We start from the raw sequence: 60,469 nt of genomic DNA, 5'->3' as shown, positions 1-60,469 counted from the left end.
TAAAGGCTTCAATCTATCAATCAATATACAAATACTCAGCACTCACACAACATAGAGACAAACAGAAATGAACACTGTACACACACTCACACTCCCCAAACATCCTCTATACCCCCCAGGTCCAGGTAGGGTCACCGACAAGATAGCCCCTGGGATCCCTGGGACACACAGTCCCCTCCACTACAATAATTTAGCGATTCATGGACACTGTCAAAAAAGCTACTCTGGATAGTGTTGGAATTGATATTTTTTATATTGTCATTTGTGCTTAGAAACATGGAATCATTTATGCTTAGAGATATATAATCATTCATATGCTGATAAAGTATTTTATCCTTATTTGGTCTGATAAGGATTCTGTGCACACTCTGTGCACCCTGAGATGAGAGGAAGCAGCCTCGACCTTATAATTTCCATTATAGCTTTAGGAACCAGACTGCTCTGTTTCTTAAAGTGCAAGACTTCACACCTTTAAATGTTCGTTGGAGACATGACCTATTGCAAGTTCCTGTTTTTATAGTTTAGCGAGACGCTTACTTCTGCTTTTCTGCATACCTCATACACACAGTTAAAGTTCATTGAAAGGTCGTATGTCTATGTATAGTATGTGTAGCACGTGGGTTGAAGTACAGTACCAATGGATAATTACCAAGGTAATGAGTAATTTGGGCTAGTATCAGAAGATTAAGAACGACTCTTAGAGCTCTGGTACATGAATGGTAGAGAAACCAGACAAACACAGTTGTGTGGCTTAAAAGTACTTTAGTGATGTTAAGCCTTTTAAAAGAATTTTGTAACCAACACTGAATTACAACAGATTTAACAGAACTTACAGTATAAAAATTTCCCCCAAAGTAGCAAAACAATAGAATAAAATAAAATTGTGCACAAGTAAAAGAATTAGTCTTTTAAGTCCAAATGGTACCGGTGGGGCCCATGACAAACGGGCGTATTGCATTAGAGTCCGTCCAATGAGGAGTGTGTGTGTGATTGTCTATCCTACCGTACTACTTGTACAGTAGAGGATTGTAGTCCATCAATGTGCAAATGAGTGTGCGTGTATATGTATATCGTCTCCTAGGATCTTGGGTTGGCTCGCCATCCAGTGAACACTGGAACACTCTGGGTTCTGGAATCGCTGACCTGATCTTTGGATTCATCCCATATAAAAAACCTGACCTATAAACAATGGTCAAATATATGTCACGAACAATTTAGGAATAACTCTCACAAATTAAACTAAAGTAGTGTCACACTGCAGTAACTACTATTCAGATCAGCTATCATCAATTCAATCACCATCAGTTCAGTCATGTTGTACAACATTAAAATATCAAGGTTCAAAGTTCAAAGTATCAATATCCAAAATTTCACAGTATCAAGGTTCAATACTTGTTTGTAACCTGCAGTAACATTAAAGATTATCTACAAGGCTTCAAACATTCAGGAATTATAGTCACCATATAATTCACTTTCATTGTAAACATTAATTACATCCAACAAAATAACCTCACTGTACATATATATCTAATCACAAATAAATAAGTATTTTACCCCTTTTAAGAAATGGAATAATATGCAAATGCTTATCAGAAATGAACAAAGTGCAAATAATCAATTTCAATAACACGTACACACAAGGACTTAGTCCACAAATAGGAGCATTAAAATAGACGTGCTTAATCCCGCTTGTACCATAGGCCTACTAGCACAAGTGGAAATACACTAAAAATTACCTACAAGTATTCAATACTGAGTATTGTAAAACAACTGATTGACATTAAAAAACTAAACAGGAAGCAGGATAAAGTCTGCTTACAATTATCTCTCATAAAGTTATTTTTAGCTGCTTTAAACATTTACAGCTTTTCACATGTTAATGACTTGGTTAACGATCTAACTAGCATAACAACAGTGCGTTTCAGAGACACCCAACAACTGTACCCACACTCCGCACATCACGTGTCTGATTAGCCACATTTAGCTTACCGCCGTCGAGTGGATGCTCAGCGTTTACGTGAAGCCACAGCTCAGTAAACCTTCCGGTTTCGCTCTGCCCTCTACGACAACAAGTGCAAAACCATACTTTGTGAACAATATCAGTTTAGATGGTATTTTAACTCGTTAGAGGTTAATTTCTCCAGCTTACCGATAACAAAGTTTTAGTCCGCCTGCTCTGTTCGGCTGTAGAAGCAAGAGACTGAAAACTTGGGAGCTGGCACTAAGGAGGGACAAGAGCTGCCTAGAGCTTCACCAATTGGTTGACATGCGAGGAGTAGAGTAAAACAATAGGCTCTCATCAGAGCTCATCAACCCTCGGAGAAACTTAACCTTTGTTTGACCAGAGCATATCATATATAATCTGCGTCCCTTCCATGTTTAAATAAATATTTTGATCTCGTTTCACTTTCATTAAACAAGGACAGTAAGAACAGGAACAATGAACATAAAATGTTTTACCTTTTCTTCTCTTTTGTTTGAGATGATTTTAGGAACTGGGTTACATATGGCTGGAAACACACACACACACACACACACAGAATACAGACACTGATGTTGTTCAGAGATGCCTGCTTAAGAATGTCAGATGTATTTGTAATTTCATATTCATGAATGATTGCTTGCTGACAATAAAAAGGGCTGTAGCGAAGGAATCAGTGGAAGTGGGCTGAGTTCAGGTGAAGGAATCTTTTCCTCAACTTTGGCTGACTTCCCTCGTGAGCCACAAAGACAAAGAGCTCTGTCTTGTTTTGTTTTGTCGTGCAGTTATTGGTTTCGTGTTCCAGCGGGGTTTGTGCCTAGATAAACCCAACAGACAGCATCCTTTAATAGAAAAATACATTTAAAATTTTGTCTCATCTTTGTAACAGTAGTTTGTGACTGTAGTTTCCAGGAACAGGAGAGATGACCTAAATTTAGGACACACAGGAAAATCCCACCTTCATCCAGTGGTTTGCTTTGAGCTTCACGGTGCTGATTCAGCTATAGAAGATTATTCTGTAGTGTCCCGGGGCTCCTGCTCTCCTCATCACTGATGCTGCCACTGCCAACACTGTCAGTCATCTTTGTGACAGCCTCAAGTCTGTGTGGAAGCCCTTGTTGGTCAGACCCATTGTGAGATCATTAGTAAAACATATGTTATTTTATGCCCGTAGTCAAGGTAGTTGAATTATGATAACAGCTGTAGGACATATATTAGTTTAAATGGTGTGCTGTGTATGTAGTTTAGTCCTCATTATACTTTTGGGTTAAAAGAATTTAATCATTTTTGTAGTTCATTAGAAAAGTGTGCATCACTCTGTATCCTTGATCTGCTGTGAATGTCTTACACTGTTTTCTTGACATGCTTTATTGCTGAATCATAAAAAGTAAGGTTGTATGCAGGAGACTCTGTGTCTAGGACAGGGGAGATAGACCACATTCCATACCCCCACCTTGTTTGGAGCAGAAAAACAGGGAGCCAAGGTCAGGAGCCAGTCTCGCTAAGAATTAGAAAAACGTGTGAAGATGTAGCTTTTATGACTAGGTGGGGGTCGTCAGAAGCTATAAAAAGCTGAGTAAACCGTCACCATTTTGAGACATGCTGTGACCCTCTGCAAGCATCTCTCCTGTCCGGACGTTCTTATGCTCTGAAGTGTTGAATTGTATGGAAATAAATGATTGTTGATTGAGCATTTATACACCGAGTATTGTCCTTCCTTCAGCCCAAAGATTAAAAGAATTGGGAGATTTCAACAACTTGGTGCCTGGTGACCCGGATCTTTGGCGTGCTGAGGAGGGGCAGATTTGGCCTGTGGTGAGATCGTGGGGCGAGGCGAACAGAAAGGACCGGTCCACACAAAAAGGTAAGCACAGCCTGTTGTATTATAAATACCAAATGTGCATATTGGGCTTTCCAAATTAATCTGTTCGCTGAGTTACACGTATTTTCACATTAAATTTGTCGGTGTCTGGTTTTTGGCGCAAGATACTAACAACATAAGTTGAGGCTGAATTCCAGTGTGTTAGATAAACTGCTTCTAGCAAGATACTAATTACATACTACGTTGAGTCTAGTTGCAGCCCACTTTACCTTTCACATTTAACTTTGTCTAAGACTGGCTTCTGTAGCAATAATACATTAGAATCTTTTGGAGACGCGGCCATAAGTCCAGTACATTGAATAGAGGTTTTGAAGTTGGTTTATGGTGTCGGTTGAGTCCTCGTTGATGCGGCCATGAAATTAGTATAAAATTAAGGTTAAGCAGATACTGGCTTACGGTGTCGGTTAAGCGCCAGCAACGCGTAATGCGAAACACGTCCGTAGGTTTTGGTTTATGATGCGGCCGTGTTCTGGTGATGCGGCCGTAAGTGCAGTAGTGAGGGGTTGCTGGTTTCAGCACATTGAATAGAGGTTAGACGGTGGTTTATGGTGTCGGTTTTGAGCCTCGAGGGCTGCGGTCATAAAATTATAAATAAAATATTTACTTCACCCCGATTAAAGGTAAAGCAGACGCTGGTTTATGGTGCGGTTTTGAGCCTCGGGGACGTATGCATCACTTTTATGATGCGATTTTGCCCCGTTGTGGTGGCCATAAGCGCAGTAAAAGGGGTACATGGTGTATGGTGCGGTTGTGCTTCAGAAGAGTTCTAACAGTTGAGTTCAGAGGTTTCTGTGTAAATTTCCGCTGGTGAAAAGCGCTCTCGGTGGGTCTCACGGCTGGTGAGGCGCGCTCTGGGCGTTGTGTGTGTGAAGCGCGCTCTGGGTGTTGTTCTGTGTGTGTGAAGCGCGCTCTTGGTGCAGTTCTGTGTGTGAGGCGCATTCTGTGTGTGAAGCGTGAACACAGTGACAGTGACGGTTGATGTGTGAATAGGAGGACATTAGTGCGAAGAGAATGCTTTAAGATCAAAGGTTGACGCCTAGTGTACCTGTGGAAATTAATTTTGCCCTGGGGTTGGCTCCCCCACCGTACGTTGGACGCGGTGTACGGACCAGCGGCGTCTGGAGGTCCAGGCTTATCACCTGAGAGCTGAGGGCCCTCAAACGATAACAGAGTAACACTGGAACGGCCGTGTAATCACGGGTTCACATTTATTCTGGAATAGAACAAGAGAATGCTTTGACATCTAAGGTTGAGTTCTATATTAGTCGAAAAATAGAGATTAGAGTCCTCGTTTCAGTGACGTTTCAGTGGTTAAAATTGTTGTGTGCCTGTCCCCTGATAGCGTGAAATTACGAATAAAGAGGGAATTTGGAGCCACATAGAGATAGACGGGCATAATTAGGTGTATTACTCTGTGGTGTAAAAAAAAAAAAAAAAAAAAAAGGAGAGAGAGAGTGTAAGGAGTGTGTAGCGGGGTGAGTATGTCGGGTCTTAAATCTGACATAGAAAAAGGAGAAATGCAGGGTGAGTGGAAAACTTTTGAGAAGCAGAGAGAGGAGTTGTTGCGGGCGCTGAAGGTCATGCGACCTGGGAGCGCGCCAGAGAAAAAATCAGAGGTTGCAGCTGTGGCAACAAAGATCAAGGAGTTGTGTGATAATGAAGGAGCGAGAGGAGATTGACGAGGTTCATTGGCAAAAGTGCTTCTGGGAGTAGCACAGAAGCGGCAGGAGCAAGAGCAGGAGATTAGTAAACAGATAAAGGAGGCCTCACTTTGGGGGAGGCGGAGGCTTAGCAAAGAGTTGCAGGAAGTACAGGAGGAGAGAGCCCGCGTAACAAGGTGGGCAGTGACATGTCAGGGGGTGGAGCATTGGATGAGGGAGCGAAAGGAGGAGCCTGATAAGCTGATGCTGCCGGCTTCCCCGGTGAAGTCATCGCTCACTAGCTCCCCTCCTCCCTATCAGGCCCCCGCCCCCCTCTATCCTGTGCTGAGAGTAGAGCAGGGCTGTCTCTCTGGTGGGGATGGCCAAGTGTTAGAGGTTACAGGACGCTATGTAGATTGTGAAGTATCTAAAGGATCCAAACGGCCAACTCCAACACCGAAGAGTGGAATATTAAAGCAAAATTCTACTTTTGTCGGTGAGGAGGGAGCCTGTGGCGGAGCACAAGCCCCGCCCATGAAACAGTCACCTCAGCAGGAGGAGAGTGAAGAAGATAGGGCTGTGCGGCTGGTTGAAACAGTTATATCAACTTTAGAGCAACGATATCAGATTTCTGATGATGAGTTAGGGAGTGTAGTTGTTGCACCACAGGTGGGGAAAGGTGAGGTGTGCGGCCTTTATGAGGACGCATACGAGGGATGGTTATCCGGCACACTTGATGATAACATTCAAGTGGGCGCCTGTGGGAAGCAGAGACTTGAAGCAGGGCCAGAGCTAGGAGGGGCCTTTCACAATAGGGTAGTTAGAGAAAAAGCAGGAAGAGGCAGAGTAGTAAGGCCCAAACCCGGAAACATACCACACCCCATGGTGCGTCGAAGTCAGGATGAGAGGGAAAATCTTTCTTTGCCTGGGGAATTTCCCCTGGTGGTGACCGCTGGGGGTCACATGAAATACAAGCCATACGGAGTGGGAGATGTTAATGCATTGACTGAATTATTACCTCCTATTACAGACGGAGGTGCAGGATGGTTGAGAGAGTTTGATAGAGCAACAACAGGTGTTCAATTGGCTCTGGGAGATTTCAGAGCTGTAGTTGCCAGATGTGTCAAAGGCACAGCTCTGGATGACATAGAGAAGATAGCGGGCACAGCATTGATGGTTGATAGCACCCCATTTTGTCGGGTTGTGAATGTAATATCACACGCATTACGTGAAAAATACCCCACTCCAAATGCTGCTAAGATTTTGAAGCTGTTGTGGAAGCCTGATCAAACTCCAAGGGAGTACATAGAACAGGCTAAAGCTACGTGGGCCCTTAGAACAGGCCAGCATCCCGGTAGAGAAGGGATGCAACAACTGTGGTTCAGAGAAGCTGTGTTAAAAGGTGTGCCCGAGCAGGTCAGAGTGGCCATGTTAGATAACCCCGACATGGAGGGGGCGGAGTCTCACGTGTGGGAGAAGCATCTGGTGCATCGCCTGCAGAAAGCTCATGATGAGGCTATTATTAAAGATGAGGACACAGATAAGATGAAAGAGCAATTGTTACGGTTTCAACTGGGTGAGGCGAGACAAAAAGTGAATGATAAAAAGAAAGAAGATAAAATAGTAAAAGTAATGGTGGCTCAAGGTTACCAGCAAATGGGGACAGAAGTAGATCCTAATGTATTGCCAGCTGACACACAGGGACCTGCGCGAGGAACAAATTGGGGTGGCCGTGGGGTCGGTAGAGGAAATTGGGGTTCACGTGGTGGTCAACGGGGAGGAGGCGGCGGCATGGGCAGACAAAGGGGTGCGCCGGGAGGAGGTCGATATGTGCCCGGAACTGTGTGCTTTAACTGTGGTCAGACTGGACATTGGTCAAGAGAGTGCCCTGAACCACCTCAACCAGGTTATCAGCCACGTCCGGGCATAAGGGGGCGCGGGCGTTGGTCGGCCCCAAACTCACAGATGGCTCCTCCAGGGCAGTATCCCGTGGAATACTGGCAGCAGGAACAATACTGACACACCCCACAGAGAGGCCTGGGCATAGGGGGAGGGGCAGACCCCCTGGTGCCACTGAGGGTTCAAGGACGCAACCTGCCCTTTTTAGTGGATAAGGGAGCTACATACTCCACCATTCGTACTGCTCCTGAAGACATCCCACTGTCGGACACCAGAATCAGTGTGATCGGCTTCTCTGGGGTACCTATGACCCTGCCAGTAACCGCCCCTTTAAAGACTGAACTAGGACGCCAGTCCTTAACACATTCATACATGGTTTCATCACAAGTTCCAGTTAATTTATTGGGCAGGGACCTGCTCATTAAGCTTGGAGCTACTATCATGTGTGGAGCTGATGGATTAACAGTGACTTTGAAAGATGGCACACAGCTGTCCTGTTTGCAATCAGGAATGAGGGGACAGTGGCTGCTATCAGAGGATTGTGAACGCACAGCACAGATTTACTGGGCGCGACTGACCACATCAGATCGAATTCTGGCACAGTACCAACTCTGGCGTCCCTGGATAATGTCCATGTCTGTTTATTCACCCCCGCGTGACCCCTACCACGTGACCTTGTTTTACGATCGCGAGCATACTGAGTGGTTTGAGGATCTATTTAATGAGTGTTTAGATGAGAAAGTTTGGGAGCTTAACTCTCAGGACATCTATGTTGGTTCAGCTGGAGTGGCAGCGTTTGTTGCGCTCCCTGAGGATCAAATGAGTTGGTATAGAATGGGTGATGAAGCAGTTCCCCACGTGTCGTTGGCAATACATGAGGGTCATCAAGCAAAAGATTTAGGCCCAATGGTGAGAGCAGCCATAAGGGCCACAGATTGGCAGCAAACACAACTCACTGATGTCTCATACTCACCCAGTTGTAAAACGTATCGGATTTCTGTGACGGTCACTGATCAGAGTGTTTTAGAACACAAACATTTAAAGCGAACACATGGAAGGGAGAAAACAGATCATGAGGAAGCTGTTAAAGGCCTAGCTGAACTCCCTGACACTCTGTGGTCTAAGGGTCCCACTGATGTGGGTTTAATATTTTGTTCACCCATCACATTTGAGTTAAAAGATGACACCCCTATTTGGCGTTCACAATACAGACACAGTCCAGAGGCAGAAAATGGGATTGCAGAAACAATTTCAGGGCTCTTGCAGGTGGGTGTGCTGGAGCTGTCTTCCTCTGCATGGAATACTCCAATCCTCCCAGTTGAAAAATCAGGCACGGGCAAGTATCGCATGGCACATGACCTTAGGGCAATAAACACTGTCCTTAAGACACCAACAGTACCTGTACCAAATCCCTACACAGCTTTGACTAATTTATCTCCAGATCAGCGGTGGTTCACATGCATAGATTTGGCAAATGCTTTCTTTTGTCTCCCTCTGCATCCATCTTTGAGAGATATTTTTTCATTTACTTACAGGGGCCAGCAGCTGCGTTACACTCGGTTGCCGCAGGGCTTTGCCCTTTCACCTGGGATTTTTAATCAGGTACTTAAAAATGCTCTTTCTCCATGTGTATTGCCTGAAGGATGCACACTGATCCAGTATATGGACGATTTGCTGATTGCTGCTAAAACAGCTGATGCTTGCTTTCAAGCGACAATGATGGTGCTTCGTCAGCTGGCCAAAACAGGCTTTAAAGTAAGTAGAGACAAACTTCAACTTGTCAGAACTGAAGTTACATTTCTAGGTCGTGTGGTGGCGATGCAGACGGTGGGCATGTTGGCATCCCAAAGGGAAACAATTATGTCACACCCCCAGCCACGTACTGTTAAAGAAATGTTGTCATTTCTTGGACTTACAGGTTACAGTAGACACTACATTCCTGACTATTTGGGCAAAACCAAACCTTTGCGGGACTTGGTGAAAGAACACGGTATGAGAGACCTCACAGCTAATCTGAACTGGACCACTGAAGCTGAAATGCAGTTCATAGAACTAAAACAGGCCCTGTCTCGTGCAGCAGATTTGGCAATCCCCGATTATAACTCTGATTTCTATGTTGATGTTTCTGAAACAAATGGAGTGGTGAATGGTGTTTTGTTTCAGAAAAAAGGGGGAAGGAGACGAGTGCTGATGTATATCAGCATTGGCCTGGATAATATGGAAAAAAGACACCCCACGTGCACACAGCATGCAGCGGGGGTAGCAAAAATAATTCAGAAAGTGGCCCACGTTGTGAGAGGACACCCACTGAAAGTGCTAACAACACACAGTGTGGTGGCCTACGTGAATTCACAGGTATTCACAATGACCCCATTGAGACAACAGAGACTGACTAAGATTCTGGAGTCTCCAAACTTGACCTTCACACATGAAGGGATCAACATGGCAGACCAGATGGGAGGGGGGACACCTCATGACTGTGCACAAATCGTAGAGGTTGAGGAGAAAGTAAGGTCAGATCTGAGAGCAGAACCGGTGAATGAGGCAGATGATTATTTCACAGACGGGTGTTGTTTTAGGGATCCGAGTGAAGGATTGAAAACAGGTTATGCAGTGGTGAAAGGAGTCGGAAACCAGCTGCATGTGGAGAAATCAGGAATACTGGAAGGACCTCAGTCAGCACAGAGAGCAGAGCTTATTGCAGTGATAGAAGCTCTAAGATTAGGGAAAGGAAAAAGGGTTAACATTTATACAGACTCAGCATATGTGTTTGGAGCAGCACATGTGGAACTGGGGCAATGGAGGAGGGCTGGATTTAGAACAGCCTCAAATAAACCAATCAAACACGAGGAGGAGATGAGACAGCTGGAGGACGCTCTGAAAGAACCTTTGGAGGTGGCCATCATAAAGTGTAAAGGGCATGACGATTCCAACACTTGGGTGGCAAAAGGAAACAGAGCAGCTGACGAAGAAGCAAAACGGGTGGCAGGCTATCAAGAAGGAAAACAAATGGTAAGTATGGGTATGGAATGGGGAAACCTGCCAGCCCAACAGCGAGAGGACATTGAAAAGGCGCAAAAAAGAGCCTCGCCTGAGGAAAAGGCGGTGTGGCAGGAGAGAGGGGCCGTACAATCAGAAGGATTGTGGAGAGGACCCGACGGGCGGCCAGTACTCACCGCAGAAATGGCCCAGGAGAAAATTAAAGAAGCTCATGGGCTAGGACATGTAGGAGTGGGCCAAATGGAGAGGGACTTGTGTCATTGGTGGCATCCCTACATGAAAAACATGGTAAGGGAACACGTGAGAACATGCTTGATCTGTGGGCAATATAATCCAAACCCCACCGTGAAACCAGAAATGGGTAAGTTTCCTTTGCCAGGAAGACCAGGCCAGGAAATTGTGATTGATTATACTGACATGATAACTACCGTTCGAGGGTTTAGATATCTGTTGGTGTGTGTGGATGCTCTGACCGGCTGGCCAGAGGCGTGGCCAACACGCAGAGAAGACAGTAAAACGGTGATCAAATGTCTGGTGAATTATTATGTCCCCTGGCATGGATTTCCAGAGAAGGTAAGATCAGATAATGGCACTCACTTTAAAAATCGAGATCTCGGTGAGGTGGAATGTATGTTGGGGTTGCAACATAGATATGGTACAGTTTACCATCCACAACCTCAGGGAAAAGTGGAGAGAATGAATCAAAATCTGAAAAACAAATTGGCAAAAATCTGTGCACAGACAAACATGAATTGGGTTGATGCTCTTCCCATAGCACTTATGAGTGTGAGGTGCTCCGTTAATCAGAGCACCGGGTTTACCCCATATGAACTGCTGACAGGGAGACAGTTTCCAGGCCCTGCAGCAGGTGTAAGAGAATTAAGGGAGGGAGTAAATGTGTCTGAACATGTGAAACAGTTTAAAGCACTAAAAGCTCTTGTCTCTAGTTTCACTACTCAGGTGAGAGACCCAACCGGAAAGGAGGTGACCACGCCGGAGGTGAAGTGGGTGTGGCTGAAGGTGTATAAGCGGAAGTGGGACGAGCCGAGGTGGACAGGACCTTTCGAGGTGACCACTCGAACCTCTCATGTGGTCCATCTGAGAGGCAAGGGCGACACTTGGTATCACTGGAGCCAGTGTGCGGCGGCAGAGGAGCCTAGGCGGTCGGAGAGGCTCTTAGTGAAAAAGGGGGACACGGCCGTGACCCCAAAGAACGCAGATCTTAGTAAAGAAGGGGCAGAATAATCCCCTGATCTGTGCAACGACCAAAGGGTAGTCTACCCCGGAGGTTGAAGAGAGAAGTCGAGAATCACCCGACTGGAAGATATTGATAGCTGTAGTAATAATAAAATTAGAAGTGCCTTAGACTTAGATCATTTCCATAGAGAGGCACTTTGCATCAGCAGCACCATGCTCCAGTGCTCTGGGAGAGTTTATAGTCCTGAGAGTTGAACACTGGATGACTGACAGCTGTCCTTCATCACAACAGAAGCCACAGAAATCCTCCTCATCAAAAACATGACTTTGATCTGCGTCCTCATCTGGACTCTCCTCTGCTGCTGCTTCACAGGTAAAGTCCAGAGAATCAAACTCCTCTCCTCTATCAACATCTGTCCCTCTGAAATGAAGCCCACAAAACCATGAAGCTGCTTTATGTTTTTGTCTCTGTATCCTCAGAGTCCAGAGGACAGATCACAGTGACTCAGCCTGGAGCAGTGAGCTCTGCTGTGGGAGGAACTGTGAGCATCAAGTGTAGGACCAGTCAGGATGTTTATGTTTATAGCAACAATCACCGTTTAGCCTGGTACCAACAGAAAGATGGAGTTCTTAAAATGCTCATTCACTCTGCTAGCACTCGAGAATCAGGGATTCCAGCTCGTTTTACAGGCAGTGGATCAAACTCTGACTTCACTCTGACCATCAGTGGAGTCCAGGCTGAAGATGCAGCAGTTTATTACTGTAAGAGTTTTCACTTACCTAACAGTCAGGATGTGTTCACACCGTGAAAAACAGTCGTACAAAAACCTCCCTCAGTCAGACTGAAGAGAAACTGAACTGACTGCTGCAGCTGGAAGATGCTGGAGAGACTGATACAGTTCACTGAGGACACACACACACACACACACACACACACACACACACACACACACACACACACGCAAATAAATTTTCTCTCAGTGACATTCAGCACAACTATCTGCTTAATTAACTAAAAAACAAACGTGGGCCAGTCACCGAAACCAAGATCAGTCTTTTGAATGACCTTTAACCTTAGCAGTGGAAAATAAGCCACTAAATCCATAACCGTAAAAATCTGAAGACAAAAATCTGAAAATGTTCCAGATCAGTGAGGGTCAAAATGAAAACAATACACCTGTGAATCAAATATTTTACTGTAAACATCTCATCAAATATGAACATGAGAGAAAAAGCTGTTATTGAACTGAAGGTGTTTTCATTTTTTGAGTATTGGTTCATATCATCATTCATTTACATACATTCCTCCTTTGGAGGACCCGGCCTTCGCGGTCTACGTGGGCCGGGTCCTTCGAAGACCGAGAAGGCCGGAAGTGCGAGGCTGTGAAATGGGACGGTCTAGCCTTCAGATCTGCGTCACCGCTGTCTCGGTGGAGTTTAATAAACTCGGCCGTCTGCTCCTTGCTATCTAAAATATAACAGCACACTGGCGTAAATTCTCGACCATCTCACACTTCTGTTTAATCAGTTTTCTGTTTGACGTTTATTCAGCTGTGTGAAAATCCCGGAGGAACCCACCCGATGGATTAATAAAGTTTTATTTAATCTAATAATCTAATAACTTTTATCTCAGCCAACCCGATTTACTCCGGAACAAATAAAACACTGAAAAAAGCCAAACAATTACATTTTTAAGTTATCCGAGTGACTTATATATCATGTTTAACCTTAGTAGCGAAAGTCCTCATCTGGACTCTCCTCTGCTGCTGCTTCACAGGTAAAGTCCAGAGAATCAAACTCCTCTCCTCTATCAACATCTGTCCCTCTGAAATGAAGCCCACAAAACCATGAAGCTGCTTTATGTTTTTGTCTCTGTATCCTCAGAGTCCAGAGGACAGATCACAGACCCTCAGCCTGGAGCAGTGAGCTCTGCTGTGGGAGGATCTGTCAGCATCAAGTGTAGGACCAGTCAGGATGTTTATGTTTGGAACAACAATCATCTTTTAGCCTGGTACCAACAGAGAGATGGAGGAGTTCCTAAATTGCTCATTTACTTTGCTAGCTCTCGACAATCAGGGATTCCAGATCGTTTTACAGGCAGTGGATCAAACTCTGACTTCACTCTGACCATCAGTGGAGTCCAGGCTGAAGATGCAGCAGTTTATTACTGTCAGAGTTTTCACTATCTAAACAGTCAGTGGGTGTTCACACAGTGAAAAACAGTCGTACAAAAACCTCCCTCAGTCAGACTGAACAGGAACTGAACTGACTGCTGCAGCTGGAAGATACTGCAGAGACTGATACAGTTCACTGAGGACACACACACACACACACACACACACACACACACACACACACACACACACAGAACAAAAGTGGGTCAGTAACATATAAGACCAATCTTGGTCAATTCAATTCAGTTTTAATTATACACCGCCAAATCACTACAACAGTCACCTCAAGGCGCTGTATATTGTAAGGTAGACTCTACAATAATACAAACAGAGAAAAACCCCAAAATCATATGATCCCCTTATGAGCAAGCAGTTTAACCGCAGTCTGAAGGAAAAACTCCCTTTTAACAGGAAGAAACCTCCGGTAGAACCAGGCTCAGGTAGGGGTGGAGCCATCTGCTGAGAGAAGGAACTAAAGACAGAGATGATTTTTATATTTTTGTTTTGTTTTTTCCAGTTGTAATTTTGATACAACAGATCTGAATTACCCTTCATGACAAGTGGATAATTAAAAATTCCTTCATCAAACTTGTTGTAAAGTTACGTGCTTTTTTCTCATTCAAAAATCAGAAATCAAAATTTAAACGATCTTTAATAAAAAGAAAATATTTGATAGTAAACCAGAATAAACTTACTTCCAACATTCAGTCTGGTTCCTCCACCGAATGTGTTCCACAGTGATACAAACTCTTTGAGCCGCCGTACAAAAACCTCTGACTGTAGAGAGACACGGCTCTCTGACTCTGAAACAAACAAACTCAACAACATAATTCACTGTTTGCACAGCAGCAATGACTCAGCTGATATGACTTCTTCAAATAACATCATAATAACATCATACAATGTTAGTTTACATACAGTTAGATCCATTAGTTTTTGGACAATGATACATTTTCCAAGCACTATTTAGACATTTTCCCCCATTTTCAGAGGCACACAGTTAATTTGACAAATAAAGGTGATTGTAAATATAATAATTATTTTTAATACTTGGATATAAATTTGTAGACAATAACTGCCTAAAGTCTAGAACCCACGGAGATCACCAAGTGCTGTGTGTCCTCTTTCAACAGATAACAGATAACTCTTTATTGTCATTGCACACTCATACCTAGAACAACTGGAAACTGTCCCACGTCAGCACTACGCACAACACAGCACAAACAAGACAACACAACACAGTAACTTAACTAAAAAAATACAAAGAAGAAATAAAAAGAATGAGTGTATGAATAAAAGGTATTAGTGTATGTTTTATTGCACATTGTTATTATTATTATTATTGTTATTGTTCCCCCCAAAAAGTCCAGGGAGGTAGCAAGTGATAGAGTGAAAATGTAATTGATGCTACTTTAATCAAATGAGCTTATATCAAAAAAACAAGGACATTTCATAATGCATCAAAAAAAAAAATGACTGACAAGAAAACATTACGTCACTGAAATAATGGAAATTTTTAATTAAGTCTTCAAAGTCAGTGAGTCACTGTAATACATCTTTTTGACAGTAACAAATTCAGCTTCCAATGAAAACTTCACATTAGAATTAGTAAAATAATTAAAATTCCCCTTCTGTCTTTTTTTTCACTGTTAAATTCTAGCTTCAAGAATAACTTTGTTTTAAACTGGAATATCAAATCATCCCATAATATGAAACTGAATTGTCCTTGTGTTGAAATAGTTTTGACAAGCAGTGGACATCTTCAAAACCTAGTGCTCACTACGGCCGACCTGGACTAGAGACAAAATAGAATAGAATAGCTCTTTATTGTCACTGTTACAAGAACAATGAAACACAGTTTGGCATCTATCCGTTGTGTGCAATATACAATAACGTAAGTATCTACACAATAGCAGGGCATTTACATTTACACAAAAAAGATATATATACATCCGTACATACGGATAAACCAATACATACAAAAAAAAAAAAATTCCCCACTCGCCCCTGCAAGCAGTCTATCCTTCAAGCTCGGGTCCTCTACCAGAGGCCTGGGAGCTTGAGGGTCCTGTGCAGTATCTTAGCTGTTCCCAGGACTGCGCTCTTCTGGACAGAGATCTGCGATGTTGTTCCTGGGATCTGATGAAGCCACTCGCCTAGCTTGGGAGTCACCGCACCTAGTGCTCCGATTACCACGGGGACCACCGTTACCTTCACCCTCCACATCTTCTCGAGCTCTTCTCTGAGCCCTTGGTATTTCTCCAGCTTCTCATGTTCCTTCTTCCTGATGTTGCTGTCATTGGGAACCGCTACATTTATCACTACGGCCGTCTTCTCCTGTTTGTCTACCACCACTATGTCCGGTTGGTTAGCCACCACCATTTTGTCCGCATCTGGAAGTCCCACAGGATCTTAGCTCGGTCATTCTCCACCACCCTTGGGGGCATCTCCCATTTTGACCTCGGGACTTCCAGGTTATATTTGGCACAGATGTTCCTGTACACTATGCCGGCCACTTGGTTATGGCGTTCCATGTATGCCTTGCCTGCTAGCATCTTACACCCTGCTGTTATGTGCTGGATTGTCTCTGGGGCATCTTTACACAGCCTGCACCTGGGGTCTTGCCTGGTGTGATAGACCCCAGCCTCTATGGATCTTATGCTCAGAGCTTGTTCTTGTGCTGCCATGATTAGTGCCTCTGTGCTGTCTTTCAGTCCAGCTTTGTCCAGCCACTGGTAGGATTTCTGATATCAGCCACCTCCTCTATCTGCCGGTGGTACATACCGTGCAGGGGCCTGTCCTTCCATGATGGTTCCTCGCCTTCCTTCTCTTTCTTGGGTTTCTGCTGCCTGAGGTATTCACTGAGCACGCTGTCAGTTGGGGCCCTCTTCGTGATGTATTCGTGGATGTTTCTTGTCTCATCCTGGACTGTGGTGCTGACACTCAACAGTTCCCGGCCTCCTTCCTTCCACTTAGTGTACTGCCTCAGGGTGCTGGACTTGGGCTGAAACCCTCCGTTCCTGGTCAGGAACTACCTGGTCTTGATGTCAGTGGCTTCTATCTCCTCCTTTGGCCAGCTTATTATCCCAGCAGGGTACCTGATCACGGGCAGGGCGTAGGTGTTGATAGCCCAGATCTTGTTCTTACTGTTCAGCTGACTTCTCAGGACTTGCCTGACCCTCTGCAGGTACTTGGTGGTTGCAGCTCTTCTAGCAACCTCTTCATGGTTCCATTTGCCTGCGGGATCCCCAGGTACTTGTAGCTGTCCTCTATGTCTGCAATGTTGCCTTCTGGTGGTTTGATCCCCTCCGTTCTGACTACCTTCCCTCTCTTTGTTATCATCCGACTACATTTCTCCAGTCCGAATGACATTCCGATGTCATTGTTGTATATCCTGGTGGTGTGGATCAATGAATCGATGTCTCTTTCACTCTTGGCATGTCATCCATGTACAGGAGGTGGCTGACAACTGCTCCGTTCCATAGTCGTAGTTCAGATGCTGAACCTCCTCTCTGTAGGCTGAATCATCGTTGTTGTTAATCAATCCTATGATGGTGGTGTCATCAGCAAATTTTATAATGGTGTTACTGGTGTGGACTGGAGAACAGTTATGGGTGAAACGTGAGTATAAGAGGGGACTGTGGACACACCCTTGTGGGACGCCTACGTTCAGAATGAGTGTGGAGGGGGTGTGCTTTCCCATCCTGACGTTCTGGGGTCTGTTGCACAGGAAGTCCAATATCCAGGTGCACAGTGAGCTGCTGAGTCCTAAGCTGCTTAGTTTATTAACCAGTTTCTGGAGTTGAACTGTATTGAAGGCAGAGCTGAAGTCCAAAAACAGCATTCTGACATAGATGTTACTACTGTCCAGGTGTGTGAGGGTTGTGTGAAGAGCTGTTATTATGGCATTCTCTGTCGACCTGTTTACCTTGTATGCGAACTGGTATGAATCAAGGTTTGCAGGGATGGCAGCTTCATTGTGCAACATGATAAGTTTCTCAAAGCATTTGGTAATTGTGGGTGTTAAAGCAACTGGACGGTAGTTATTCAAGCAGCTCACTGTGTTCTTCTTGGGCACTGGAATGATGGTGGTTGACTTAAAGCAGGATGGTACTACAGACTGTAGCAGTGAGAGGTTGAAGATGGTGGTGAAAACCTCTGCTAGTTGGTCTGCACATGCTTTAAGCACTCTACTGGCTACACCGTCTGGACCAGCTCCTTTCCTTGCGTTGACTCTGCGCAGTGTGGTTCTGACCTGATGCTGTTCCAGCTGGATGGGGGCGTCGTCCCTCTCTGAAACATTAGGATGGGTGATGGTGTCCATGTTTTGTTGTTTAAAGCGGGCGAAGAACTGGTTTAGGGTGTCAGGTAAGTTGATGTCTGGGGAGTGGGTTTGTGTGCGATTGTCTTTGTAGCCAGTAAGTGTCTTGATCCTCTGCCACATGTTTCTCAAGTTGTTCGTGTTAAAGTGTTCCTTGATGCGGTGTTTGTATTTGCACTTGGCTTCTTTTATGCCTGTAAGCAGAGACTGGCGTGCCTCTTTGTAGACTTGTTGATCTCCTGATTTGAAGGCACTGTCACGTGCTTTTAGTAAAGCTCACACCTCGATTTTGAGCCATGGTTTAGTGAACATGATAAAATATTACACATGACAACTTCTTGAATGCTTTGTAAATAACATTTGTTTGGAGACTCATTTACAGCCAAAGCAGGGCTCTAGAGTGCGACCAAATTTTTCAATGGTTCGACTTAAAAAAAATCTTAGGTTCAACTGTTCGAGTAACAAAAAAAAAAAAAAAAAACTCCGCAACTCTGAAAGTCTCTGTGTGGTCAACAGCAGACACACATTGTGCCCCTATCGTGGTCTAAACCAATCAAAGATAGTCAGGGGCAGGACCTCTCTGATTGGTCGTGGTCCAGATATTCATGTAATCCATGTGTACGTTTGAAAGTGCAGGGCAGGTGGATAGAGAGAGGTGAGTAGCTTGAACAAAGCGATATCGATTCATTAAATTCTGAATCGACTTTTAAATATAAATGTATTTTTCCCAGAAACGTCAGAATCTCAGGTTGAAGCTCACAAAACTATTTCAACAACCACCAAACAGCAAATGAGAGCAGGTTAATGGACTCCACACAAAGATGTAAACGCAGAGCGGACCCGACGCATCAGAATCAGCTTTCTCTTTCTCGGCTTTCTCACCCAACGGCCCGTACATGGACATGGCATCGGGGCTGAAAGCTGACAGCTCACCGATTCTGATGCGTCGGGTCCGCGCTGTGTTTATGTCTTTTTTGCACTCAATTCTGAGCTGCAGGTTTTGTCTCTCTCCAACCAAAATTTACTGAACCAGCAGCAAAAGAAGCAACAAACTACGCTTCACATTTGATAAACATCGTCATGAATTCCCTCTGACTTTTGCTATTTTCCCTCCACCACGATAAAAATCACACTTCATGCACAGCTCTCTCTCTCTCTCTCTCTGTACTTCAAGAACAGTTTTCCATCTTAAATCGTGATAAATGCACTGCCCAACAGTCCTCTCTCCCCACTGCCTTTCAGCGGCAGGCAGCAGCAAACAGGTCGTCAGAGGAGGCCGAGATGATGATTAAGTTTAACATTATCTGCAATATTGCAAAAGAGTGCCAAAGCACTTTAAGCACAAGCACGAGATTGTTAGCTAATTATTTACAAATCAATATTGTCTGTGTGGAAAGCAATTACCCCCCCCCCAAAAAAAGTGCACATGTAAAACTGCTGTGTTAAGCGATGCGGTTGAAAAATTTGGGTGCGCCTAACTTTTGTGCTGGTGCGCCTAAGAAAAAAAATTAGGCGCACCAGTGCAACCGTGGCAAAAAGTTAGTGTACAGCCCTGCAAAGTGTCTTTTTTGTTTCTTTTTTGTAAACAGTGCAAGGGACCTTCAAAATGCCACTTCTAAATATAAGAGGTTTTTTTTTTTATAATGCATAAATAATTTCTATTTGCAAACAATGATGAAATCATTTAAGAAAAAAAGATAAATATATCTCTGACATGCTCACTGTTTACAACCCAGTCAGACCTCTCAGGTCATCAGATGCAGATCTTTTAAATGTTCCCAGAATTAGAATTAGGTGTGCTGAAGGTGCTTTCAGTCATTGTGGTCGTCTGATTTTAATCCTTGCTGTCCTTCATCACAACAGAAGCCACAGAAATCCTCCTCATCAAAAACATGACTTTGATCTGCGTCCTCATCTGGACTCTGCTGCTGCTTCACAGGTAAAGTCCAGAGAATCAAACTCCTCTCCTCTATCAACATCTGTCCCTCTGAAATGAAGCCCACAAAACCATGAAGCTGCTTTATGTTTTTGTCTCTGTATCCTCAGAATCCAGAGGACAGATCACAGTGACTCAGCCTGGAGCAGTGAGCTCTGCTGTGGGAGGAACTGTGAACATCAAGTGTAGGACCAGTCAGAATGTTCATGTTTGGAACAACTACCGTCTTTTAGCCTGGTACCAACAGAGACATGGAAGCCCCCTCAAACGTCTCATTTACTATGCTAGCACCCGAGATTCAGGGATTCCAGCTCGTTTTACAGGCAGTGGATCAAACTCTGACTTCACTCTGACCATCAGTGGAGTCCAGGCTGAAGATGCAGCAGTTTATTACTGTCTGAGCAGACACAATGTTAACAGCCAAGCTGTGTTCACACAGTGAAAGACAGTCGTACAAAAACCTCCCTCAGTCAGACTGAACAGAAACTGAACTGACTGCTGCAGCTGGAAGATACTGCAGAGACTGATACAGTTCACTGAGGACACACACACACACACACACACACACACACACACACACACACACACACACACATACGCAAAATAAAGTGATTCATCACAAATTTGTGTCCTACTGCTATCGCATACATGTTGTGTTCTTCAAATATATATTTAACTAAAGAACAAATGTAGGCCATTAACAGATACCAGAATAAGTCTTCTTCATGACCTTTGACCTTAGAACTGTAACAAATCCACTGAATCTATATCAAGATAAAATAATCTGAAGACAAAAATCTGAAAATGTTCCTGATCAGTGAGGCTCAAAATAAAAACAACACACCTGTGAATTTAAGATTTTACTGTAAACATATCATCAAACATGAACATGACTGAAAAAGCTGTTATTGAACTGAAGGTGTTTTCATTTTATTCATATTTTGTTCATATCATCATTCATTTAATCTTCTCCTTGTTCGTCAATGAAATTAAAACTTTGTACTTCAGATTCTTTCTAATCACTCCTTGTATTCGTTGACTCTCCTGTCTGTGAGTTCTCCTCAGAACAAACAGCTCATAAGAGACACTAAAGACTCTTTCTTCTTTAGACTTGCTTTGTAGTCTGGTGAGACTGTTTCCATGGCAACCAGGTCCCAGCATTCCTTCATGAACCAGTCTGTCTGGTACAGGTGAGCAACACCACCAACAACCTACCACACACATTCATGTAACTTTGAACAAACATAAAAATAACCTGTACAATTTTAAAACTCCTTTTTCAGCTTTTGCCAAAATGCAGATCTCCTTAATGGTTCTTTCAGCCTGTGTTTTATTTTACCAGTGTAAAATAAAGACATCATGTTGGAGTGCAGAGTTGGTCTAAATTCTTCTAAATGAAAATTAAAAATATATTCATCAAGTGCAGGTTTGTAGATTTGAATAAAATAAAATGTCTGATTCAACCAAAATTCACTTTGCAAAACATCTTTATTACCTAAAACATGAATGTTGTCATTATGAGAAAGAAAATAACAGTTTTAGTCTTTATTTGTTCTTAAAAAAGAAAGATGGGGAGACAGTTACAGAGTTGAGAATGAGAGCATTAAACCAGTATCAGGTTGAGTCAGGTCAGGACTGGGAACACTGGACTCTCCTCAGTGGCTCTGAGACCAGAGTCTGGCAGCCCTGGGTGGCCTCACAGGTCACAGAGCCCACCTTCATCCAGCGGTCTGCAGGGAGCCTCAGGGTGCTGCTCCAGCTGTAGAGGCCGTCATTCTGCAGCACCACGGGGCTCCTGCTCTCCTCCCAGCTGATGCTGCCACTGCCATCCACCTTCCAGGACAGCGTCCAGTCTGAGGGGAAGCCCTTGTTGGCCAGACATGTGATTGTTGCAGTCCCCTGCTGTAGCTCCTCACTGGAGGGGGACAACACTGTCAGGATGGGACGGGTATCACCTAGGAGACACCAATCAGCTTAGAGCACAGGGAGCACACAGCTGTCAATCAAACCACAGACAGTCGGACACCTTTACTGTAAGAGCTGATTTTCTCCGTTAAGAAGTTTCTGTCAGGTGTTTTTTCTGCTCCACCAGTCATTAACTCACACATTGTTTCACTTCCCTTTAAGAAAGCTCTCATGCATATCAGCACAGAGAGAATCATCACACAGTTTGACCTGAAATATGTTCAAACTACACTGGAAATAAAAGAAGCAGATGTGGCAACATTTACAAAATAAGTTTAAAATCATCAATATTGTACATGACTTACATTAATATTAACTGGAAACAAATAAATAAGATATATATATTCAGTGACACATAATGCTCTCATGGATATCTAAAGCATTTTTTTAAGTTCACATAAACTCAAAGTAATTTCAAACAATACTTGACAGACTAAAGACATCAGAGATGATTTTTATATATATATATATATATTTTTTTCCAGTTTCAATTAGACTGAAATGTAGACATAACATTTTTAGAGATCAGATTTGAATTACCCTCCATGACATAAGAGGATGATAAAAAATTCCAGCATCAAACTTGTTGCAAAGTTACATGATTTTCTCTCATTCAAAAATCAGAAAATTAATTGTTAAATCATCTGCAACAAAAAGATAGTATTTGACAGTTAAACAGAATAAACTTACTTCCAACATTCAGTCTGGTTCCTCCACCAAAAGTCCACCACAGTGATACAAACTCATTGAGCCGCCGTACAAAAACCTCTGACTGTAGAGAGACACGGCTCTCTGACTCTGAAACAAACAAACTCAACTAAATAATTCACTGTTTACACAGCAGCCATGACTCAGCTGATATGACTTCTTCAAATACCATCATAATAACATCATACAATGTTTGTTTAAATATAGTTTGATCCATAAGTTTTTGGATGATGACACTTTCACAGTTTTACTCTGTACATCAACACAGTGGAATCTGAGTCAAACAATTATAATGTGACTGAAGTGCAGACCTTCAAGGCCCACAAAACTCTTTATGCTTTAAAGGCACGAGGAGTTTTTTGAGTTTAGTTTTCTATCGGCTGTTTAGGAATCACAGTCATATTTACAGATTAGCCCCAATTTTGAGAGGCACATAATTAATTGGATAAACAAAGATAATTGTAAATATAATAATAATTTTAAATTCTTGGATAAAAATCCTTTAGACAATGACTACCTAAAGTCTTGAACCAGTGGAGGTCCCCACATGCTGTGTCCTCCCTCAAGATGCTCTACTAGGCCTTTACTGAAGCCATCTTTTTGGGGGGGTCATTATTCATTTGCACTGTGAAAGATTGTGCAGTGAGTGTTCCAGCTCTTGGTTGAATGTGAGCAGAGAGTATAGCTGTGTACATTTTACATTTCACCCTGCTACCTCTATCAGCAGTAACATTATCAATAAACACTAGTGGCCCAGCTACACTGGCAGCCAAAAACATCAGTGCCATAACTTCGTCTCCACCATCTTTGACAGACGATGTGATTTGCTTCAGATCAGTTTTTCTCCTTTGTAATTTTCTCTTCCAATCATGCTGAAAAAACTTCATGTTGGAACTGTTCCTGCTCTTTTAAATGTTTTACTGGCAAAGTCTAATCCAGCCTGTTGAGTTTGTAATCAGGTAGCGAAGGCGACGTCTGGGTTCAACACTTTATTTCAGGCTTTACAGCGGCACTCCATGTTGTTACCTCTCTCTACTTTCTTTTTCTCCCCTCTCTCTTACCCAGCCTCATTAGCGGCACCCCTGGTCTGACAGGGTAACAGCATGTAATAATTTGCCTCCTTTGTTGAACCTTGAACACACAACACAGTCTTCCAGTTCTTGAGGGTAACTTGACAGTAATAAAGTTTTTTTTTTTTTTTATCTCATGCTGATACATGCAAGCTGATCTCTTGAACTCAAAATACTTTATCTTTTTAATTTATCTTGGCATATTGAGGAAACAATCTTATATCTCCATGAAATTGTTTGTAGTAGACAGTCGTTCAATTACTTTGCACCATTTTCCAGCATCCAGTGTTTATTTCAGAATCCAGGTATCCTCTGTTTCCATTTGAAATGGTATTTAAGACCTTCAATAATCAATAGCTCTTCTGTGTTGTTTTAAGTGCAGTACTGTACAAATGGCTGGTGAAATTCTCCAAAAGCTTTGCTGTTTTCAACATAATGTGTAATAACAACCTCATTACAATATATCCATACTTTATAATTTGTCATACCAACAGTAATCTGGGTTGCCACTCTGATCAAAGAACACTTGTTGTAAATTTAAGCATTTGCTTCAAACGTCATTAATTTATCATCTCATAGCCAATGTTCCCTCTAATTCTTCATGTGTCTGAGCGAACACACAAACTCCCTGAGCGATCTCTTGGACGACTGTGAGCGACATCAGACGTGTGCACTGTGGTCACGCCAGCATCTAATCCATCCAAGTTACATGGTTTATTAAAATAATCAAATTACAGCATTTACATTTATGTTAGATTACTTTTAATTAACTGCTTTAGCCCACTTACAATGAAAATGTAAAATAAATCTAGTTATTGACCTGTGTAGTATGTTAACACTATTGGAAGTAAAAATAACTTGAACTCCAATTTTGAAAACACAACTTTCTTTCTTTTAAAAAAAGGCTCTGACTTGTATTATGAGTCTGTGGTCTGGGAGAGAGTCCTGTAGTTCTCTATAGTATATAATGACCAATGCTGGGCAATTAATTATATAGTTACTTCTTCAAAAAAGTAACTCAGTTTGGCAAACAACAAAGATTTTTGCAGCTATTTTTTTAAATGCAGCCAAGGCGTTTTTAAATAAACGTTTCAAACTATTTACAGAACAATCAGCTGTTCTGCATCAAATCTGATGCCACACAAATTATTTGTGCCACTCCAAAAAATAATTTCTGTCCACTATGAGATAAAAGAGAACAACAGCCTGATACCTGCAGGCCTGACAACAGGAGATGTATCACTGCTGTAACACCTGTAACATTCAGCAGTCGCCTCATTGTTCTGACACACACAACAAAACTACACTACACACTAACTACACAAGATTTGCGCTAAACGTGGCAAATCTCGCACGTCTCAAAGCACCGCCGTCACTCCTAAAACTTCCCCCCATTTCTTAACAACTAGATGCCACTTTAAATACTTGATGATTTGATGGACTGTCCTCTATGTGGTTAAGAGACTGAAACAATGCCGTGCAGGTTTCTCCTCTGATCTGCTTTTTCATAAACTGGTTTTGAAATTTACTGGTCAACATGACTGTGCCATTGCATCAGGTTTTAAACTAAAGTGACCACCGTAAAGATGATGTATTATATTAAAATCTGTTATTCTTAGACACTGCTGTAGGTCATCCAAAAATTAGATTTCTTTTGAAGGTAACACTAAAATGTGTATCCAACTGAAGTGAGGTTTGCAAATGTGAAAAGGGTTGACTACATTTGCAAACAGCATATGACATTAATATTAATTACAAGGCACCATAAGCATGGCATTAAGACTGAGCTGAGCCCTAAAGGTTTGATCCTGGAGTCGCCCCTGATTGAGTGCTTCTCACACATTTATGATTTTGAACAATTTACAGAAAATAATATCAACTGTAAGTACTTTTAAAGATTCAATATATAATAATAGTTGCTAAATTCATGCAAGTCAAATAACTGATGAAATAACTACAGAAACAAAATTATACTTCATGTGTTTCATGAGCACAAATCTTCATCTGTAAAATAACAAGTAACTAAAGATGTCAGATATTTGTGGTGAAGTTAAATGTACCAATTCCCACTGAGAGGCAGTGGAGAAGAAGCCACAAATGTGATGGAAAGACCAATGCAAAGTACAAATTCCTCACATTTGTACTTAAATACTATACTGTAGTAATTGTACTTAATATCATCTGGCAAAAATGACCCAACAACTTTCATGCAAACATCACAGTTTCTGAACAACTGAATGATCAACGTGACACATGTAGAAACAATTCACACAGAAGAAGTTTCTACAAGAAAAGAGAAGAAAAAAAAAACAAAAAACAAACAAAAAAAACAACTAGATGCCACGTTGCCATATGATTTTTTTGATTGGTCGACATGATACATTTTTGGACGAATAGGAAAGGGAGAGGGGGGTGGTGTTTGTTTTTGCTCACAGGCGGACAGTGCTTTCGAGCCTTTTTTCTTATAAAACGCCGTTTTTACCCGCAGTAAATATAAACAACGACAGTATTCAGGAAGAAAACCAAACATTGCAGATATTTTTTATCATAACTCTGGTTTTACGTGGCCTATCAACACAATTTAAAAACTGGTATAAAGTCCACACTTTTTCCGTCAGTTGTTCCGTCTGTCCTGCTCACATCTCCAATGGTTGTACACGTTGTCATTAATCAGCCAAGGTTTCACAATGAGCTCACCCGAAACCCTGGCTGATTAGGTCCCACACCCGCTTTCACACCTTGGCGCATGTGATTAGAGGATCACCAGGGGGTCCTTTGTCCCTCCTTGGGGGGATACTCCCACTGGGTTTAAATCTGGGACTCTCGGCCATTTGACCTTAGAACTGAAGAAGCTTCTCGGATGAGAGGTGAAACGTCTTCAAGCAACTTAAAGAAGTCCAGACGCTTTTCTTTGCAAACTCCTTTGACTGCCTCATTCACTCATTCGTAGAAGTACTTTTTTTCTATGCTCTTTCTTTGCTTTGTATTTAATACTCACATACATTCATACTCCAATGGATGCATCAGATATCAACCTAGGGTCTAAGGATATTTGGTATGCACACTGGAGCAATAAGGGGTTGAACCACTAACCTTCCAATTAGTAGGAAGCCTGGTTCTGCTGGAGGTTTCTTCCTGTTAAAAGGGAGTTTTTCTTTCCCACTGTCGCCAAAGTGCTTGCTCATAGGGGGTCATATGATTGTTGGGGTTTTGTGTTACTGTAGTGTTTAAAATATAATAATAAGAATTCTGATTATGAAAGTTTGGGCTTCGATATATTATTTATAATAAAACATATATAATATGTAATATATGTAATGTAATATATAATAAACATATAATAAAACTTTTCATTAGTAGACTGCTGTCAGTGCCCCGATGGCAGCTCTATCCCAACCGCTTGTGTTTATTAAAAGGTGTTAGTCTTCTGCTCATCGTGTCTGTAGATTTTGTTAATTAAATTTCCATAACAATAACAAAGCAATACAACTATTTAAAGGGCATTTCTGCTTCCACCTTTTTGTTTTCAAGTCTTTCTCTCTGTCCTGCTGTACTTGTGTCTACATGGAAATTCTTCATCTTCAACTCTCTACTGATGAGGAACTTTCCAAATAAACAGGAACTAACAAAAAGATAAATTAAGAAAGTGAGAGGAATACACTAAACAAGATGACAGAGTGGGTCAAAGAAATGGAAACACTGGGGAGCACCAGGACAGCAAAGACACCGAAGCACGAATAAAAGCACAACTCTGGAACTATGAAAAACACATCACTGATCTCTTGTCACAATACAAAATGATTAAAGACCACAAGATAAAACCAGTATTTTACTTCATTTAAACCATGAAGAATTAAATGTGGTTTTACCCCTGGGGTAGACCACAAGCAATGTCCATACAAAAGGAGCAATGCCATTTCATTTCACAAACTGCTTCCTGTCTCTTAAATAACCCCTAGGCAAATATAAAACTATTCCCCTAACACCATAATGTTCCAATTTTCTTATTAATATATGATGGTCTCTTGTGTCCAACGCTCAAGTGTATGAATAACCCATTCACATATTGCTTTTTGTCTATGGAGTTTGGGGTGTATTCCATTGATTCTAATAGTGCCAAAGATGGTGATCTGCCAGATCTGAACCCGTACTGACTCTTGGTGAGTATGTTAGTGATGACATCACCTGGTATCTTCAGAAACCTGCAGAAGCTCCTAAACTGCAGATTGATGATGCTGCCACCTGCAAATCTAGAGTTTGTGATTATTTAAGTGGGAGTCAGTCTGGAACTGACTTCACTTTGACCATCAGTGAAGTTCAACCTAAAAGTGCAGGAGTTTATTACTGTCAGCAGGAGTACAGCCGTCTGTTCACATGTGAGGAACACTGTGAGAAAACACTTTTGGTTATTTAAACTTTTGTCTTTTAGGAACGACAAATGAAAAATGTTCTAAAGTCTGAATTTTAATAATTTGTTTTTCTTTACAGAAGATTGACCTTGTGTGACACTATGAATAATATTCATTACAGCTGATCAATTACTGTTGACAATAATAAATAAGTAAGCCTTTCTGTTAAACACTGAATGACTGACAACTGATCATTCAGTTATGAGTCACCTATATAATTTCCTAAATTAGCCATTGGGCCAACAAATTTTTATCTAAATAATTGGTATCAAATCAAAATAATAAAAAAATATTGATGATGTCACACTTTCTATTTCAATCTGTGATCTTATCTGACAGGATTCTGGAGAGGCTGGAGCTTTTCCCAGCTGTCACAGGGTGAGGGGCAGGTTACACATTAACTTCATCATCCATATGGAAATTGCAAAGTAAATGTTGGGTAATTTTAAATATTGATTATTAAGAAACTAAGCAAAAACAGAAAAGACATTAATTCAGACAAACATTTCAGATAGAAAAAGCACGAAGGATTTCATTGTGTCAGTCAGATCGTTTCCATAGAGAGGCACTTTGCATCAGCAGCACCATGCTCCAGTGCTCTGGGAGAGTTTATAGTCCTGAGAGTTGAACACTGGATGACTGACAGCTGTCCTTCATCACAACAGAAGCCACAGAAATCCTCCTCATCAAAAACATGACTTTGATCTGCGTCCTCATCTGGACTCTCCTCTGCTGCTGCTTCACAGGTAAAGTCCAGAGAATCAAACTCCTCTCCTCTATCAACATCTGTCCCTCTGAAATGAAGCCCACAAAACCATGAAGCTGCTTTATGTTTTTGTCTCTGTATCCTCAGAGTCCAGAGGACAGATCACAGTGACTCAGCCTGGAGCAGTGAGCTCTGCTGTGGGAGGATCTGTGAGCATCAAGTGTAGGACCAGTCAGAATGTTCATGTTTATAGCAACAATCAGCGTTTTTCCTGGTACCAACAGAAAGATGGAGGAGTTCCTAAACTGCTCATTTACCGTGCTAGCACACAAGTATCAGGGATCCCAGCTCGTTTTACAGGCAGTGGATCAAACTCTGACTTCACTCTGACCATCAGTGGAGTCCAGGCTGAAGATGCAGCAGTTTATTATTGTGTAGGTCAGCACTATATCAACAGTCATCATTCGTTCACACAGTAAAAAACAGTCGTACAAAAACCTCCCTCAGTCAGACTGAACAGAAACTGAACTGACTGCTGCAGCTGGAAGATACTGCAGAGACTGATACAGTTCACTGAGGACACACACACACACACACACACACACACACACACACACACACACACACACACACACACATACACACACAAATAAATTTTCTCTCAAAGACAAATATACTTAATGAATTAAAGAACAAATGTGGGACAGTAACAGAAACCAAGATCAATCTTAGTAATGACCTTTGACCTTAGCAGTGGAAAAAAAGACTAAATTTATATCAAACCTTAAAGATCTGAAGACAAAAATCTGGAAATGTTCCTGATCAGTGAGGGTCAAAATAAAAACAACACACCTGTGAATTTAAGATTTTACTGTAAACATATCATCAAACATGAACATGACTGAAAAATCTGTTATTGAACTGAAGGTGTTTTAATTTATCAATTATTTGTTCATATCGTGATTCATTTAATCTTCTCCTTGTTCGTCAATGAAATTAAAACTTTGTACTTCAGATTCTTTCTAATCACTCCTTGTATTCGTTGACTCTCCTGTCTGTGAGTTCTCCTCAGAACAAACAGCTCATAAGAGACACTAAAGACTCTTTCTTCTTTAGACTTGCTTTGTAGTCTGGTGAGGCTGTTTCCGTGGCAACCAGGTCCCAGCATTCCTTCATGAACCAGTCTGTCTGGTACAGGTGAGCAACACCACCAACAACCTACCACACACATTCATGTAACTTTGAACAAACATAAAAATAACCTGTACAATTTTAAACTTCTTTTTTAGCTTTTGCTAAAATGCAGTAAGAAAGGCAACCAAAAAATACATGTCTTTGTACTCTCTGTTATGGACACAGATCTATAGATCTCTATGGACAGAACACTATGAAAGACTCAAATCCAAGCACTCAGTAAGGTGCAGTGAAATGCTGAACAATTGTACCTCCTCAATAATCATTTATTGTTTGTTACTGCTCACTAAATTATACAAAAGTGTGTTACATCCTCGGTGTAACAAGAATGTGTCTCCCCACTCCAACTCCACCCAAGAAAGAGCAAAATCTCTGAGCAAGTGTAAATGCAATGCAGCCGTTTATTGACTTTGGCAGTGAGCTGTGCCAAAATAACAAACAAAAGATCTCTAAAGGTCCCTAATCTTCTCTGCCAAACTAAAAGTAAAAAAAGTCCATTTGTTTCCCTAAACTCCTACTGGAAAAACAAGGGAACACAGGTTTCAACAGTAAAGGCTCACTGCTATGAGGCTGCTGCAGTGTTCAACATATACCGTCAGAGAAAGGGTTACCTAATTTACTAAAGTTTTTACAAGTGTCCCAAAAAAGTTGATTTTGTTTCTTCGGATGTGCCATTTTTAGTTGGAGAAAGGTTTCTTTACTCGTCCAAGTGATGAAACTTTCTCTCACTGAAAACATTATGACCAGAAGAACAGAATTTTGGGGGATTTTCTTACCTGGATGGTTGAACATACATCAAGATATTTACAACTATTTAAAAACACCTCAGCTGGCACTCATAACACCAGACACACACATTTACTCACACTCACTAATGAAGGTTTTGACTCAGGATTTCACACAGAACACTCAAAGCTACCATCAGAAACACAGGCTGTTTGTTGGGGGTGGAAGCCAGGAGAGAGGGGGGAGGTGGCTGTCAGTCATCAGGTGGCAAAGAGCTCCCTGTCTCTGCTCAATACTATGATGACTGAATGATTCTGTCACAACCGTGTGGAGAGAAGAGAGAACGGACTCAAGTGCAGGCACTGACGTGAGTGAGTTTATGTAAAGATAAAACAAAATGCAAACAAAAGGAGAACACGGTGGGACTTAGACTATCAAAACTTAAACTGGGATAAAGTAACAAAAGAACATGAGGAAAGAAGAAAACGTTACAAAAACCTGAACACTGGGAACGAGGAGCCTGAGACATAAACATGAGATGAGGCACAAGATGAGAAACAGCAGATTACATGCAGACAATTCAGCAACAAACAGAGGGATAAAGTAGGAATGAGACACAGAAGGACAACACTGCTGGGAGAAATCTGAAATAACGAGACACGGGGAAGCAAAACTCACTACACCGAACACAGAATACAGACTGTCAAAGTAAAACGGGAGACATAACACAGACGCGCACTTGACAAGGGGATACAGGGGAGACAGAGCGAATATGGAACAGAGAGAGAGAAGCCAGAAAGGCTAAGACCTCTAAATAACACTGAAACCAAGGGACTAGAAATGATTAAAATCAACTAAAGAATATATAATATTCTAAATACAAGATACCGGGTCACTGATCAAGGACCGTGACAGATTCATTGATAAACAGCATCATCAGATCAATTCAAGATCCTGTTAGATCATTTCCATAGAGAGGCACTTTGCATCAGCAGCACCATGCTCCAGTGCTCTGGGAGAGTTTATAGTCCTGAGAGTTGAACACTGGATGACTGACAGCTGTCCTTCATCACAACAGAAGCCACAGAAATCCTCCTCATCAAAAACATGACTTTGATCTGCGTCCTCATCTGGACTCTCCTCTGCTGCTGCTTCACAGGTAAAGTCCAGAGAATCAAACTCCTCTCCTCTATCAACATCTGTCCCTCTGAAATGAAGCCCACAAAACCATGAAGCTGCTTTATGTTTTTGTCTCTGTATCCTCAGAGTCCAGAGGACAGATCACAGTGACTCAGCCTGGAGCAGTGAGCTCTGCTGTGGGAGGATCTGTGAGCATCAAGTGTAGGACCAGTCAGGATGTTCATAACAAAAACCTTATCTTCTGGTTCCAACAGAAAGATGGTGGAGTTCCTAAACCTTTAATAAAGTTTGCTAATGAGCGATTATCAGGGATTTCAGCACGTTTTACAGGCAGTGGATCAAACTCTGACCATCAGTGGAGTCCAGGCTGGAGATGCAGCAGTTTATTACTGTATGTGTTGGCATTATCCTAACAGTCTGTGGGTGAGCACACAGTGAAAAACAGTCGTACAAAAACCTCCTTCAGTCAGACTGAACAGAAACTGAACTGACTGCTGCAGCTGGAAGATACTGCAGAGACTGATACAGTTCACTGAGCGCACGCACGCACACAGCAATAGAGTGAAACTGTAATTGATGGTACTCCAGTCAAATGAGCCTATATCCAAAAAAAACAAAGGAAATTTAATAATGCATCATAATGAAAAATAATATTTTTTAATGACTGAAAAGAAAACATGACATCACTCAAATGTAATGTTATAATTAAGTCTTCAAAGTCAGCGAGTCAGTGTAATACATCTCTTTGACAGTAACAAATTCAGATTCCAATGAAAACTTGCAGTTAGAATTAGAAAAATAATTACATTTCCACTTCTGCCTTTTTTTTTCACTGTTAAAATTCTAGCTTCAAGGATAACTTTGTCTTAAACTGGAATATTGAATCATCATATAATATGAAACTGAATTGTCCTTGTGTTTAAATAGTCTTGACAAGCACTGGACATCTTCAAACCTAGTGCTGATTACAGCCGGCCTCGACTACAGACAAAAACATAACTGAACATCCCATCACATCAATAGTGAACATGATAAAATAGCCACATTACAACTACTTGACTATGTTACACCTGACAAACTATCACTCTTAATATTCAGGGAGAAAAAAAACACAGTACGAAGCAAAACTGTGAAATCACCTTCACCAGTACAGCCGGGTGGTTAAATCATAAACTTAATTCAATAATAGAGTTTTCCATCTGGACTAAGTAAGTTTCCTCTCAGGATGTTAGGCTGCCCGTAAACATGTTCTCTTGTCTTTTTCTTTTGAATCTGTGTTTTGTTGAATGTTCTTGATTAAGGTAAGGCACACTTTCCTGATGTTACCAACTTCCGTCACAAGGTGGCAGTATCGCAAGGAACAGCAGTTACTACTTCCAGATTTCACCAAGTCCATCTTTGTCTATGGTTTTATCTCATGTTTGTTTTACGTTGGGATCACATTTGGTCTGTACTGAGCTGGAGATACATGGAGGATGTTGATGTGAAACTGCTTTAAGTTCTTGCTGTTGATGTTAGTGATCGGTGCCTGCCACTCAGGCTAGACACCACCACGTCCTTACATGTGTAACAAGATGCAGAATCTGCAGTCTCCAGTGTGTCCAACGTCAGCTTGTGAAACTGCTGTGAAATCCAGATGATCAAATGATCAAAACAATGATAATCAACTCGGATTTGTTCTTCTCCTTTGAAACAGCATTAGACTAAATACATAAAGAAATCACTACAGTAGAAGCTGTTGTGGAACCTTCAATCAAATCATGTTTTAAACAGATGAAAAAGTTTTTTGTTGAAATATGGAGGTTTGTTCAGTTTTGCTTTAATGGGTAAAATGCTTTGTAAATAACATTTGTTTGGTGACTCATTTTCAGCGAAAGAGTCTTTTTTGTTTCTTTTTTTTGTAAACAGTAGAAAGGAGTTTCAAAATGCCACTTATATTACTTATTTACTTATATCACTTATTGTTAACTTGTTATTTTCTGGTATATCGCGAGAGTACTGTTGCCCGCGGTGAGTTGTTGTTATTGTGTGTGAGCGGTTAAACATGGCGTAAAGAATAAAGCGCTTGGAGTGAGACTACTACGTCGTGTCTTTTGACTTTACATTTGTAGCAGAGGATGGTTACCAATTATAAAGTACCACGTGACGAAAGCTTGATGAAGCCAGGCCATATGAGTGCTGGAAGATTGAAGTTACTATTTGGAGACGAGTTACGGAGCTGGATAAAAAGAAGCAGGCACTCGCGGTGGCGCTGGGGCTCGAGGGGAGAGCCAGAAAGAGCCATGGAGATACCCGTGGAAGATTTGAACAAAGATGACGGTATGGAAACACTACTTGCAAAACTGGACGCGGTGTTTCAGAGAGAAGAAAAAGACCGCGCGTATGAAGCTTACTGGTGTTTTGACTCCATTGCAAAGGACCACAGCGTGTCCATGGCAGACTACATTATAGACTTTGAACAGCGTTATAACTGCGTGAAAAAGTACAACATGACGCTGAATGACGCTGTGTTAGCATTTAAGCTTCTACATACAGCTTGTCTTGATGAGAAAAGTTGACAGCTTGCACTGACAGCGTGCACGGACTTAAAGTTTGCACCTATGATGTCTACACTGAAACGGATTTTCGGAGGGAAAGTAGCCGGAGTTTTCAGCAGAATTCAACTGGACCAAGATGCAGTTTTCCTTACGGAGCAAAAAGGTCCCAAATACAAACGAAACAACGGTACTACGTTGCGGAGTGGACAGCGACAACCACTACAAGGTACCAACCCACTTGACAAGTTTGGCAAGCGAACAAGATGTGCTAATTGTCAGAGCAATTACCATTGGGCTAAAGACTGTCCTCATCGTAATGGTGACCAAGTAATGCTAACTGAAGATGGAAAAGTGGAGGAGTGTAACATTACTTTGTACACTAAAAACGCAATGAAAGACTCTGAAATTTTCTTGACTGAAGCACTGGGATCAGCCATTATTGATACTGCATGTACACGTACAGTTTGCGGTCAGAAGTGGCTAGATAGTTACATGAGTGACCTCAGCCAAGGCCAAGTAAACAAGTTGTGGCAATCAGAAACCCCTAGCTCCAGACCATTTCGCTTTGGGGATGGTACTGTAGTGTATTCCAGCAGAAAAGTCAAACTTCCAGCCAAAATTGGACAAATGAAATGTGACGTTGAAAGTGAAGTAGTTCCTGTTGACATTCCACTACTACTGAGCAAAATGTCTTTCAAGAAAGCAGGGACTGTTCTAGACATGGAGAATGACAGTGTTGTCATGTTCAAGCAGCCTGTTCCCCTAGAGCTCACTAGTTCGGGACCCTATTGTGTGGATATTAGAGAAGAAAATACTACAGAAAGCTGCAATGAAAATGAAGTTCTCATGGTAACTGCTGAAATGTCTACAAAAGAGAAACAGAAAGTTCTTGTGAAGCTTCAGAAGCAGTTTGGCCATGCATCTGCAGAGAGGTTATTGAGGCTCATCCAAAGCTCAGGCAATATAGACCAACAATGTGCAGTTATTCTACAAGAGATAGTTCGTGACTGTGACATTTGTCAGAGATATTGCAAAACCAAGCAGAGACCTGCTGTTGGTCTACCCCTGGCTTCTGAGTATAATGAGACGGTAGCGATGGATCTACATGAGCTGGAGCCCAACGTGTGGTACCTTCACATTATCGACCACTTCACACACTTCAGCGCCGGCAGCATCGTAAAGACAAAGAAAGCTGCAGAGATCGTCAACTCCTTCATTCACACCTGGATAAGCATTCACAGTGCCCCCAGATCGCTCTACACGGATAACGGTGGAGAGTTCAACAACACGGAGATTTGGCACATGGCTGAAAACTTCAACACTGAGGTAAAGACAACAGCGGCGTATAATCCCTGGAGCAACGGACTACTGGAGAGACATAACATGACACTTACAGAAATCCTCCTGAAGGTAAAAAAGGAACGAGGATATGACTGGCACACTGCGTTAGACTGGGCCCTTATGGCCAAAAACAGTATGCTTAATGTACATGGTTATAATCCACATCAACTTGTGTTTGGCCAAAACCCCAACCTTCCTTCTGTGTTGATGGATAAGCCACCTGCCTTAGAGGGCACAACTGTAAGTGTAAGAGTAGCTGAACATATATCAGCATTACATGCTTCCAGGAAAGCATTTACTGAGGCAAAGTGTTCAGAAAGGATCATGAGAGCACTACGCAAGCAACTTAGGCCTACAGATGACAAATATGAGGCAGGAGATAAAGTATACTGCAAACGAGTCGACTGTACAGAGTGGAAGGATCCAGGTGTAGTTATTGGGCAGGATGGAGCTGTTGTATTTGTGGGACATGGGGGGGGGGGGGGACTCTTGTAAGCGTGCACCAGTCAAGGTTGAGTAAAGTGGATGCACAGAGTGGAGATAAACAAATACCACAGAGTACTACTGATGATGACACTGACAACAAAGACACAGTTGAAAATAATGAGACAGAAGCAGCCGATGGTGAACAGAGTATTAGTGAGGAAGAAGACATCACTATTGACAGAGAAACTAACACTACAGAAAACATGTCTGTCACACACACTGCAAATGAGCCTTGTACAAACACTGATCCTGTCGCCTCTGCAGATGTAAAGTTAAGGGCAGGACAGCTGATCACTTTTACTAACAGAGACAATGGTGTTCAACACACAGCCAGAGTATTAGGCAGAGCTAGACATGTAGTCAAGACCGCCTAAACCAGGGGTGGGCAATTCCAGGCCCTGAGGGCCGGTGTCCTGCAGGTTTTAGATCTCACCTTGGGTCAACACACCTGAATCACATGATTAGTTCATTACCAGGCCTTTGGAGAACAGGACATGTTGAGGAGCTAATTTAGCCATTTAAATCAGCTGTGTTGGTTCAAGGACACATCTAAAACCTGCAGGGACCTGGAATTGCCCACCCCTGGCCTAAACCAAGACAATACCAAGGCCAAGACACACCAATTCAAGACCAAGACAAAGTCTAGACAAGACTGAGACCGGTTTCGAGACCAAGACCAAGACTCTCCAACATGTGCATCTGAGTCCCTCAGACTGTTGCTAGCTGTGATTTGTCAAAACAAGTGGAAAGTGAATTCAATGGACATTAAATCTGCCTTTTTGCAGGCAACGGAACTGTCAAGAGACATTTATCTTCAGCCCCCACGTGAAGCTGGCAAGGACAATGTTCTATGGAAATTAAAAAAGTGTGTGTATGGACTTGCAGATGCTTCACTTTATTGGTACAATAAGGTCAAAGACATTATGCTCAAAACTGGCGGTAAAATTCAATTCAATTCAATTCAATTCAATCTTTATTGGCAGACTTCATGTCCATAAAAAAACAAGACAGAACCCCCCGCCCCCAACACAAGGTATAAACCATTAAATATATATATGTATATAAATAAGTATATAAAGCATTTGTAAAAATATAAAACCATAATATACATAAAACACAATTACTTAAAATAAATCAATAAATACACAAACACTTTAACCAGTGCTTTCTCAGACTGGATGAGTAACGGGAACCACTCACTGTCGGATCTGTAAGTGCTAAAATTATACTGTTACTCGAACCATCCAGTCGTTCTCTAAAATTGAACATTAACTTTCTTAAAAGTGCTTTAAAAGTCCAAACACCCACAGCTACAAACATCTGGCTGGCACTACCCCTTCTAGGTATCCTGCAAAGGATTCTCATCGCATCATTATATGCAACATGCAGCTTCTGCATGCTACATTGTTTGTAGGATGACCACAAGGGGGCAGTATATAGCGGTGTGCAATACGCTTTAAACAAAGCCACTTTAACTGGAAGTGAACAAAAGCTGAATTTGCGTGCAATAGTATTTGCCTGCACATAGAGCTTACATCGTTGTCTGTATATATCATCATCATTCATTTGCTCAGTAATAAAGTGACCGAGGTATTTCAGCTTTTTATGAACTTCAAGAGTTTTTTGTGCCAGTTTAAACAAAGGGAAATTTAGCTGTTTATCCTGCTTGGTTCTACATATCAAAACAGCACTTTTAGCAGCATTGTACTCTATGTCATATTGCACACCATTTTCAGTACAAACATTAAGAAGATCCTGTAACCCAGCACTGCTTGGACTAAAAACAACCAGGTCATCTGCATACATAAGATGATTTATCAGTGTTTTACCTAATATACACCCAGTGTTACAGGCTCTCAGCTGTATGGACAAATCATCAACATATAGATTAAATAAAATTGGAGACAAAATCCCACCCTGTCTGACACCATTGCTGACACCAAAGGGGGCAGAAATACTGCTTCCCCATTTAACCTGCATGCTCTGATGAGCATACCAGTAAGAGAGAATCCTCACGATGTATTGAGGAACTCCCCGTCTCTTCAATTTATCAAAAAGTTTTCTGTGGTTCACTCGATCAAAAGCCTTAGAGGCATCAATGAAACACATGAGGACAGATGAATTTTTAGCCCTATACAAACTGACTATTTCCTTGAGTGCATATATGCACATGTCAGTGCCGTGCTTTGGTTTGAAGCCAAACTGATTATCCAGAGAAGAGATGAACACACTAACTCTATCAAACAAGATTCTTTCTAACACCTTAGATAAAATACTGGCTAATGCAATCGGCCTGTAATTATCCAAACAGCTCACTTTTGCAGCTTTGTCTTTCATAACTGGTACCAGTAAAATACACAGCATTGAGTCTGGTAATATGCCATGAATCATAAACCCAGTGAAACAGAGTGCTAAAAGAGGAGCTAGCCTTAAACTAGCATGTTTTAAATGTTCTGCAGTGATGTGATCCAAACCAGAGGATTTATTATCAGACAACCTATGAATGGCTTCATATACTTCATGTGTCCTTACACTTATTGTGTCATTACTCATATCAAAATTGTCCTCATATGGATCACTTTTTATACAGTTAAACAGCGCACTGTAATGCTGTCTCCATAATGCAGCAATGTTATCTGCCCCAGAAACACCTTCAACAGTTGATGGTAGAGATGGTTTACAGTTATTAAGAGCTTTCACCTCTTTCCAAAAATCTGCCATATTATTACACAGCATTTTCCTGTCCAAAGAATCTGCTCTCAGCATTTGCTCATTTTTAGTTAGAAAGCGAACAGCGTACTTATATCTGGCATTCGCACATTTTTTCTGTTCAAATTCTGGGCCTTGTTTAGGTCTTCCAGCCATGGCCCAACATTTATAAGCTATACGAGCTTCATCATGGTACATGGATACATGTTCTTTCCAGCCAGGTCTGATGTTAGGTTTCTTATGCTTATATTGTTTATCAAGCAGTGTACCACTTTCATACAGAGCAGTCACTATATCATCATACATGGAGCAGAGTAAATGTTTATGCACAGCATTCTTACAGTTGACATCCTTGCACAAAATAGCTTCTTTGGGCAAAGAAATGTTGTTCAGATGTATATCGGTATTACTATGATAAGCTAAGAAATCATCTTCACTACATGCTGACCAGTCTAATTTTACACTGGTAGCAATATTAGCAATATTATTTCCAGTTGTTGCTGGCATTTGTTCCACATTCACAGTAAAACCAAAAGGTATATGATCTGACACAGTTACCTCATACCTAATAGTCATGTTTGCTAAAGCTGCATGTCCATCAGCTGTACAGATACAGTGGTCCAGCCATGATGTACTATGCCAGGCTTCACTTCTGTATGTATAGCTATCTGCAGGCAGTAACACTTTGGTAGACAGGATAAGATTGTTAACTTCACAAAAGTGAGTTAAGTGGTTAGCAAACCGAGAACTGCTGTCTGTGAGATCAGCATTAAAATCACCCAAAACATATATGCTGTAAGTATCGTTGTCTTGAATAAATGCATTAATAAAAGCCAGCCTACTGAGGCATTCTTGCTCATTTTGACAAGATTCATAGGGAGTATAAATATTAAGAATGATAAAACTACTATTGTTCTGTGTATATTGTATACCAATACACCAGTCTACATTCAGTCTAATGGGCTTTATCACAGGGTCTATTTTTTGTCCCAAAGCACAGCAACCCCTCCAGGTATTCTACCTCTGACTATAGCTGTGCTGAGATCAGTTGTTGATTCCCCCACTCCCCCAAAACTTGCATTTAGACAGTTAAGTTTTCCCAGGTCCTGTTTGGACAACCATGTCTCCTGCAGGCATAAAATGTCACATTCTGCAAGCAGACTGTCCACAACAATCCGTCGAGCTTTGTCCCCTGCACTCTGTCCCAAACGTAGACCACGACAGTTGTAAGATAATACCCTAATAGACATCTTCATGTTGATACGTTGGTACCAGAAGGCGCAGTTATCTCCCATGCTGGATCCACTGAGTTTGGCACCACCGTACCGGGCTTACGAGGTTCATAAAAATGCCGGACCAGAGCCCCTTCAGGCCAGAGTTCAGGATTGTACATTTCACCCACATCATTACATTCAGCAGTAACCTTGAAAGAGCCGAACCTGCTACGTTTACTAGCAATTTTTTGACAGGTCACATCTCTTTTGAGTTTCTCTCTCAAATACAGAGCAAGAGTTTCCGCATCTACATCCAGGGCAAATTTAGTGGCAAACACGCTCACCAATTTAGTTTTCACAGTTCTGATTGTACTCACAGCTCCAGTGCCGATAATCGATACAGGTCCAGGCCTCTTATTATGTCCAGTGGTAGCAGCATGCATTCCTGAACCCGAATTAACCTTCTCCAGCTTGTGACGAGGCTTGCCATTTTTCACAACTTTACTCCATTGCGGGGAGCATGTAGAAATCACTGTCTCAACGGGATCCTCCGTTGTTGCTGTAGTTTCCATATTACGACCTGAGGCTGTCATCGGAGCCCGATCTTGACCACATAGCAACATCTCCGGACAAAACGCTGACACTGTGCTTGTCCCAGTCCTTGAAGCAGCCAGAGCTCTGGCTTCCTGCCTTCCGCGCGGGCCGCCTTTCCTTCGACTCCCCCACCGCTCCTCTGCGTGTTTCCCCAGGGGAAAGTGGGAAGCGGTCCCCGACCCCTGAGCATTCAGAGTAACAGGCTCAGCCGTAACCTCAGACCGACACTCAAGAACAGTCACACGTTGGTCGACCTCCACAGTATTGGTCATAACTTGCTCGCAGACATCCGCCTGTAGTTTAACTACATGTTTTAAAGCACCCACCTCAGCACACAGCTGGTCCATTCGCCGTAGTAGACAACACACATCCATGCTGGAGTATGTAACAGGCGGCAAATCATCCAGGTGATGAGATACAAATCTTGGGATATTCTCCCCACACTCATTCAGCACTTTAAGACAGAGTTTAATATTGTTGGCGTCTTTATGCTGTCCTTTATATCCAACGCACCGCTGTGAGGTAGTGGGGCAGAGCTCAAACAAAACTTTCTTGGAGGCTTCAATCCCCTCGGATTCAAATGTGTTCGTGGCCAACAACACAATTTCATCCTGACTTAAAGTTTTGATTTTTACAGCAAGGAAATTAAGTAGTTCATCCTCTACAATTACCCTTCCATCAGTTGTTTTATATATCTCTGGTTTTAATCGTGACCGTTTGAAAGTCGGAGCTACGTCTGCACCACCACCTGCTACATCCGCCATCTTGATTCATTGTCCTCAGGCCAGTCCTATCTGATAATGATATCGCAGGTTGATCCCGCAGTGTTCTGTTGGCAGAATGAACAATCTGAGATTACAGGAGTGCTTGCATGTCACGTTGATGATTTCCTTTGGGCTGGTTCAAGTCACTTTGCAACTCATGTCATTCCTGTACTGAAATCTACCTTCCTTGTGGGCCGTGAAGAACATGACAGCTGTTCTTATGTTGGCATGGACATTTGTACAGTTAATGATGTAATAGAGGTGCATCAACAACCTCACATTAACAACCTACAAACGGTTCAGTTACAAGCAGCACGGGCTGTACAGAGGGATGCCTCCTTAAGTGAAACAGAACGGGAGCAACTCAGGTCAAAAATAGGACAGATTTTGTGGGTTGCCAAACAAACGAGGCCTGATGTTATGTTTGACACATACAACTGTGCAGTCCATTCATGAGGAGGACAAAGTTATCCGTAAACCTAAGGCAGAGAAAGTGACTCTTAAGTTTCAGCACTTGGGTAACAGTGAGGATTTGGCATTGGTTGTTTTCAGTGATGCTTCATTTGGCAACCTTCCGATGGCGGTACTCAAGGAGGGGCATTAATCATCCTTATGGGTAAAGGAGGAAAGTTTTGTCCTCTTTGACAAAAATCAGGCGTGTGGTCAGAAGTACACTGGCAGGAGAAACTCTTGCCATGTCAGATGGAATAGACAGTGCAGTCTTCCTGGCAACACTTTTTTCTGAACTTACAACTGGTAACACTGGTCTGAATGCTCTTCCGTTGATCTGTGTGACTGATTATCTGTCATGAAACGCTGTGTGGCAGGCAGGAGTAGGACCCAAAATGCAGGCTCTCAGACTCAAGGTGTAAACTCAAAGTCACAGCTTTATTGGCTGGCAGGGAAAAAGGCATACAAACTAAACTAAACTGGGAAATATAAACTTACACTTGACGGCGAGGCACACGAGGAAACACACAGCTCGAGGGACGACGCGACACTGACTCAGAGAAACACAGGGTTTAAATACATTGGGAAGTGACGAGGGGAATGAGACACAGAAGGAGAGCACAGCTGGGAGAAATCAGGACTGACGAGACGAGGGAGCAAAGCAGGACACATTTACATAAGACACGGACCTTCAAAGTAAAACAGGAAGTATGACACAGACACGAACTTGGCACAGTGGAAACAGCAACCAAGAAACACAGAGACATAAACCATAAGACAGAGGACTCTAAGAACCGAAAGACACAGAGGGAAACTCAACATGCAGACAGACTACACAGAACAGAGGGGACACAGAGAAACACGAAGGGCAAGGGATCGAAACGATACAATTCACAAGAACAATACTACAAAAAAATCATAAAGAATTAAACATGCTGGGTCAGGGGACCCAGGACCCTGACAGTACCCCCCCCCCCCCCCCAAGGGCTGGCACCAGACAGCCCAAACACAGAAAACAAAACCAAACAGAAAACAACCCAGGGCGGGCGGCGGGGGTCCAGGACGGAGGGCTCGGAACAGAAAACAAAAGCAGGGCACAGGAAACACCGGAGCCCAAGAAAGCAGTCCAAACTCAGGGGGCCGGCCCCGTGGAAGACGGCGGCGGCTACAGAGCGGGTCCGGAGGCCGGCCGCGTGGAAGACGGCGGCTCTCAGCGTTGGGCGTACTGGTCGAGGCTTGGTGGGCGTAGGACCAGACGAGGCAGGACCAGACGGGGGCGTGGCAGCCACAGGTGACGGAGCTGGATCAGACGGGGGCGTGGCAGCCACAGGACCAGGCGAGGATGGCTGGACGGGCCCTCGGACCCTCCAGCGGAGGCTGAGGAAGGCTGGACGGGCCCCTCGGACCCTCCAGCGGAGAAGGCAGGTGGCGGCGTGGGAGCCGCGGAGTGCTGGTGCTCATCCGAGCTTCCAGCGGGAGCTGATGTAGAGCCAGAGGGTATTGGGACCCCTGGCTGAATGTTAAGCTGCAGAAGACTGAGCTGCTACAGGGGACTGAGCTAAAGGTTCAGGTGCGGGCTGGGCTACCGGAGATACGGAAAGCTGAGCTACTAATGGTGGTGAAGAAGATGACTGCACGGGAGACTGAACCGAGGGCGTCTGCACTGGCAGAGGGGACTGAACTGATGTCTGTAGTAACGGTGGTGGTGAGAGTGGAGTAGGTGGTGAAGTGGATGACTGTGCTAGGGGAGACTGAACAGGAGACACTGGAGACTGCACTGGGGAAGGCCGAGCTGCAGGAGACTGAACAGGGAATAGCAGTGATGGTTGTGGTGAGAGAGGAGTTGGTGGTGGAGTTGATGACTTCACAGGGGAATTAACTAGGGGTGACTGCGCAGGAAACTGAACTAGAGGTAGTAATGACGGTTGGGGAGAGAGTGGAGCTGGTGGTTGAGTAGACGACTGAGCTAGTGGCTGTGCTATAGAGAGCTGTGCTACAGGGAGCTGAGCTGGAGACTAAACTGGCACAGGGGACTGAATTGATGGCTGTAGTGAGGGTGGTGAGGATGGAGTTGGTGGTGGAGTAGATGGCAGCATGGGAAACTGAACTGGAGGTGACTGCACGGGAGACTGAGCTAATGGTTCTGGTACAAATGTAGCTGCTGTTGACAGATCCAATGGCTGAGCTACAGGGAGAGGGGACCCTGAAGACGGAGTTATGGGTAGTGGGGATAAGGGCTGTGCTGCGGGCCGCAGTGACGGTTGTGGTGGAGGTGTAACGGGTGAAGGAGTGGCAGAAGTGGCTGAGTGTAATGATGGTGGTGATGGAAGAGAAGCAGGTGGTAGTGTGGATGATGGTGCTAAGGGCAGCTGAGTGGCAGACCGAACTGATGACTGAAGCGATGGTAGGGGTAAAAATGGAGCTTCTGGAGGCTGGGCAGCTAAGTGAGCTTCTGGAGGCTGGGCAGCTAAGTGAGCTTCTGGAGGCTGGGCAGCTAAGTGAGCTTCTGGAGGCTGGGCTAAAGGCAATGTAGGAGGCTGGAGTGATAGCTGAGGTGAGAATGTAGCTAGCAGGGACACAGGAGACGGAGCTTCTGGCTGGGCAGCTTTTGGAAAAACAGTCTCAGAATTAATAATCTCTGACTTAACATCCTCTGAGCTAGCAGACACGGAGTTAATTAGTCCACGCTCAAACGGAACGGAATTACCACAGTTCTTTGCATGGTTATGGCTAGGGGGAGCATGAGGAGAACAGTCTTTTAGGTTACCCAAATGGGAAATCTTTGTTTCAAAGGAAGCAGTCTTTTTCTTCTCAGCCATAACATAATCAGACCTTGGGCCTTCAGACCCAGTAAACTGTTCAGTATCACTTACACTCACCAAAGGCGTTTGCAATGGCGAGGTCCTGGGTTCTGGCGGTGGCACTTTTCGCTGCCTGTGCGGCCGCCGCTTCCCCCTGGAAATGGGAGCGGAGATAGTGGCGGTTGTCGGTAATGGCGGAGAGGTCGAATCCGACTCCTCCTCCTCTGACCACATCGCTGCGAGGAAAGAGGCAGGTGAGCGGTGGTCAGAGCTGGACGTGGAGAGTGAAGAATTCCGCGGCCGTGGCGTGGAAACCCCCTGCCGCTTTAATGGCCGCTGCTGCGTTGCAGAGTGCTCCATCTGATGCTGCAGTGGTGGTGGCTTCGGCACTGAATATCGGGAGCGGGCGAAAATCCCTAACTCTCGGGCTTGCAGTACCTCCCGGGCCTCACGTATCATGTTTAGTGAGTCCAAAAATCCTCTGAGTTGACCAAAGTGGGGGTTCCTCTCGAGGATGGCTTCAATGGCTTTGATTCCCACAGTCATGGCCCGAACATCATCGGTGTGGGAAATCCGGTCCACCAGACCTTGGATGCGGGCGAAATCAACTTCCCGGGCGGAGCCTGCTGAGTCCATGTCTGGTCGCGTCGTTCTGTCATGAAACGCTGTGTGGCAGGCAGGAGTAGGACCCAAAATGCAGGCGCTCAGACTCAAGGTGTAAACTCAAAGTCACAGCTTTATTGGCTGGCAGGGAAAAAGGCATACAAACTAAACTAAACTGGGAAATATAAACTTACACTTGACGGCGAGGCACACGAGGAAACACACAGCTTGAGGGACGACGCGACACTGACTCAGAGAAACACAGGGTTTAAATACATTGGGAAGTGACGAGGGGAATGAGACACAGAAGGAGAGCACAGCTGGGAGAAATCAGGACTGACGAGACGAGGGAGCAAAGCAGGACACATTTACATAAGACACGGACCTTCAAAGTAAAACAAGAAGTATGACACAGACACGAACTTGGCACAGTGGAGACAGCAACTAAGAAACACAGAGACATAAACCATAAGACAGAGGACTCTAAGAACCGAAAGACACAGAGGGAAACTCAACATGCAGACAGACTACACAGAACAGAGGGGACACAGAGAAACACGAAGGGCAAGGGATTGAAACGATACAATTCACAAGAACAATACTACAAAAATCATAAAGCATTAAACATGCTGGGTCAGGGGACCCAGGACCCTGACATTATCATTCCTTGTTTGATGCACTCAAGGCCACTGAGCAGGTTACAGAGAAGACACTGAGGCTAGAAATGAGCAGCATTAAAGAGCTCATACAAGCCAAGAAAATAAGACAGGTTTGTTGGTCAGATTCCAAATCCCAACTTGCTGATTGTCTGACAAAAAAGGGAGTTTCACCTTTAACCCTTCTAAAAGCACTAGATGAAGGAATCTGGACACTGTGATCCTTTATTTACTAAGTTTTCCTTGCATTAAAATGCACTATTGTTTATTGTGTGCAGTGATAGTATGCTTTAAGTAAAGCAAAGCACATTGAAATGTTTCCTGAATGTTCAACAATACTGACAAAGGTTTTTTGTTTTGTTTACATATATATGTATACAAATGTTTAAAAGGGGGGTTTATACTTTTATTTTTAAAAAAGAGAGAGGGAGACTGTTAAATTGTTATTTTCTGCTATATCGTGAGAGTTGTTGTTATTGTGTGTGAGCGGTAAAACATGGCGTAAGGAATAAAGCGCTTGGAGTGAGACTGCGACGTCCTGTCTTTTGACTTTACAGGTTTCTTTAAAATACATAAATTATTTCTATTTGCAAACAATGATGAAATCATTTCAGAAAAAAAAAGTTTTATTACTTCACCAAGCTTTCAGTAGTTTGGCCTCTATGTATATCTTTGACATGTCTACAGCCACGTCATCAGATGCAGATCTTTTAAATGTTCCCAGAATTAGAAGTAGGTGTGCTGAAGGTGCTTTCAGTTATTGTGGTCGTCTGATTTTCATCCTTGCTGACCTAAATTCAGTTATATCTGTGCATATGTTTAGAAAGTACAACAATTGAAATTCATGATTTTTCAGGTTTATATTTTCAAAGTCAAAGTTCTGTAAAAATATTTTTGAAAAAACATCACTGAGAAATAGCAGCATGCACTGGACTGAGTCAGATGATTTCTTTTTTTTTTTTTTTTTTTTTTAAACCTGTCCCGTTTGGCTCTTTTGTCATCAGAATTATTGTCTAAAGGCGAAGAAAGATGCCCAACGGATTTACTTTACCAAATGGACCATCCCAGCCTTGCCGTAATGGTCCATTTGATTCACCTTTTATTGTTTATTTTATTTTCACTTGCTGAATACGGGACAGACTTAACTGGGGGAAAGAAAGGGGAGAAAGAAAGAGGGAAAGAAAAACAGCGGGGAAGAGGGACGGGGAAAAAGGGCAAAAAACCAAAAACCAACAGAATAAGCAGACAAAAAAATACATATATCGATCACCTGGATCACCTGTTGAGAAAGAAAGAGAAAGCAAGCAGAAGAAAACGAGAGTAATAAACAACATCACAATGATATATGGGAATATGACAGTAAATACTAAATGTTAGACATTACTGTGCAGCACGTAAGATCGACAGCGCACAGTGTGCTTTGAGGTAAGAGACAAAAAGGGTGTAGTTTGTGTGTGATCACCTGTGTGTACACCTGTGAGACTGGACGCGCTTGTTTTTTTTGTTTGTTTGTTTGTTTGTTTGTTTGTTTTTTTAAAGGTTCCTTCATGTAATGATCTGCTAGAGGGTGTGGGGGGCCACTGCCCCGTCCTCCAGGGCATGAAGCAGGTATGGAGGAGATCAAAACTCCAGACATCCAGAGGCCCCCAGAACACAAGAGACCAAGGAAGACCAACAGAGGGGCAGCCGCGCCACTATCCCCGAAAGAGCTGAGGAGAGTCCCAGATGAGGGGTCACTCAGCAGCCGCGGAGCAGAAGCCAGGGGGGGTTGCAGTGACGTGCCCGTGAGCTCCGCCGGCAGCCAGCTGTGCCTGAGTGACCGAGCCCCGGGCCGAGAGGCCGAGGGCACCCCGCCTCCGAAGTGGCCCGAGCGAGCCCCAGGCTCCAGGCCCCGATAAGCAGCCGCCAAGGAGTGAGCCGGTGTGTACCTGGGCGCCCACCCCCGGACACAGAGAACCACCAACGCACCGATGTCTGAGGGCGTCCACCACCGGCAGGGGAAGTGGTGGGGGAGATAGGCCTCCAAACCTTGGAGGGCCTGAGATGTCCCCAGAGAGGTGGCGTCTGATACCCAACCTGACATATAGACACAGACATACAGGCACACACAGATACAAACATCCATTCCCACCCTCATGCTCTCATAGGCAATTATTCCACACTCAACCAACGTGGAGACAGACATAAAGAGACGCTGTACACACAATCACACTCCCCAAGCGTACTCTAAGCCCCGGGTCTAGGTACCCTTGCCCCTGGAGGGGGAAACTGCACCCAGACCCAGGTGGTGTTACCCTTTTCCCTGCGGTGGGGAGAAGCAGACCGCCCCGACTCCGCAGCAGCAGGGAGGCCCCACATTCCAGACCCCAGTCGGACGGCCAACTCCTCCTCCTAGCCCCCCCGCTCCAGCAGGCCACAGAGAACGGGGGTGTAGGAAGACTCCAAACCTCCCTCCACCCGCTCATATGTAGTGTTGATGTATGTGTGTTCTAAGGTGCATTTAAAACCCAGGAGGGCATGGAGCTACCTGCCAGAGCAGTAGGTAAGCGCATAGCCCCTCCTGCTAGCCCTCAATGTCTACGTGTATTTAAAATTGAGAGGTGGGCAACGACGCCAGGGGTGAGGTGTACACCCTGATGGTAATTTGGATTCTGTGTGGCGTGCCCACCCCCAAGATCCTATATGTATGTGTAATGAGAGTGTGAGTAATGTGAATGTCTAAGTTGTGGGATAAAATTGAGGCAGAGGCAGCCAGAAGGGGACAGAGGGGGGGGGGATGCCTCCTCTGCACCCTGGTGACACACCCCTACCCCAAGGCCCTGCATGTGTGGGTGACTGTGGTGGAGCGAGAAGAGGGAGGCAGCTGGAGATGGGGAGGGAAGGAAGGGAGGGGCAAGTGACCCCTCCCTGGGGCCAGCTCCCCCGCTGACCCCAGTAGGCACCCCCATACTCTGCAACCCGCCAGGGAAAGGGTGGCCCAGGCCCATCCGGACCGGGGCCCAGTGCAGCAGCGCTGCCCGGCCCCACAGAGCCCGGGACAGTCCACCCGACCCCACCACAGAGAAAACTACACCCACCCCATCATCCACTCATCTTCCAGACTACACAAGACAATAGACGCCCAGGCTGAGATCTTCCTCAGGAAGAGTCAGATGATTTCCATAGAGAGGCACTTTGCATCAGCAGCACCATGCTCCAGTGCTCTGGGAGAGTTTATAGTCCTGAGAGTTGAACACTGGATGACTGACAGCTGTCCTTCATCACAACAGAAGCCACAGAAATCCTCCTCATCAAAAACATGACTTTGACCTGCGTCCTCATCTGGACTCTCCTCTGCTGCTGCTTCACAGGTAAAGTCCAGAGAATCAAACTCCTCTCCTCTATCAACATCTGTCCCTCTGAAATGAAGCCCACAAAACCATGAAGCTGCTTTATGTTTTTGTCTCTGTATCCTCAGAGTCCAGAGGACAGATCACAGTGACTCAGCCTGGAGCAGTGAGCTCTGCTGTGGGAGGATCTGTGAGCATCAAGTGTAGGACCAGTCAGAATGTGTATAACAACAACTATTTATCCTGGTACCAACAGAAAGATGGAGGAGTTCCTAAACTGCTCATTTACCATGCTAGCACTCGACAATCAGGGATTCCAGCTCGTTTTACAGGCAGTGGATCAAACTCTGACTTCACTCTGACCATCAGTGGAGTCCAGGCTGAAGATGCAGCAGTTTATTACTGTCAGGGTCTTCACTATCCTAACAGTCAGTGGGTGTTCACACCGTGAAAAACAGTCGTACAAAAACCTCCCTCAGTCAGACTGAACAGAAACTGAACTGACTGCTGCAGCTGGAAGATGCTGCAGAGACTGATACAGTTCACTGAGGACACACACACACACACACACACACACACACACACACCCACACACACAGAGTTTAACAAATTCTCAAGTTACGATTGAACACAAGTTTCGTTCAAAAAGAGAAAACTTGAGATTACTTGCTGATGCTAGCTGTGTTTCCATAACTGATCTCAGTTACTACTTAAAAAGCCATCTCTAGACCCAGCTGTCTTAGCTAATTATAGGCCAATCTCCAACCTTCCTTTCATATCAAAAATCCTTGAAAGAGTAGTTGTCAAACAGCTAACAGATCATCTGCAGAGGAATGGCTTATTTGAAGAGTTTCAGTCAGGTTTCAGAGCTCATCACAGCACAGAAACAGCTTTAGTGAAGGTTACAAATGATCTTCTTATGGCCTCTGACAGTGGACTCATCTCTGTGCTTGTCCTGCTAGACCTTAGTGCTGCGTTCGATACTGTCGACCATAATATCCTATTAGAGCGATTAGAACATGCTGTAGGTATTACAGGTACTGCACTGCAGTGGTTTGTATCATATCTATCTAATAGACTCCAATTTGTTCAAGTAAATGGAGAGTCCTCTTCACACACTAATGTCAATTATGGTGTTCCACAGGGTTCAGTGCTAGGACCAATTCTGTTTACATTATACATGCTTCCCTTAGGCAGCATCATTAGAAGACATAGCATTAATTTTCACTGCTATGCAGATGACACGCAGCTCTATCTATCCATGAAGCCAGGTAACACACACCAATTAGTTAAACTGCAGGAATGTCTTAAAGACATAAAGACCTGGATGGCCGCTAACTTTCTGCTTCTTAATTCAGATAAAACTGAGGTTATTGTACTCGGCCCTGAAAATCTTAGAAATATGGTATCTAAGCAGATTCTTACTCTGGATGGCATTACCTTGGCCTCCAGTAATGCTGTGAGGAACCTTGGAGTCATTTTTGACCAGGACATGTCCTTCAATGCACATATTAAACAAATATGTAAGACTGCTTTCTTCCATTTGCGCAACATCTCTAAAGTTAGAAATATCCTGTCTCAGAGTGACGCTGAAAAACTAGTTCATGCATTTATTACTTCCAGGCTGGACTACTGTAATTCAGTATTATCAGGATGTCCTAAAAACTCGCTGAAAAGCCTTCAGCTGATCCAAAATGCTGCAGCAAGGGTACTGACAGGGACTAGAAAGAGAGAGCATATTTCTCCAGTTTTGGCTTCCCTTCATTGGCTTCCTGTTAAATCCAGAATTGAATTCAAAATCCTGCTCCTCACATACAAGGTCTTAAATAATCAGGCCCCATCTTATCTTAATGACCTTGTAGTACCATATCACCCTATTAGAGCACTTCGCTCTCGCTCTGCAGGCTTACTTGTTGTTCCTAGAGTATTTAAAAGTAGAATGGGAGGCAGAGCCTTCAGTTTTCAGGCCCCTCTTCTGTGGAACCAGCTTCCAGTTTGGATTCGGGAGACAGACACTATCTCTACTTTCAAGATTAGGCTTAAAACTTTCCTTTTTGCTTTCTCTGTATTTATTATTGTGCTATCTACTGTACAATATAAAGCGCCTTGAGGCGACTTTGTTGTGATTTGGCGCTATATAAATAAAATTGAATTGAAATTGAATTGAATAGAGCAATGAAAGCTGAGTAAGCAGCAGCTTGCTTTGCACACTGGTCTCCTACAAATTTACTATGAAACTCCAGTGGTTTATCCACAATGCACATGTGCAAACCACCAGAAAAAAGCCACTGCCCTCTCAGCTTGACCAGCACCAGTCACTGTGAGCGGTAGACAGAGACACCCATATGACAGACAGTTACAATTTTCTATAAGATTGAAACAAGCAAAGCCGACTGCAGCCACAAGATGGCAGTAATGTAAAGGCTGGATGCAAACAGACGGGGAGCTTCATGACTGTCTGAGATGAAAGGAGAGGGAGATTGATTTAATGTTATATGTATTAATTTATGTCCAACTTTAAGTTTTAGATTAGACATAAATTAAGTTCTTGTCTTGCTTGTCCTGACAGAAGGCCACAGGTCAAGCGTATTGTTCTCCTCAACTACACCTAACACTCTCTGCTCAGCAGAGCTCCCATGTGTGGCCCTGTAGGAAAGGTGGCCTTTCACTCCTCTTACCAGTGGCTACTAAATACTTCATCACCATTCAGTAAAGTGCTTAAAACTGCCAACAGCTGCCTGAGTCTGCTCTTTGACTCCAGCTCAAATCTCTTTATGATAGAACATGAGAGACATTGCAGCTGTTTGTGAAACCATATCTCATCAAGAGATTTTACTAGGCCATCATGAGCAGCGAGTAGTGTTGTTCAAAGCATCAATGCAAAGACCCTTTCCTCAGCAGGGCCGTGCAGAGATGTTTGAAGGGACGGGTGTTCAAAGTTAAAAAGGGGCACAAAGAACCAGGCTGAATAACAACAACACACAGACATCAAGGACCTAATATGGAATCACATCATACTATATCACTGTCATCAGGCTGGAACAGTGCAAAGATAACATAGCCTTTATTTTACCTGATGGGATACAATGTTGCTGTTGAGGGGTTGCTGCTGCTCCTCCTGCTGATAGTGCTGGAGGGCAGGTCTGTGTTGCTTTGAGACTGTAGACATTAAAAACGTCCATCAGGCAACAGATTAAAAACAAAACAAAACCGTGGGAAATAAACTAGCCTCTGCCTGTGAGTCACTCTTTGCCTCTCTTCCTGCTTCCATCTCCTCATCTCATCTATCACTGTTCACTTGCTGTGGATCTTAGAAAAAGGCACAATTTGCTATTGCATTAATCTATTATTTAATGATCCACACTTAACAAGTCTTGTTTTTATGGTGAAGAAAATATGGAATAGAATGCATGGATTGTGTTGTGAGAAAGAAAAAGATGTTAAAAAAGAAAAGCGTTAAATTGGCTGACGTGCATTGGATGAATGATGAAAAGAGATGCGCTAAATCCTAAATCCTGCTTTTTTGGGGAGAAAAAGGAACTGTGGGGGAGACAGGCCCTGTTGAATCTGCAGCTCCACTGCACACACATGCTAGCCATAATTCCTGTTTTTTATTTCATTTTGCAGAAAAAGCGATAAAGGCCACTCTGATCTGGAGTCCCGTCCTCACCAATGACCGAAACCACTGCCGACAGAACCGAGCACGGTCCGTTGAAAAGCAAGGCCAACTGCTGCTGTGTAACAACAAAAGATCCCCACCTTGACCTCGACCCTAAGGAAGAGAACACACCCTACCAAGATGCCATAACAGTGCTGAACAACGGCTTGTGGCAAGCTCTGACTGCAAACAACACAGAGGTGAGTCGGCTGACAGCAGCATTGTTAAGCCTGACGACCTGGACGAAGTAAACTACGATTCTACGTAGGGGGAGAGGATAAACTAACGCTGGCCATAGTATGCCGACATGCTTGCTATGCCCAGGAAAGGGTGGATGCAAAGAAAACGGAAGAAGGAAAACAAAGCGCTGACCCTCACCACGCAGCGTGCAGCGCTATGCCGAGAGGAAACACAGGCCAACGAGGGAGGAAGGAAGAGGCAGAGAACGGTGATGTGGAGACAGGGATGCCTGAAGGTGGCAGAGGAAAATGCTACTGCTGTGGGATGGAGGGACATTTTAGGAGATCAAAAACCCTGTGTCAGGTTTTGTGTGGAGGCGAGGAAGAAGGAACCCAAACGCAGGACTCGCAGGTAGGTGAAGACTGGTGAAGGTTTATTATAAGGAGTGGATGAACAGAGGGTGAACGGACACTGACTGGCTGGACAACTGAATGGCTGACTGAACTGAGAGAACACACGGGAAGGACAACATAACATCACACGAACATCAATGACACGACAAAGAACTGGTGAAACCGAGGAGCTTAAATACACAGGTTGAATGATGACAATGATTGGAAATGGGTGAGTACAGGGCTGAACATAATCTGACTAATGACACAAGCTGACATGGGAAAAACAGGAAGTGAGAACAGGCAGGAGATAAACAGTGAACATGAACTAAAAATACTGGGTCAACGACCCAGAAACCCTGACACCCTGAGGCAAAGGACTGAAGGTGGACTAGAGGAAAGGGACTCCGGACAGAGCTATAGGCAGCGGTTCACGCACGTCACCATTAAAAAAAAAACAGATGTCACACAGTGGAAATTTGTATTTATCTTGTATATTGTTTTTATTCTGATTTTTAGTGGTTATTTATGAGTGTCGTGTTATTTGCATGGTTTTATTCTGTTTCTATTGCATGGTTTTTAGTGTTTTACGTGACATGGTTTTTATCCACTGTGGACTGGCTGCACATGGGACAAATTAGCTGATAGGGACCACCTGCTGAGGCATGGGTGTGTCCAGAGGTGGCCTATCAGCTGTGTAAAGACCTTTTAAAAGCAGGCTAGCTGAGCGCTGAAGGAGGCCCAGAGTGGAGGAGGAATGCTAGATGGCCAGCGTGACACGACGGCCCAGTTGGACAGTGTGAAGGGCGGCAGTGGGAGACGCTGCCTGTTATCGACCGCCGGACAGAGGTGTACCTCTGCCGGCATATGTGAGTAACGCTTTTCCCACTGTCGTATGCTGGGTGCAGCTGAGCTGGGAAAGGGTTGCCATGGCTATGAGCCAGGGTCTCTTCCGGGACGTGTTTTCTGGCCCCTATTTGTGTGTTTGCAGGTTGCTGACACGAGGGGATCCATGGTGGCATTGCATGGAGGATTCCAGTGTGAAATGGAAGCCGGGTTGGGATGTGGGCGGCCCAGTGAGAGGACAAGAGGGGAATAGGAGGCTCCTCCCCATCGGCCTAATACAGGGCTAGCATGGAACCAACTCACGCAAAGGAGTTTCTGGCCCGCTGGTGGACCCATAATGCATCCATGGTTGTGGGACATGACATCAGGGAATTTTAGTAAATGTAGAAAATTGTATTTTTACTAGTTTTAGCGGTCAATAACATTTTTCCCATGTATGTTTTCAAGGGTGTTTTTATTTGTGATCCCTGGCCTAGAAATAAACTGTTTCTGATAAGACCTGCTTCATCTCTGTGCCCTGGGTATCTGACTTGCTTGCTCCCCCTTGTATTTTAAAGAATCTTTCATTTTAGCGTGGCATTTTGGCGCGACTGCTTTAGTGTCGCCCGTGTTACACAAACAAAACTAAACTAAACAGTGAGGTTAAACTATGCACACACACACACACACACACACACACACACACACACACACAAGCAGTGAGTGTATTAATCCGCCTGCTAACACACCCATACAATGAAGATCAGCTTACACTCATGAACATGTCCATATGTCTCATCATTGTTAACTGTCAGCAGTTCATCCACTGCTGACAGTTAACTCTCCAGGTTGCTGTCACGGCCTGGGGGATCGGCGAGACGCTGAGCGACCCCTCCTGTCTTTCGCGCTCTCTCTCTCTCTCCTCCTCTCTGTCGCCGGGGCGGAACTCATTGCGGGTTCACGCCCTCGGCCCATGCCCACGGAGATCATCACACCTGACGTCCATCAAGGGGAACGGCATTTAAGCCAGGAGAGGACTGCTGGTCGTTGCTGCATCGTTGTCTGCCACGCGTTAGTGAAAGTCGAACTTCAGAGCAAGATAAGTCAAGTGTTTTCTGTGAATATCGGTCTCACCCCTGTCTCCTGTCTACAGACCCCCTGGATCCCCCCTCTTGTGTGAATCTGTGCGTCAAGTGTGAAAGAAGAGGACAGCCGTTGTGAATGTGGAGAGTTGGAGAACGAGTATTCCCCCTCCCTTGGATTTCCCTGGAGCCTGTCCCTCACATTTCTGTACATAGCACTACCCCGCACTCTCTGTATATACACATTGGTGACCTCTGTAAATAAACCCTTGTGTTCAGCAGATTCAGGAGTCCTGCGTTTGAGTCCCCTACACTGAACCGTAACAGTTGCAGGACAACAGGTTAATTTTTGTGAAAAAAGGTGACTCTGGTATTACCAACCCGAGAGCACACGATAAATTTAGCTATCTTGATTAGCAGCAGAAACTGTCTGCAAAGCTTCATAAAAGTTGTTAAAAAGTGTTCAGAAGTTATCGGCTAACATTTCAATAGTGAAGTGAATGTTAGACAGAGCTGCCAAAATCAGCAGAGATGGCGGCTAAGTTAATAGTGTTCCACGTGTCTCGGTAAGGTCTTTTAGTGAGCTATGAGCTCCATGAGGAAAGACCAGTGATTCCAATTGATGGCGAGCCTCCCAGTGTGATTTCCAGGATCCAGATCTGCACAACCAGTCAGACGGCCAATGGTTTATCTGATTCCTGGTAGGATTCCACCAGTCACCCCGACTGGCAACAGTGAACAGACAAAAAGAGTGCACTCTAGACTATAAAAACACTAAGTATGAAACTTCACTGGACCTTTTTGCTGACTGACAGACCATTACAGATCATTCCCTCATCCGATCTGTGCTTTGACTTGACTGACCCTCTACTCTATAAACTCTGAGGAACAAACTGAGCTATAAGGTTGCAACCTAACAAATACTTTCAAAGGGACAATTTCAATGATTAAGGACAATGCATTTTATTTCTATTTTTTATTTTAAGGGCCCTAGTTGTTGTTTTACTGTGAAACTGTTACTTGTTGAAACTAAAGTCACAGTTAACTGAAGTTTTTGTGTATTATGATTAATTGCACTCATGTCCAGCTCCTCCCCGAACCTAGAGTGAGGTGCACTTACCCAGGAGTGGGTTACATGCAGATTGAGCAACACAAGTGATTTACTGTATGAAGGAAATTCTCCTTCGTGATAATATTTTAAACATGCATGTCTCTTGTCCTGTCAACTTAGTGAGTTATGAGTTGATATGTAAATTAGTTGATTGTTATTATCTTAGGGACGGATGACTTGATCATAACAAAAGTGAATATAAGAATAAGAATATTGTTGAGGGTTAAAAGAGTGGAGACTATAACAGACTGAGTTATTGATTACATGGGAACAACCTTGCTTTGTAAAATACATGACATCATTTTACATGTTTTTATTTTAAAGCTACATAAATGTATTGGGTCTGTATGTAACTGAGTGCAAGGGAAGAAATTCACGTTTCAAGGATGAAACATTGCAATGAAGTGTTTAGGAAGCATCTAAAAGTGAACATTAGTCTTATATGAACTGTGCCGCTGCTATAAAGAAAAAAAAATCTCTGTGTATTCAGTAGGTGAACCTATCGCAGTGAAGCCCAGAGTCTCCAGAATTCTCTGTGTATATCCTAGAGCAGCGGTCCCCAACCTTTTTGGCGCCACGGACCGGTTTATGTCTGACAATATTTTCACGGACCGGCCCTTAAAGTGTCGTGGGTAAATACAACAAAATAAAACTGTTGGGTCTGTGTTTCCACATGCCCCACTAGTTTAGAGACTTATTCCTCATGAAGAACGGAAAACAAGACAAAACATCTTCAACTGGTCTTTTACTCGCTAACGAGGGACGTTTTGGTCAGAACCAGCTCTTGGAGCTCACGCTCCTCACCTGTCTCTAGCCCAAAACTTTCAAAGAGTAGCTGTCCTCGTAGCCTTTTTATTGACATGACAGTTACAGTACACATCACAACACAAGCACCTCCCACGGTAAACCCCCCCAATGGTTCTAAGACAAGGCACTATGTGTGTGTATGTGTAAGAATGTGTGTGTGTGTGTGTGTATGCATGTGAGAATATGTGTGTGTGTGTCATGGGGGTGCATTTGTGTGACCTCCTGCTGACCTTGTGTTGTAAGCAGGAAGCTTACAACACAAGAAACAGATCTGTCAGATAGAATGTATCTACAATAAAACCTCCCCCAGCACAGAGTGGTTGGAGAGGTGGTCAGAGACAAAGGAATGTCTTTGATCCTACTGCTTGAACTAAGACTTAACAAATTTAATAAACACAATGACAACATTCAACAATTAGACTTAACATTCCCCCCTTTTTGTCATTGTATACTTAAATTTCAACTTATGCACCCTTGTTTTGACAGTGTCAGTGTAGATTTCATTCATACACAGCTCCTCATGTCATTCACCTCCTATTGCAGCAAAAGTTCACAGTTAATTCATGTAAGCAGTTAACCTGCTTCTCATTGATCTCATACACAGTAAACTAAAACTTGCAAGTAAACAAATGAATGTCAACAGTCAAACAAGAAGAATCAACATTCTCAAAAATCATATGTCACTACAATCCAACTGTATACAGACATAGACATTCAAACACATCAGTTGACTTTATTGCTTCCCATGTGGCTCTCAGCTAACTTCAAAGCTGCCTGGTCAACACTCCTCTTTATGACTCCTATCAACCCCCCAAATCTTCTCACTGCAGGCATCCTGTGGGGGTTACAGTCAACTGGAGAATCATCTGCATTTACAACTCTTCTCCTTTCCTGTTGTCACTGCAGAAAAAGATTTTTAAATAATCTTAAAATAATCTGCAAAGCTCTCTCAAAGAGATTAGAGAAAATAACCCCCCTTTTAATTCATCCTGACCAAACTGGTTTCATAAAAGGTAGGCACTCATCAACAAATACACGTAGATTATTTAATTTAATAGACTACTCATACAGTAAAAACATTGAAACCATAATATTGTCTCTTGATGCAGAAAAAGCATTTGACAGAGTTAACTGGAAATCTCTATTTGCAACTTTACACAAATTTGGTTTTGGAACCTCTTTCATAAACTGGTTAAAAATATTATATAATTCCCCAACAGCTTGTGTCAGAACAAATGATCAAACATCCTCCAGCTTCTGTCTCCTGAGGGGCACCAGGCAGGGATGCCCACTCTCCCCTTCACTGTTTGCAATTTTTATTGAGCCACTAGCAGCAGCAATTAGACAGAATTCAGTAATTAAGGGCATAAAATGCAAGAATGTAGAACATAAAATCAGCCTTTATGCGGATGATGTGTTACTTTTTCTCCAAAACTCACAAACCAATATCTCTGGGGTGATTGCATTGATAAATTCTTTTTCAAGAGTCTCAGATTATTCAATCAACTGGTCAAAATCTACAGTTCTTCCTATTAATTGCTCCTTCCATAATTCTTCTCCTACACCACTGCAATCTGGAAATATAAAATATTTAGGTATTAATGTCTCTCCTAAGCTTTCAGAATTAACTAAATTAAACCACATCCCGCTTTTAAAGACAGTAGAAAGCGATCTGGCTAGATGGAAATCTTTACCCATATCACTCATGGGAAGGGTTGCCGCTATAAAAATGATGGTCTTGCCAAAAATAAACTACTTGTTTTCAATGATCCCAAATAAGCCATCACAAGATTGGTTCAGATCTCTAGACTCATGTATTTCTAAATTCCTTTGGAAAGACAAACCCCCACGTATCAGCTTAAAAACATTACAAAGGACCAAGGATAAAGGAGGATTAGATCTGCCTAACTTTAATCACTATTTTTTAGCCAACAGGCTTCAGTTCATCTCTAGATGGTTTAAACACACCTTCTTAGATGAGCCCTGGCTAGATGTAGAACAGGCACTATGTAATAATCTAGAGATTTCAGACCTACCATTTATCAGCTCAAACATCAAAAGACATGAATGCTTTAAAAGCATCAACATCAGCTCTTCTCTGACAGCATGGTGGGAGTTTCTAAAAATGACAGCATCCTCATTAATCCCATGCAAACGTACACCTATCTGGAATAACCCTGACATATTACAAAACAATAATATGATTAATTTTCCAGAATGGAGTTGTAAAGGAATTAAATACTTAGAACATATATTAGAGGGAACAGAATTTATTCCATTTGACAGACTAGTTACACAATATGGGATCAACAAGAAAAGATTTTTAGAATATCAACAAATTAAATCCATAGTAAAAAAGAGATTTAACCTCAGTCAAGCTGAATTACAAACACCACCAAGTGCGGTACACTTTCTTACTCTTAAATCCCCCAAATTATTATCTAAAATATACAGAACACTTTCTAAAATAGATGAATCAATATCCCTTCCTATTGCAAAGTGGGAAGCAGATTTATCAGTAAGCTTAGACCAAAACTTCTGGTCTCAGGTATGCTTAAAAACCTTTAAACTGATTAAAAATCCCAGTCTGCAATTAATACAATACAAAATACTACATAGAGTGCACTATACTGGTCACCGGATGTTCAAGATGGGCTTTACATCTTCCAACAACTGCTCACACTGTCAAGGCAATACAGCAGACAATTACATCCACGCCCTTTGGTTCTGTCCACCAGTGCAGAAGTTTTGGCGTGAGATATGTGAAGACTTATCAAAGTGTCTGAAATGTAACATTCCAGCCTCCCCTTTAGTGTGCTTGCTGAGCAACTTGGATGAGGTCACTGCAGAAATAAACACAGCACACATTGTTTTTACAGCCCTATGCATTGCCAAGAAAACGGTCCTCCTTAACTGGAAAAATAAAAATAATCTTAATTCTAATCAATATAAAAAAAGATCACATTAGTCTTGATAGAGCCT

The 60,469-nt window shown here is 43.2% G+C and overlaps 1 protein-coding gene and 4 gene segments (V, D, J or C); 4 read left to right on the top strand and 1 right to left on the bottom strand.

Moving 5' to 3' along the window:
• The first annotated feature begins 5,734 nt into the window (after window positions 1-5,734).
• Window positions 5,735-11,747, top strand: LOC102082282 (uncharacterized). Its single transcript, XM_019354893.2, has 3 exons — window positions 5,735-7,062; window positions 7,205-7,409; window positions 7,535-11,747. The coding sequence occupies exons 1-3, from the start codon at window positions 5,735-5,737 to the stop codon at window positions 11,645-11,647; spliced, it is 5,646 nt and encodes a 1,881-aa protein (XP_019210438.2). The 3' UTR covers window positions 11,648-11,747.
• Window positions 11,748-11,919: 172 nt separating this feature from the next.
• Window positions 11,920-20,550, top strand: LOC109199555 (Ig kappa chain V region 3381-like). The segment is given in 2 exon segments: window positions 11,920-11,972; window positions 20,141-20,550. Coding segments are annotated over 2 exon segments (384 nt in total).
• Window positions 20,551-21,560: 1,010 nt separating this feature from the next.
• On the bottom strand, window positions 21,561-23,299 carry LOC109199554 (Ig kappa-b4 chain C region-like). The segment is given in 3 exon segments: window positions 21,561-21,985; window positions 22,686-22,737; window positions 23,291-23,299. Coding segments are annotated over 3 exon segments (387 nt in total).
• Window positions 23,300-28,871: 5,572 nt separating this feature from the next.
• On the top strand, window positions 28,872-29,382 carry LOC109199574 (Ig kappa chain V region 120-like). The segment is given in 2 exon segments: window positions 28,872-28,928; window positions 29,036-29,382. Coding segments are annotated over 2 exon segments (384 nt in total).
• Window positions 29,383-49,397: 20,015 nt separating this feature from the next.
• Window positions 49,398-50,005, top strand: LOC109199577 (Ig kappa chain V region 2717-like). The segment is given in 2 exon segments: window positions 49,398-49,453; window positions 49,561-50,005. Coding segments are annotated over 2 exon segments (375 nt in total).
• The last annotated feature ends 10,464 nt before the right edge of the window (window positions 50,006-60,469 follow it).

This window comes from Oreochromis niloticus, unplaced genomic scaffold (assembly GCF_001858045.2).
Source record: "Oreochromis niloticus isolate F11D_XX unplaced genomic scaffold, O_niloticus_UMD_NMBU tig00000736_pilon, whole genome shotgun sequence".
NCBI classification, from domain to species: Eukaryota; Metazoa; Chordata; class Actinopteri; order Cichliformes; family Cichlidae; genus Oreochromis; species Oreochromis niloticus.
Note: the sequence above shows the minus strand (reverse complement) of the source record. Positions and strands in the feature narration are given on the sequence as shown.

Bases quoted from the DNA above. Each gene is read 5' to 3' on its own strand.
- LOC102082282 (XM_019354893.2), top strand. From the start codon at position 5,735: ATGAGGGAGCGAAAGGAGGAGCCTGATAAGCTGATGCTGCCGGCTTCC. The intron at 7,063-7,204 runs GTTACGGTTTCA...GCTGACACACAG, and splicing joins GATAAGATGAAAGAGCAATT to GGACCTGCGCGAGGAACAAA. The intron at 7,410-7,534 runs GTTATCAGCCAC...CACACCCCACAG, and splicing joins CCCTGAACCACCTCAACCAG to AGAGGCCTGGGCATAGGGGG.